Below are 72,089 nucleotides of genomic sequence, written 5' to 3'. Positions count from 1 at the left end.
TACCTCACGTTACTGACAAACCAATCAAAACCAAAAGAAAACAGTAACAGCAGTTCAGCGCCTGGCAATTCCTGCCCGACCGCCAGGCAGTTCATCCGCAAACCCAGAAAAATATGTGTAACCCCATGTGCCGCTTGGAAAATTCCAAAAAAATGCAAACAGAACCAGGATTTCAAAGCCACCACAATTCAACATGATTCAAGACACATCATTATAAGATAGCAAAATTAAAACACAAAATAGGAACTCCTCTAACCTGGGTTTTCCTTAGCTTTGCCTTGGCTCTCGCAAGCTTTCCCTTGACCTCCAATGTCTTCCTTCTCCTTTCTCTCAAGACAGCCCTCAGTTTCACTCAAAACTCACCCAAAACCCACAAATTCGTGCTCTCTACTGTACCCACATTGATAATCTCACCAAACCCTCTCTCCTTCTCCAAATTAGCTTTTCATTGGGTTCTTAAAATGGTTAATTTTCCTTAAAACGAATTTTGCCATAAATCTCTCATTAATCCCCCTTAATGGCCTATTACCTTCTGTTTTCCTAGCCACTCTTGCTGCCCTACACCCCAGGGTTTACGTGCCTTTTCATGTGCATGCTAGAGTAAATTTTAGCAAAAAGAAAATACTTTGTTCAAACCAAGGTTTGAACCCATCACCACACAATTCCACTTCAAATGTACAACCAATTCAACCAAGTCATATTACATGATAATATTCACACATCAAACATATATCCTTACCTATCACACCCAAGCATCTGATGAAGGATTGACCCCAACCAAGGATGGAGGCAAATGCGTAAAAAGACTAAGCATGTTTAGAAAGGAAGTTCACTAATCCTTCATCTCTTTCATTTGTGTTTGCTATTTTTGATTCCCTAAGTTGACTTAGTTGAATCAACTTTAGTTGACTTGTTGACCTTTGACTAGGTTTGACTTGTTGACTATAGTTGACTTGACTTAAGCCAACATGTTAATCTATGTTTATTTGCTTTGTAGTTTAATTAGGAGTAAGAAAGCAATGCTAGGTGGCACATGGTGATTGGGGAGCATAAATGATGTGGAGGAGAGAGTAAAGGAAAGGCATAAAGCATAAAGTAAAAGGCATGAAGCAAGTGTACCTATGTACCTTTGGTCTCCTTTGTTTTTAGCACACTTTGGCCACTTTTTGGAGACATATGAGACACATTCTTTGTCTCCTTTTGTGCTAGAACGAAATTAGCCTTGCGCACACCATAGTTAGCTCTTTTGTCTCTCATTTTTGTAACCTTATTTGACCTAGTTTCTAGAAGCTAGGGTTAGGTTTTTGTAGAGACATCCTTAGGTATCTTTCATTTGCTTAGAGGCCCCTAAACTCTTCTATATAAGGGGTGCTCCTAGACATGTAAAAGGGTTGAACATTTTGAAGTAAAAACACTCTTGTGTCTCAACCATTTGTGAGAGTTTCCTCCCTTGGGAGTGAATACTTTTAAGCCTTATCTTGCATAGCAAGTGGCGGCACACATCCACTCATCTTCAAGGTTGCCATGGCTTCTAGCCTAGTCTTGTAGTGGCGTGCTTCTCACATTTTTACCATTTCTTTCCTTTCCATTTTATGTTTTCTTCTTCCTTTAATTGTTCTTGGTTTTCTATGGTTTATGTGCCTTCCATTTCCTTTTTGTTTTGAATCAATCCATCATCTTCTTCTCTTGAGCTTTGTGAAAGGAACCTTCACATCTAGATAGCTTGCTATCTTAATGTCCAGTGGGGATTCCACTTAGCTTTCTTAATCAACTCACACCATATTCAATAATCTTAAAAAGGAACAAGATAATATTTCATCATTTGGTATCTAGAGCTTTGGTTGTCCTTGAATATGGTGTTTTCATGCTCTAACCTTGTCTTGTGTAGCTATCTTTGAATGGTCCACATAAAAATAGTCTTGGCAGCAACGTGTGCGTTTTTGAAAACAATACTGCAGCTAGCTCAGTGGTCCAAAAGTAACGTTCTTTATATCAAAAGAAATCTCTGTGAGTCTAGTTTCCAAAAAAAAAAAAAAAAGAATTAACGCATTTGGAGTTATGTGGAGAGAGTTATGATCAAATGAGTGAGCAAAGGTCAGAGCTTCCGAGAATACGAAAAACAACGTTTTCAGGTTATGTTGTGACAATTTTGGCTTTGGTTTTGTGACTCTTTTGCTCCTAAATGTGGTTGGATAACATGTCTTTTGATGCTTAGTCTTTGAGCCTCAAATCCATGAGTTTAAATGCATGATAGCTACATGTTTGTGTCTTTGTGTATGTCATGTTGAGTCTTTAAATGTGTCTAACTTTTGCTTGAGTCTTTTGTCATATGCTTCTTTGAATTTTCTTGGTCTTGTTTCTAAGTTTTTGAACTATTGCATGAGATCTATGCCTTGTGTTGTTGTATGCTCCTTGAAATTGATTTTGACCAAATTTTAAGGAACTAAGTGTTCAAGACACCCTAAAACATACTTCTCATCATTTTAAGTACCTAGTTTTGAAAAGAAAAAGTGTTTTCAAGACCAAAAACAGTTTGGCCGAGAGCTTTTACAATGCTTAGTGAATCTATTTGGCAATTTTTACTAGGTGTTATGCTACCAAATTTTATTTTGGGTGATATTGGCAAATTAGTTCCATGTTTTGACTTGGTTATGATCTTTCATGGTGTATGCATGATTTGAGGTATAATCTTGGCTTGTTCAAATGCTTTCCATAGAGTTCTTAAAAGTGTTTTTCATTGTTTTAGTCTTGTTAAAAGTTTTGTCTCAAACTTTTCTTCTTTAGAGTTTAGCTTTCCTTGTTTTTGTGCTTTTCTTGCTTGTCACTAGGTGTTCTTTGTTTTGTCTTAGTAGTTTTCTTTTCTTGAAACTCTTGGGATGTTGTGGCCGAATCACTTGTATTGCATTTGAAAGGTTTTGAACAAGTTTTGAAAAGTGTTTGCTTCACTCCTTTGGTGGATTTTGAGTGCTAGCCTTGCCTTGTTACTTTGGGAGAGTGATCTAAACACTTGGGTTAAATTTTGGGTTGGATTTGGTCTCGGTTTTCATGTTGTCTAACCTCTAATCCATTTATTTTGTCTCCGATTTGAGTGTTTTTGTTGTAGGAATCATGGCAAGTTCATCAAATGCACCTACAACAAACAAAAATAATACATTGATGAGATTGCTTCGGAATTTGGAGTTGTCTAGGAATGAGGCCTTTGAACAATTGAGAAAAGACAATGAGAAAAGTGACATAAGAATCCAAGAGCACATTCAAAGGCTTGAAGCTAGGGAGAAAGAAAGAGAGCCTGGGAAAAGAGGGCATTCTAGGCGCAACCCATCACAAGAGAAGCAAACTCTAAAGATTCCTAAGTTCTATGGTGGAAGTGATCCCAAATTCTTCCTTGATTGGGAAGCTAAAGTTGATCAAATTTTCAATGAAAATCATTTAAAGGATCAAGCACAAGTTGTTCTATTAGTTTTAGGATTTTTGGAGTATGCCAATACTTGGTGGCATAAAGTTTGTAAGAATTATGACCAAGGGCCACCCGCGGCTTCTTGGATGGACATTAAATCTCTTATGCGCGCTAGATTTGTTCCTCCCTCCTATAGGAAGGAACTTCTTTTGAAGCTCTAAAGGCTTCACCAAGGTTCTATGAGTGTGAGTGAGTACTTTAAAGAATTAGAGTCTCAAATGCGTAGGGTTAAAATAAAAGAAACTAACAAAGAGAAAATAAAAATATTTGTGAGTGGTCTTAGGAGAGACATACAAGACCAAGTAGAGTTGTATGAGTACTCCACTCTTGAAAATGTTTTCACACTTGCCCTTGGGATTGAAATTCAATTGAAAAGAAAAAGAAGGGCAAGGAAGAGTTACTCACCCAACCACTACTTTAGTCACTCATGGAAGGGAAAGGATAAAAAGAAACATGATAAGTTCCCTTCTAACTCTCATCAAGAACCATCAAGTAAAAGTAAGTCACCAAGTGATCACATTCACCATTCCACTTCTCAAAGATCAAGTTCCATTAAATGTTTTAAATGTTTGGGTTATAATCACATTGCTTTAAATTGCCCAACCAAAAGGACCATGATCTTAAAGAAGAGTAATGATGTTGAAAGTGAACACTCATCTCCCCATTCTCTTTCAAAAGAATCTTCTTCCTCTAGTAAAACTAAATTTTTTGAGAAAGACCCTATGTTATTAAGGCGCATGATAGGTCAAGATCAAAATGAGCTTGAGCCAACTCAAAGAGAAAACATTTTTCAATCTAGATGCAAAATTAAAAAATGGGTTTGCTCTCTAATTATTGATGGAGGAAGTAGTACCAATGTAGCTAGCACAAGGTTCGTGGAAAAGCTTTGCTTAGAGACCATTCCTCATGCTAAGCCCTACAAGCTTGCTTGGATAAGTAAAGAAGGAGAAATAGATGTCAATAAGCAAGTCCTAATTAACTTCTCTATAGGAAGCTACAAAGATGAGGTGCTATGTGATGTTGTTCCCATGGAAGTCACACATATCTTACTAGGTAGGCCATGGCAATTTGATAAACAAACTTTACATGATGGCCATACCAACCAATACATTTTCATCATAAATGGGAAAAAGACCACTTTACTACCTCTATCACCTCAAGAAGTTAATAAGGATAGAAATATAATAAGAAAAGATAAAGAAGAAAAAGAAAAGGGGCAAGCTTTCACCAAGGTGTTACTTGCCTACAAAAAAATTCTTCCAAATTGTACATCACCCTTCCTTCTCTTCCCAAGCCAAAAAGGAAGGCCCAAAGCACAAGCAAGAGAGGAAGAATAGTCTAGAAAATAAAGATGGCCTAACCAAAGCTAGGGGTAATAGCCTTAGAAAGGATGGAACAAGAGCTCATAAAAGGGAGGCGCAAATCCTCCCCCAAATCAAGTCAAGCTCCATCTACAAAGGCTTAAAAATTTGTGGTCAAATTCTCTCCAAGGAGGGGAGGATGATGAAGGATTGACCCCAACAAAGGATGGAGGCAAATGCTTAAGAAGACTAAGCATGTTTAGAAAGGAAGTTCACTAATCCTTCATCCCTTTCATTTGTGTTTGCTATTTTTGATTCCCTAAGTTGACTTAGTTGAATCAACTTTAATTGACTTGTTGACCTTTGACTAGGTTTGACTTGTTGACTATAGTTGACTTGACTTAAGCCAACATGCTAATCTATGTTTATTTGCTTTGTAGGTTAATTAGGAGTAAGAAAGCAATGCTAGGTGGCGCATGGTGATTGGGGAGCATAAATGATGTGGAGGAGAGAGTAAAGGAAAGGCATAAACATAAAGTAAAAGGCATGAAGCAAGTGTACCTATGTACCTTTGGTCTCCTTTGTTTTTAGCACACTTTGGCCACTTTTTGGAGACATATGAGACACATTCTTTGTCTCCTTTTGTGCTAGAACGAAATTAGCCTTGCACACACCATAGTTAGCTCTTTTGTCTCTCATTTTTGTAACCTTATTTGACCTAGTTTCTAGAAGCTAGGGTTAGGTTTTTGTAGAGACATCCTTAGGTATCTTTTATTTGCTTAGAGGCCCCTAAACTCTTCTATATAAGGGGTGCTCCTAGACATGTAAAAGTGTTGAACATTTTGAAGTAAAAACACTCTTGTGTCTCAACCATTTGTGAGAGTTTCCTCCCTTGGGAGTGAATACTTTTAAGCCTTATCTTGCATAGCAAGTGGCGGCACACATCCACTCATCTTCAAGGTTGCCATGGCTTCTAGCCTAGCCTTGTAGTGGCGTGCTTCTCACATTTTTACCATTTCTTTCCTTTCCATTTTATGTTTTCTTCTTCCTTTAATTGTTCTTGGTTTTCTATGGTTTATGTGCCTTCCATTTCCTTTTTGTTTTGAATCAATCCATCATCTTCTTCTCTTGAGCTTTGTGAAAGGAACCTTCACATCTAGATAGCTTGCTATCTTAATGTCCAGTGGGGATTTCACTTAGCTTTCTTAATCAACTCACACCATATTCAATAATCTTAAAAAGGAACAAGATAATCCTTCATCAGCATCCTAAAAAAAAATTACTAAAAATTAAATAACACATAATTAACATACTTAGGAGTCGAACCCAAGTCCTCTCACACAAACAAAATACTCTCAACCACTTGAGCTAGTACTTTTCCACGTCATGAAGGTTAGTATTTAATGTCATAAAGGCTTCTCCTACCCGCATTTATTAAATAATTATTTATTTAATTATTTAAATTTCGTGGGTCTTATAATAAATGTTGCGGTGTTGGATTGATTGAAGTTGCATGGTGAAGCTTGCTCTATAAGGCTTCTAAGATATCTCGATGGTGGGCTTGCTGGTGTTCCATGGGTTGTGGCCCGAAACGTATCCTTGAGTTGTGGCTTGGGATACGAGTTAAGCATGTGGCATTCTATGGGTGGTGGCCTGGAATGACTTCCCTTGAGTTATGGCTCGGGATAGCGGATGAACACGAGGAACCTTTGAGTTGTGGCTCGGGTTGGCGAGTGTTGCCGGTGTGAGTGTGCTGGTTTTCGCCAGTATGAATGGGTCTAGATGGATTGCCCTCCTTAGTGATTCATTGACGAGTTAGGTAGTCTTGGGACATTACGGACCATGTTCGTATTTAGGAACTCCACCTGGCGTTACGGTGTGTGATCCGTAGCATGGTCCCCGCACGTGCTCTATCGGTTGTGGCCGATAAGTATGGTAGCAAGGTGCCTTGAGATACTTAATAGAAGACGTAAAACACTGCTAGCATGGTTGTGGCCATGTGGAAGAGCTGGAACGAGTCTCCTTGATGTACACCGATATAAATGGTTATGGCCATGTGGAAGGAAGGTAACGAGTCTTCCGCGAGGTGCATTGCTATACATGGTTGTGGCCATGTGATAGAAAAGGAGGAGGTTCTTTGGAAATGAAATGATATCATATATGGTTGGGGGCCATGAGGGATAAAAGAAGAGTTTGTGTTATTGATGTATTTTATTATTTATACATACATACATACATACATATATATATATATATATATATGTGTGTGTGTGTGTGTGTGTGTGTGTTTGGTGTACATTTATGCTTTATCTTTTAGCTCACCCTATCTGTTTGTGTTTGGCGATGATCGTGTACGCGGTACACGTGAGCAGATGATGTTGCAGGTGGAGCTGGTGAGGCTTAGCCGCGGAGTGGGGAAAATGCTTGGGAGTTTTATATTATTTTGTTTTGAAATATCTTATAAACTCCTTTGAGACATTGTTGGATTATTCCACTTTTGTAATTATGGATTTTGGTTTGATCTTTTGCATTTATAAAAGTTTAAATTTCCCGCATTTTGGGAAATGAGGTATTATTAAATGTAGTGTAATTATTTACTTTTCTTCATTTTATTAAAATTCGTAATATCCTGACGAGATGTTACAAACAATCCACACAAACACTAAGCATACTCAAGAACATGCCAAACATAACTTAAAAACCCGAAACCCTAGCTTCCCTTACCTGGAAAGTGTTGGCTAAGGACTTCGACACCTGAACCGCGATTAACCGCAACTCAAGCAGTAGCTTCGAGAGCTGAAAAAGTGAAACCAGTTCAGAAACGAACTCCCCAAGATAGACCCTAGTTGGAACCACGAAGGAAAGAACAGAAGAGAGCAAGAGTATGAGTTGGAAGGAACTTACGAGAAGTGGAAAAATGGTCCGAGCTTACTTGCTGAGAAACAACGGCTGAACCCTAGCAGAGCTCTTTTGGAACAGTTAGGAGTGACGGCTGATTTTGTGAATGAGTGAAAGTGAGAGCGTTAGAGCAGACTTAGGACTCGGTTTTATCCTTTGAACTAGCCCTTAGGCCATTAGATTTTGGGGCAACCCTTTTTGTTAAAGGTAGTATAAAATATAGAGCCTTAAAAAAATGGTTTGGAGATAACCTATCTTAGTTTGAATAATTTAAATAATCGTTTCTTCCGAGTAAAAATATAAAAAGTACTATGGAGTTACCTGCAATATTGGGTTTTGTAGTAAAATTAATCAGTCGCTAGACGTAAAATGAAAACCAAAAGTTATTTAAAGAAATTAATTGTTGATAATAAATTATAAAATCATGCTTATCGTAAAAATTAATTTATAACAGTTTTTTTATAATCCTAATTACCAAGCACATGTGAACATTAGCATCGTAACTTTTTTTTTTCCACCTGTTATATTTTAACCTGTAAGAATTACCCAATAAAAAAATACTAAATAAAATTATTGCAAGCAAGTCAAGAAACGTAATGTATGGATTCTAGAACTTTCCTTTTATAGATACCGACGTCAATATAATTGTTTTGTTATTCCAATTGAGTTTAAATAAATAGGTTAAATTAAGAAAATTTTATCTCAAAAATATTTGTATGATAAATCTTTCGATGTTGATCAACATTTTTGGGAGAGCCAAAATAATATACTTAACATTTTTGTCATTAATTCAATGAAAATTAATACATAATTTAGTATAACTATAACTATAAAAGAAATTACACATATCTAAATGATTGTCATTTGTTTTTTCATATTCTTGAACTTATCAAATAATTGAATCATAATTAAATTTTTCAGATTTTTTTTTCCAATGTAAATAACCAAAATATTCATTTTCCATTTTACTAATGTACACATATTGATTCAAAAGTCATCACAAGCTTTCATTTCAACATCGTTATGCTTATGCGATGAGCAGCCTTATCGTCTTGTTTTCATCTTCCCTTCCTTTTTATCAATTTCAAAAAATGAATTTATTCTTTTATTTTTTATCAATATACCAATCTACTAAACAAGTTTAAGACTAAAAAATAATTTATCATAATCTAATCAAAAATTGAGAGACATAATTACTAAAAAAAATTATGATAATCAAGTCACACTTAAAAACACTCTATAAAAAATCACATAATACATTACTTGCTCTTCTATATTAATAAAAAATGAATATACCGGAAAAACAAAAGAGATCAGGTAAGGATGAGAGATGAGTACAATACCTGAAAAACTAAAAAAACAATGAGAAAAAAAAATAAAAATTATTTTAACAATTTTTTTCTTTATTATATTATATTTTATATTGTACTATTCATTAACATTAAATTTTGTATTTTATAAAAGAAATAAAAAAATACCTAAATTAATTTTCATTAATTTTCGGTACACTACTGTTTAATTTAAAACAATACAAATAATTTAAAAAATTTAAAATTAAACATAATTTAAAATTTTTTAAATACATATAATTTTGAAAAAAAACCGAAAAAGTTGGGGTCCGTGGCCCCGCCCGCTCTTGCATAGCTCCACCACTGTTTCGACCCAATGCATTTTTAATTTATTTCTAGTCAAATATAAACTTAGAAGTTATACCTTTCCGTATTCGAATACTTTATATATAATTTGGCTATTACAATCACACTAGTTATTAATAATACGAGTTATTATAATAAAAATGATTTTAGACAACACTAAACGAGATCACGGGTATAAAAATTTGGTCTAAACATATTAAAGACAACAATTTTTTAGACATGACTTAAAAACTATTGTAAGTAACATTTATAAATGTTGTTTATAAAATGTGTGGGCTCATCCATAAAATTGTAGTTTAAAATACACTAAAAATTAAAGATTTTAGATTAGATATATTTCCTCCCTCCTTTTTTGACTGAGAATGCAAAACTCAGTTCCAAAAAACGTGAAAATTTCAATTTCTTCCCTCCCTTTGTTTTTAGATTGAAAACATTAAGAACTCACAGTCCTGAAAATGTAAAGTTTTGAATACCACGTACATTAAAATCGTTGTCTATTATGAGGATTTTAAGCAAAAATTTTAAAATTGTTTTCACACTGAAAATCATGGCCTATTACCTAAAGCTACGCTCACCTAGACCACGGCTAAAAAACTATTGCCTAAACTTTAGCCCACGGTTTTTATGGTTTAAGTCACAATTCTGTGTTGTTGCTTAAAGCTATTTTGGTTGTAGTAACTAGATAAATTGAATAACAAATTGGATATAATTTCCTGATGTATGATGTTGGATTGAGTGCTTATCACTAGGCCAAAAGATATAACTATTAGACAGGACACAACTCAGCATAATAACCCAAATATCACGATTCGATTGTGACTCGACCTACTTGATATCCTCCACGGAGCAATTGATGCCACATGAAACAATGTTCCCCTCAACAATTAGCTTTGATACTAATTGTTAGATCAAGCACTTATCATTAGGCTTAAATCTATAGCCATTAGTTAGGACCCAACTTTTTCTACTTAAGAGTGTAGCAGCCCAAGCGCCACGGTGTAGATTGTCACTCAACCAACTTAACCTCTATCACGGGACAATTGATGTTGTTCCTGTAGAGACAAATAAGAGAAGTCAGACAAAAATATCACCTTACCTTAATCTGCAATCTCTCGAGTTGGCTCCTCCTCGGCTTGCGTACGTCATTTATTGGTATGCACGGTTTGGACCCCTGAGGGGTTACCTATGGAGAGAGCTTCGATGATCAAGTCAGCCAAAGGATTCTCAGAAAGTCAAATCTCTTGATTAAGGGATTAATGAATGCGTACCTTTAATTATTGAGGTCAACGTGTATTTATAGAGTTATTAATTATGTCTGGCTCTATCGTGGGTTGGGCCATTGTTTGGGTCGTAGATGGGCCTAGGCCTCGCCTAGGCCCTTAGTTAATGATTGTTGGTACTAGGGGCTTGTCTGTAATATTCTAAGTTTGGAATAGTCAACAAATGTCGTCTTGTCCTCTAAAGTAGGCGGCCTAGGCCGCTTATGCTTGTCCGGTTATTTATTTGATAACTACTTGCGGTACGTAGGAGGGTCTAGCTGTGCAGCTTTACTAGTCCGCCTAGGTGTAGTACATCAGTTTCCCATCCTTTGTCGGTGGAGGTATAGTGGCAAAGGATGAGAAGTGTGAGCAATATCATCAGTTCACCTAGGTGCAGTACACTAGTCCCCCAACCTTTAAGTGTGATGAACAGTGTTAAGGCTAAAGTCTAAATAGGTGGTAGTAGGTGAAAGGGTGGCAGATGTCAAAGGTCTGATCATGGGGACCCGCCGTTTGGAGTGTTGTGACATTTCGTAATGCATTGTGACGCTTCGTCTAATCGTTGTTTCTGGCGGGAAAAATTGAAACATTTGAGATGCTGGGTATAAATACAAATATGAGGTAGAAATTTTTTTACTGTGGTTCATTTGCAAGAAATTAGGGAGAGCTATCTGTCTGTGTGAGATCTTGTCTGATACCTTCGTTGTATCTACCATCTACTTGTTGTTTAAAATTAAAAGGTATTGCTAGTTATAGTGATAGTGTTTGCTTGTCAAGTATGGGTAGTGGGAGTGAACGGTTAGGGGGGTGGAAGTAGTCAGTCGACTAGTAGTGAAAGGGGGCAGCTAGGAGGTGAGGAGAGAATTCATATGGAGATGACAACCGAAGTTAGGGAAGACCCACCAGAAGAGTTGGCGAAAAGCAACTGCCTGGCGAAAGCAAGATACGGATGGGTAGCGAAGGATGTGAGGACACAATACTCCTTGTTTCGGTGGTCGCGGTTGCTGAAGTCGTGGCTAAATTGCATTCCCGTATTTGAGAGGGGTGCTCACAAGGATATTGTGGCATTGAAAAGGGTCAGTGCCGTCGACTGTGTGTGTCACGGTCGAGAAGCACTACTACAAATTCTCATATTACATGGGAATTTTCTTGCAAATTTGTTAAAAAAATTTGCAAGAAAAGACTTTTCCTGCTATTTTTTCTAATAAATTTAATTGGCAGGTAATTCCTTTGTGGGTAATTATTTCCTACAAAATTATAAAATTCGCAAGTATTTCTTACAAAATTTGTTGCGAAAAATGTTTTATACAAAATATTTTGCAAAAAAATTGGCAGCAATTTCCTACAAATCTTTTTTTCATAACAAAATTTATAAGTATTTCCTACAAAAAAAATTTCAAAACAAAATTTGCAGGAAATATGAGTTTTTTTAGTAGTGAAGGAGCTGTTAAGGAGTTCTTTTATGTGTACATGTGCCACTTTTCAAAGCTGCACATTAGGCTGTCGTTCGACGACTTTACCATAGGTGTGCTGCGATTGCTGAATGTTGCCCCTACTCAGCTGCATTTAAATAGTTGTGCATACTTGCAGGCGTTCCGGGTGTTGTGTAAAGCGTTGTACTTAAAGGCCGAGGAGTCCAACAACTTGGTTATCGCTCATAAGTCAACTAGGGATAAATAGATTGGACGCGTTTACCCACTCCTTTAAACACTTTAAAGATGGGTGCTTCAAGGTAGTGGTAAGGCAGGCAAGGCGTTCATACTTTTATTCTTGTGATGGGAGCACTAAGTTTCCTTTTTATTGGATCGACAATCTTTGGAGATATAAGGGTATGACGAGGGAGGAGTTGTCGGTGGTGGACAGAGAGGTGGTGGATGTCGTGATGCAGTTTATCGATAAGATGCCCATTAAGGGCTTAATTAGGGTTTATAATTCGGTTCATCCGATTATTGATATAGAAGGTATCTTTTTGTATTTTTGAGTGTTATAATGTGTTTGAGTTTACTAATCGGCATTCGTTGTTGTTTATAGGCCATATGGCCCAGATGGGGAAGAAGAATTTAAGTCTTTTTCAAACTTTGCGTAAAGAGAAAGCGACAAGGGTGGAGGCTGCGGGGAGCACTGAAATTCCCAACTTGCAAGAGCCTCTTGTAGAAGTGCATGTTCATGGGGGCTCGAAGAGGAAGGCTCTGCCAGACCTGGCAAGGGGAAGGATGTGAAGAAGGTGCGAGCTGCTTTGTTAGGGTCGGGGTCTTCATCTGGTGGGAAGGGACCAAAGGCTGGACTCATCGAGTTGTTGGAGACTATTGTCCAGCGTGACATTGAAATAAATTTGTCAAAAACTTTGGTCAACTCGATTGACAACATGGAGCCAAACACGTTGGTTAAGGCTATGGTGGAGTTTAATAGTAAGGCATTAATTTTGGGATGCAGGGTGGGGTCTTTGTACCAGAGGGAATGAAATGAGGGGAATCGGTCTAAGATGGAGGAGTTGCAAGGTCAAGTTGATAAACACGCCGAAGAGAATGCGGCCTAGGAAAAGGAGAGGGAAGAATGGTGGGAGGAGAAAAAGAGATTCGGGACCTGGAAAGTTCGTTGTTTGGATATGGAGGAGAAGTTGGAGGGCAAGATTACTGACCTGGAGGCCGACTACAATGAGTTAAAGGAAAAACATGAAGGCCTGGAGGGTGAGTTGGAAAACCTGAAGGGTTGTATAATCCAGGAACATATTAACAGTTTTCAGAAAGGCTTGTGGCAAGCAGCCTTCTTTTGCAAAGATGTGGATGTGTCGGACTCTAGGTTCGATGTGAACAAAGATGTAGTTGATGGTCAAGTGATAAGTGAGGTGGAGAGCAGCCCAGAAGAGGAGTCGGAGAGGTGGCGGTTGAGGACGATAAGAACGGGGAAGAGGTCGTGGCAGTTGTAGAGGAGAAACCAAACTAGGATTAAGGCTTATATTTCTTATTTAATTTAAATCCTAGGTCTGTAATAATTCGTACATTGTTTCTCGTTGACACACAGTCGTATATGTTCATACGTTGTACACTGTTATATTTCGTTGTTTTAATATAGTTTAACATGCTTGGTATGTTTGTTGCTATGTTGAAGTAGATTGTTTACATTGTGGGAGTGTGTTTATATGAATGGTGATGGTATGTGTATGATAGAATGTAACTGTTTTATTATTGTGAATGTGATTTAAACAATGGGTGTTCGACCCAGGCCGATTACTTGTGGTAAGGGTGGGGAGCTTAAACAATTAGAATTAAAAGAATGGGTGTTCGACCCATGTCGCTTACTTGTGGTAAGGGTGGATAACTTAAACAATTAGAACTAAAAGAATAAGTGTTCGACCCAGGCCGCTTACTTGTGCTAAGGGTGGGGAACTTAAACAATTAGAATTGAAAGAACAGGTATTCGACCCAGGCCGCTTACTTGTGTTAAGGGTGGGGAAGTTAAACAATTAGAATTAAAAGAACGGGTGTTTGACCTAGGCCGCTTACTTGTGGTAAGGGTGGGGAACTTAAAAGATCGGGTGTTCGACCTAGGCCGCTTACTTATGGTAAGGGTGGGGAACTTAAACAATTAGAATTAAAAGAACGGGTGTTCGACCCAGGCCGTTTACTTGTGGTAAGGGTGGGGAACTCAAACAATTAGAATTAAAGAACGGGTGTTCGACCCAGGCCGCTTACTTGTGGTAAGGGTGGGAAACTTAAACAATTAGAATGTAGAAAACGAGTAGGTATTTGGTGGAGAAAACCCTCTATTTTATTCAAGAATTTTGGGGTGCCTCGTTAAAAACAATCTGGCCAAAACCCTCCTTAGGAAAAAAATGTCAGGTGAGGAAAAAGAGTACACCCAGGGTTACAAGCATTTGGTACATCATGTTAACTAAAATAGAATTTTAGGTGAGATACATTCCATGTATTCGGTATCTCTTCTCTTGTAAGTTGCTCAAGCTTGTAGGCGCCTCCTCCTACATTATCACGTATTCGGTATGGTCCATCCCAATTGGCGGAGAATTTGCCATCCTTCTTTCTTGCACTGCTGGCCATCCTCCAAACTAGGTCTCCTTTTACAAATGATTGTGGGCATAAGTTTGCGTTATATATCCTGGCTGCTCTTTGCTTGATTGCCATGTTACGGATTTGTGCCTTGTCTCTTACTTTGGGTAATAGGTCGAGGTGGGTACACATATTTTGGTGGTTCTGCTCTAAATTGTATAGTTGTCGACGTATAAATGGTTCGCCAATCTCAACTGGTATCATGGCTTCTATGCCGTATATTAATCTGAAGGGGGATTCATTTGTAGTGGACTCGGGGGTACATCTGTAGGCCCACAATACTTCCAACAAATCTTCCGGCCATCGACCCTTGGCGTTATCCAATCGTTTTCACAATTCTACTAGTATGACTTTTTGGCAGCTTCAGCTTGGCCATTGGTTTGCGAATGTTCGACAAAGTTGGTGATATGTTTGTTGACGAGGCCGGTGTAGAATTTAGCCAGCTCCTTGTCTATGAACTGTCGGCCATTGTCGGTTATGATCGTGTGTGGCATGTCATAGCGGTATATAATATCTTTTTAGACGAACTACTGGACTTATTGAGCTGTAATGGTGGCTAAAGGTTATGTGGAACTTCACTTGCACTTTTCCTGGGGAAAGGGGTTGAGGATGTGATGGATGAGGTTACCATGCTTTTGACATGGTATGCATTTTTTGACAAAGGTGTGGCAATCCGCCTCCATAGTTGGCCAGAAGTAGCCGACTCTGAATATTCTTGTGGTCATGGTTCGTGCACCAGAGTGATATCCGCATATGCCTTCATGCAGCTCTCTTATTACGTATTAGGCTTGTTCTTATAGATGGTGCGAGTAATGCTGTTGTAAGAGGAATATGTGCCTGCTCTTTATCTTAGTGCTTGCTAGTTTAGATAGGATGTCGGCCCTAACATTTTCACTTCTGGGGATGACGTTATAGACCATGTGATAATATTGCAGGAGAATGGGGTCTTTGATTTGGAATACTTTGTTCATCAATCGTTGGTAAGTTGCTTCTGTCGGCTTTTACTTTCGCTGCCAACCGACGTTCTTCTCCAAGCTTGCGTTTCTTCTGTGATACATATCTGGCTTCTTTATAGATGGAGAGCTTGTGAACCGTGTAACATCCCGTCAGGATATTACTGATATTTAATTTGGGTTCTCCAAGGTTTGAACCTATCACCCTTCTAATGCCAAATCAATGCCAAACCATCAAGCCAATTCATGTTTCTTGCTAACTAATACAATTCAAGCATTATATCATAGGAAACATGGTTAAACATATTATCCAAAATAATAATAATTAAATAACACACAATTAGCATACATAGGACTCGAACCCAAGTTCTCTCAACATCATAAAGTACTCTTAACCATTTGAGCTAGTACTTTTCCATGTCATAATAAAAAATTAATGTCATAAATGTTCTTCTCACCTTCATTTATTAATTAATTAATTATTTAATTGATTAAATTTTGCGGGTCTCACAAACCGCGACCTGAGGGTCGACGCCGGGTAAGTCTGTGGTTGACCAGGCAAAGAGGTCGGTGTTGGTGATGAGGGTGGGTGTCAAGATATCACGTTGTTCTTGTTGGAGGTCGGTCCCCAATTTGAGGGTGCAACCATTAGGGAGCTCCAAGCTTATAGTGTCATCAACTGGTTCGAGACGTGCATCGCATCCTACTTTGTGGTCCAAGTCATCGCCATATAAGGCTATGTCAAAGCCGGGTGAGCGTTCAAATTTGTTTGTTTGCAGGATTGGTAGTTGAGGACATAGGCTAACCATATAGCATTTTGGTGCGAGCTGTTGGTCGTTGTGGATGGTAAGGATGTCACCAAATGGAGAGGGAAATTTCATGGCTAGGTGGGGCATAGAGACGACAACACCTGAAGTGTTGAGGGATGGTCTGCCAAGGAGGACGTTGTATGAGGTGGGTGCGTCAACGATAAGAAACCGGATGGGGATTGTTTTGGTTTGAGTTCCTTCCCGAAAAATAGTGTGTAGGTTTATGTACCCACGAGTGGAGACCTTCTCCCCGGAAAAGCTATAGATAGGTTCATCATAGGGGATCATGGCACTAGGCGGAGCTAGAGTTTCTTGTATATTGTCTAGTACAAGATGTCAACTGAACTGCCTTAGTCGATGATAACCTTTTTTACCGTGTAGTTCTCGAGTTCTACTATGATGACCATGGGATCATCTTGCTGGTGGTCGACGACGTGGAAATCATCGTCCGTAAAGGTAATAGGAGGCATGCGACGTCTGTGGTGAGAGTGGGTTATGTGGTTGATGACTGGAATTGATGAAGGTGTTTCTTTCTAACTGAGGAGGTGGATCCACCGTTGGCAAAGCCTCCGGAGATGGTGTTAATTGTGCCACATAGTGGGGGATCAGTCGGGGTGACGTCGGTGTGGGAAGGTTACGGGTCTTGACTGGTTGGTTGAGAGGTGCATCGATCGTGGCGAGTACTACAGGAGGGATATCTGTAATGGAATCGCGATGGATGCGAGTGTTCATCTCTACGGACAAAGCGGCGGAAATGGCCGGCATGAACCAATTCTTCTATTTTATCTTGAAGTGCTTTGCTGATAACGTTATCGTTGACGCGTTCAAATTAATACTACTAAACTATAGCAACTTCAATATTGCTAAGATAATAGTCAACAAAATAGAAAGGGTAAAGTAACCCAAAGTTGTCTCCCAACGAACACATAATTGATTTTTAACAAGTTAGTTCTTATAAAATCTATACAAAACGGTTAGTCAAATAAAATAATAAAAATATGAAAGGATTAAGATGACAAAGAAAAAAATAGAAAAGATAAAAAGAAATAAAAACAATAGTAAAGAAAATAGATTGATTCCATTGCTTTTTCAAAATAGATTGATTCCATTGCTTTTTCAAAATAGATTCATCATCGGTTATCTAAAGATTATTGCTCAATTAATTATTATTATAGATTTGTAAATTAATCAATGTAAAGTCTCAATTAATTTGTTGGCGTTCTCACTTTTAACCAAAGTACAGTCTCAATTAAAAGTGAGAACTTTTAGATTATCCACAGTAAATTCAACCAAAGTACAGTCTCAATCAAATTTTACTATGCCTAATCATGTCTATTCTTTTATCTCCTCACCAAATAAAAAGCTTAATTAATCAAAGTAAAGTCTGAATTAATTTTCATTAGAGTAAATACCTTTAATCTAAGTAAAGTCTCAATTATTTGTAAAACTCATTTAATCACATGAAAGTTTCTAAATAAAATCAAAGTAAAGTCTCAATTAGATTTAAAAACCCTTGGACTCATATGATCAACATGCATATAGATTTAAAATCATTACTTTTTATGTGATTCAAAGATAAAAGACATAGATGAATGAAAACCTCAACAATAATAAAAATAACAAAGAAATTATTTCATTCTAACCTCAGAATCCATAATGAAATTAAAATGGAATCAACTCCAGAAGTTTAGAAATCCATGGAATACAAAATAAAAAGAGAAGAAGAATAGAGAGAGAAAGGAAACGAAATTAGGCCCCCCTAAGGGTTCCAAAACTCCGAAGTCCCGAACTTGTCTTTCTGCTTCTCCCTTGGTCTCTTTATATAGGAATTGGACTTGACTTTTCTGTTGCTAAAATCTTTCAAAAATCTTTTAAAATAAAGTTAAAGACAAATATTTAAAAATATTTGGAGAGATATAGACTATTTGACAAATATAATTGGTTGATAATATCAATATCTAATATAATTAAATAAATAAATTAATTAAAGATATATGACAAATTATCACCAATTAGTATTTGTATTAATTTTCCAAATCAACCCTTTGCAATCTCCAAAAAATTATCTTCTAAATAATCCAATATCTTCAAGATATATTTGTTTGTTGTGGAACCAAAAAGATTCAAGAAGATCTTGTCATATTTAAAAAGATTTGGTAGTTATTATCTTTTAATATTTTATTATATAATTAAATAAGATAATTATTTAAAAATATCAAATAAAATATCTAAAGATATATTTTTCTCAAATTATCTTCTATCATAACGATAAAGAAAATCGCAAGGTCCAATTTTTTGTTCCTCTCTTCTTGGTTTAGGAAAACTTCTTCACTTTTTCAAGCTTTTCTTGCCGTCTTCATGCAATGTTTGGCTTGGATTTTTGTGCTTTTGATAATTTCTTATTCTTTGATTTATCTTTAAGGTGTCATGAAGCTTTAATAAATTTATTTCCACACCTCCATGAGCTCAACTTAGCTACAGCTGCACTATCACACCTCAAAATATCCAAAGAACATTTATGCAACTAAAAAGCTATTTTTAACATGTTTTTGTATCTCATGCTCAATAAACCCAATTATAGGAAATCCCAATTAAATCAATCTTTAAGCACAAAAATTCAATTAAATACCAGAATTAAACATTAAATGAGGGCAAAAATACGCACTCATCATAACCACACACTTATCCTTTTGCACTCCTGGGCAAAATTGAGCAATTTCAAAACTTTATTATGAGGTATTTTACTTCATATCAACACTGGATCAAAGGAAAGAACCTTACTTGAGACAAATTAATATTCTAGAAATTAAGTTACCATGCATAAACAAACGGAAAGATTCTATTTTTCACACATGAGTTAATCTTTTGAATTCACAAGACAATCAATTATGAAAGAAAGCACTCAAGTTAAATGTGTATTTTCTCACCAAAATTCGCTCAAGTGTTTTGCCTTGTGTTTTCACTCAAAATACTCATGCAAGAAAACACTCGTAATACTTAACAAGACTGTAATATTCACAAACTTTTAGAAAAGATGCAATCAAAGATCATGAGGACTTTTCACAGGTTATGATGGGGCCAAGGCAAAGGTAGGAAAATTTTTAGAATTTTTGGGTTTTTGAAATAGTAATGTTGGAAGAATAATAGAGCATAATTTCAAAAATAACTTTTTTTCGTTGATTGCTTTTTTGCTCTCTCTTTTTTTAGAAAGTAATCATTGTTTTCATTGCAACACTTTTTCATCAACAATTTTTCCTTTTGTCATTTTTATTAATTTGAGGGTGAGGTACTCACCCACACACTTTATTCCTCAACCAATCCTATCATAATCCACTAGCTCCTTTCTTTCTTCGTAAGATAAGGAAAAACACCGTCTTTTTCTTTTTAAGGGTTTACAATGGGCTTAAGAAAAAGGTTTAAAGCTCAAAGGGGCTACCAACGGATTAATATCAAGGTGGGCTTATTTGGCCAAGTAGCTAAAAACAAGAAATGCCTCAATCATATCAAATCATCCATATTCACATAAGTTACAAAGCAAAAGAATCAAGCTAAATATTTGAGTATAAACAAACATGAGCAAGTCACTCAAGAAAAAATAGGAATGGCACATGGCGGTCCATCTTTTGCATTAAGGCTCAAGACTCACAAGGTCAAAACTCTTTCACAAAAGATTTAATCAAGAAATTAGCAAATCAACTCAATTAGCAAATCATAGAAACAATCCACTCATATCAACATGACTTTTATTTTTCCAGAATTATGATCATCCCAATTACTGAATCAAATCCCAAAATCCAATGTCAATATGTTTTATTGAAAGCAGGAAAATATTTTTTTGGGATTTCTTATGAGACATATTGTTTAAAAGTTTCACTTAGTAAAAAGTTAATACTTCCACAATTTTCTCAAAATAAAATCACAATTTTTTTTCTTTTTAAATGAAAAAAAATCCTACCTACAGTTTGTCTCTCCCACACTTATTTTAAAAAAAATGTCCTTGATGGACTTATTTTGGGGAGAAGACGAAAAATTTGTGACTTTTGGCTCAATCTGGCCATATGTCAAAATTTATTTTCTTTAATTTTATAAAGTACAATTCAGCTTGTACAATTTTATTAAAGAAAATAAAAACACATATTTTTGAAATTTTTTAAATATTTTTAAAATTAAAAACAGAAACAAAAAACAAACATGCATGCAAATTAACTTGTTTATCAACAATGTTTTCAATAGAATATGAGTCTAACCTCTTTTCCTTTTGCAACAACCTTTCTTCTTTCTCCGCAGCCAAGTCAACAAAAATCACCACTGAAAACTTATTTGCATCATTCACATCAACAAACTTGATGTGTGGAGTGTGTGGCTTCAACTCAATTTGAGCATCATCAGGTGCATTCAGATGGTTAACAAGATCATCAGTAATCCTCATAATCTCACCTTGTGAGCAAAAATCTACACTTGAAGTAGTTGAATCTGCTGCTTCATCATTAACCAAGTCAGTTGCAATAGTTGATGTTTCAACTACATCTTCGAATATTGTTGGCTCTTCAACTGCACTTGGTTCCTCCATTGTATTGTTCTCACAACTTTGCTCATCAAAAAGATCATCTATACTCATATCATCATCAATAGATAAAACTTTATATTCACATTGAGCATCATCAACATATCCATCAGTAGATATGTATGTGTGAGAATCTTCAATTTCTTCATCAGCAACATCTTTTCCAAAATTGATATGTCCATCAGTAGACATATTACTATGAGCATCATTATATCTATCAGTAGATATATCAGTGTGATGTGATTCTGGTGTTGGTTGATTTCACATTTGAATCGTGTACTCATTCACATCAGTATGCAATTGTTCCATCCTTTGATACATGCTCCTTAACATTATCATTTCATCTCTTTGCTCAACGATCATCTTCATAAGTTTTTCTAAGGTGGCCTCCATAGCTTTGTCTTTCATTAGCTGACTTAAATCTTCTGACATTTGTTCAGCTCTAATGGCCAACTTTAGAAGCATATCTTCTATTTATTAACGAAGTGCTCTAAATTCTCGGATTTCAGCAAATCTCGGATGGCATTGGAGGGTAGTATTAACAGTACAAAGTAATTCTACAAAGTTGTTGTTACTTGCATCCTCCATCATGTCATACAATACTTTATCATTTCCATACCATTTTTGCTTAATATCTTTGCATCGTTGATCAACTCGCAACCTTTCATCTATGGTGTCTAATTTCTCTCTCAGTCCATCCATTAATAACATAACTTCCTTATAAGATGGTCCATTGATTGTTGCAACTTGTTGTGATGGTGCATGTTGTTGTTGTTGAGAACCAAATGGAACATATGATGGCAGAGGTGGACACTCAGAATATGGTTGTTGCTCATGGTATGATGGTTGCTCATATTCCACAAAAGATGATCTAGAATATAGATCATTAAATTGTCGTAACGTTAACCTACTTATATCAGGTGTAGAAGTAGGTGTAACAATTTGCTGCTGATAATTGTATGGATAATGTGGTTGCTCTGGATTATAATTCACTTGAAAATCACATTGTTGATTATTTTCGTATGAAAAATGATTTTGCATTTTTGAAAGAGGTTTTCTGAAAAGAAATAAGTTGAAAGCTTGTTGAGTAGACTTCCAGGAAAGAGAGGTGCGTCTCAATGGACAACTTAAGTACCTTGTCTTTCCTTAGCCAAAGTGTTCCCCAACTAGTTTCACAAATTTCCCAACAAAATTCCTCAAACAAAAATTATGCTTAAAGAAAATAAAGTAACTAAAAAAAATAAAATAACTAAAGAAAATAAAATAAGTGTTAGAAAAAAATTGAGATAAAAAAAATGTTAGTGATAAACAAAAAATAAAATCAAAATAATAAAAAAAATAAGAACTAAAATGATAAAAATTCTAACCGTGTTCCCCGACAACGACGTCACATTTGATAACGTTGTCGTTGACGCGTTCAAATTAATACTACTAAACTATAACAACTTCAATATTGCAAAGATATTAGTCAACAAAATAGAAAGGGTAAAGTAACCCAAAGTTGTCTCCCAACGAACACAAAATTGATTTTTAACAAGTTAGTTCTTATAAAATTTATACAAAACGGTTAGTCAAATAAAATAATAAAAATATGAAAGGATTAAGATAAACAAAGAAAAAAATAGAAAAGATAAAAAGAAATAAAAACAATAGTAAAGAAAATAGATTGATTGCATTGCTTTTTCAAAATAGATTCATCATCGGTTATCTAAAGACTATTGCTCTATTAATTATTGTTGTAGATTTGCAAATTAATCAATGTAAAGTCTCAATTAATTTATTGGTGTTCTCACGTTTAACCAAAGTACAATCTCAATTAAAAGTGAAAACTTTTAGATTATCCACAGTAAATTCAACCAAAGTACAGTTTCAATAAAATTTTACTATGCCTAATCATTCTATTCTTTTATCTCCTCACCAAATAAAAAGCTTAATTAATCAAAGTAAAGTCTCAATTAATTTTCCTTAGAGTAAATACCTTTAATCAAAGTAAAGTCTCAATTATTGGTAAAAACTCATTTAATCACATGAAAGTTTCTAAATAAAATCAAAGTAAAGTCTCAATTAGATTTAAAAACCCTTTGACTCATATGATCAACATGCATATAGATTTAAAATCATTACTTTTTATGTGATTCAAAGATAAAAGACATAGATGAATGAAAACCTCAACAATAATAAAAAGAACAAAGAAATTATTTCATTCTAACCTCAGAATCCATAATGAAATTACAATGGAATCAACTCCAGAAGTTTAGCAATCCATGGAATACAAAATAAAAATAGAAGAAGAATAGAGAGAGAAAGGAAACGAAATTAGGCCCCCCTAAGGGTTCCAAAACTCCGAAGTCTCGAACTTGTCTTTTTGCTTCTCCCATGGTCTCTTTATATAGGAATTGGACTGAGCTTTTCTGTTGCTAAAATCTCTCAAAAATCTTTTAAAAATAAAGATAAAGACAAATATTTAAAAATATTTGGAGAGATATAGACTATTTGACAAATATAATTGGTTGATAATATCAATATCTAATATAATTAAATTAATTAATTAATTAAAGATATATGATAAATTATCACCAAATAGTATTTGTATTAATTTTCCAAATCAACCCTTTGCAACCTCCTTAAATTATCTTCTAAATAATCCAATATCTTCAAGATATATTTGTTTGTTGTGGAACTAAAAAGATTTAAGAAGATCTTGTCATATTTAAAAAAGATTTGGTAGTTATTATCTTTTAATATTTTGATATAATTAAATAAGATAATTATTTAAAAATATCAAATAAAATTTCTAAAGATATATTTTTCCCAAATTATCTTCTATCATAAAGATAAAGAAAACTGTAAGGTCCAATTTTTTTGTTCCTCTCTTCTTGTTCCTCTCTTCTTGGTTTAGCAAAACTTCTTCACTTTTGTCCAATCTTTAATCAATTTATTTCCACACCTCCATGAGCTCAACTTAGTTGCAGCTGCACTATCACAGCTCAAAATATCCAAAGAACATTTATGCAACTAAAAAGCTATTTTTAACATGTTTTTGTATCTCATGCTCAATAAACCCAATTATAGGAAATCCCAAATAAATCAATCTTTAAGCACACAAATTCAATTAAATACCAGAATTAAACATTAAATGAGGGCAAAAACCAATTCTTCTATTTTATCTTGGAGTGATTTGCATTCATCTATAGTGTGACCATTGTTTTTGTGGTAGCGGCAGTACTTGGTCATGTCTACATTGGGGGGTTGGATGTTTTGCGAGGTGGTGGGATGAGGTCGGCATGGAGGGCTTTGTCAAGAAGGCGGGATCTGGGGACACTTAGCAGCGCATATTTGGTGAAGCGTGGTTATCTGGGCTCTTTGGGCCTAGAGTCAAGATATGGGAGTGGTTTGTCACGGGCAGCGGTGGAGGGGGTGTAATCATTGCAGAACTTGGTGTGAAGGGTATGCATCTCTTCCATGCGGATGTAGTCCGCAACACAGAGCTTAAGTTCGTGCATGGTTACGTAGGGGAGAGGGGGTGGAGGTAGACGTTATTAGCGAATAGTCCGAGTTTGAGGGTGAGGGCCATACATTGCATTATCATTTCTTAGTTGAGGTGGGGTGTGCAGAGGGCGGCCTTGCTGAAGCGGTCGATGAAAGCCCGTAGTGTCTCGTCTTGTTCTTGTCTAACGTTGAGAAGGGATATGGTTGTGGTTTAATGTGGGCGGCTACCAGCGAAATGGGTAGTAAACATGTGGGAGAGGGTGTCGAAACACTCGATGGAGTATGGTGGGAGGGTATTGGACCATTCAAGGGCAGGACCTTTGAGGTGTTCGTCAGGGTCGGTTTCTCCCGTATAGCGGTCCAGTGTGAAGGGTTCCCACTAGGCAGGGAGAGGGGTGTTAGTGATGGCATCAGTGAAAGGGTGGCGATGCTTGGGTGGTTGGGGTGGCAATAGGTGTGGTGGAATGCGGTGGTGGACGAGGGTAGGGAAAGTAGTGGTGAAGTTGTGAGGTGGTATATGGGTAGTGGGAAGGGTGGCAGCGGGGGTAGGTGTTGTGGTGTGTCTGAGGATGGTGGAATGGATGTTTATGTGATGGGTAGAGATAATGGGTGTTTGCTGAGTGGTGGTGAAGGTGTGGGGGGTAAGGTTGTACTCACTTTCTTCCTCACTAGGCTGGTAAGCTGGAGACTTGGGGGCTTTTGATAATTCCTTGGCCTTCCCCTTCTGGGTAGGGTCAGCCTCGATCTTCTGTCTCAGCTGTGAGTTTTCTTGCTTGAGTGCCTCAATCTCATCAGTGTTACGCTTTCTCAGGTCAGCGAGCTCTTGTTGCATCTTGACTTGGCCTTCAAGGATGGCGGCGAAGTCTGGGGTGATGTTAGGAGTCGCGGTGGGACTCGCCTCAGGCTGCTTCGTGACTCCAGTTTTGCTACGAGTAGAAACCATCATCGACAGTATGCGGGTTGATAGGTAAGGTGTTACTTTGTGTCCCACGATGGGCGCCAATTGTTCCTATAGAGACAAATAAGAGACGTTAGACATAAATATCACATTACCTCAATCCGCAATCTCTCAAGTTGGCTCCTCCTCGGCTTGCGTATGTCATATGCTGGTATGCACGGTTTGGACCCCTGAGGGGTTACCTACGGAGAGGGCTCCGACGATCAAGTCAGTCAAAGAATTCTCAGAAAGTCAAATCTCTTTATTAAGGGATTAATGAATGCGTACCTTTAATTTTTGGGGTCCACGTGTATTTATAGAGTTATTAATTAGGCTTAAATATACATTTGGTCCCTATTTTTGTCAAAATTATTCAATTTGGTCCCTATTTTCGTTGTTTGGTAAATTTGGTCCTCATTTTTGTAAAATTTCGTGTTAAAATTGTTAACGAAACAGTGACACGGTAGAACTGTTTGGGTTACGTGTCAAATTTTTGGCAATGACGTTGGCACAATGAAATTTTATGGCTGTTGTAGGTTTAAAAGTTAGTGAAATTGATTTAGGGAAGAAATTAGGGTTTCAAGCAAAACTGATGCCAGCACACTAAACTAATATTGACAATCAACTAACCTCGTTGATGCTCCAATCCTTCGAACTACTCCATGACAAACTTCACCCACGAACCTCGTTGAATGTATCGAAGTAGGATGCAGCAGAAGAATATTTCAGCAAATATTTTCCCTCTTTCTCAAGAACCCTAATTTTTATTTCATGCCTAAGAACCCTAATTTTTTCCCTTTCTATCGCTGCACAATTAACCCTCGCTGCACTTAATTACTTGAATGTTGCTTACCCACTTTTTTACCTTTTTAATTTAACATAATAGCCTTTTTTCTGAATTGTTAAAATTAAATAAACAATCTGCCAAAAAAATCATAACGAGCCACGTCAGCTATACAATTTCACTGTGTCACTGTTCCGTTAACAATTTTAACACTGCTTACCAAAAGGACTCGATTGAATGCAATTTTACAAAAATGAGGACCAAATTGATCAAACAACAAAAATAGAGACCAAATTGAATAATTTTGACAAAAATAGGGACCAAATATATATTTAAGCCTATTAATTATGTTTGGCCTTGTGGTGGGTTGGGCCATTGTTTGGGTTGTAGAATGGCCGAGGCCTGGCCTAGGCCTTTAGTTAATGATTGTTGGTACTAGGGGCCTTGTCTGTAATATTCTAAGTCTGGAATAGTCAACAAATGTCGTCTTGTCCTCTGAAGTAGGCGGCCTAGGCCGCTTATGTTTGTCCGGTTATTCATTTGATAACTGCTTGCGGTACGTAAGCGGGTCTAGTCGTGCAACTTTACTAGTCGGCCTAGGTGCAGTACCAATGTCATTTGCAACAATCTCCCATTCACTGCACAAACCAAAAGGTTATTATTTATCACAATTGTAACAACACTTCAAAGGTTATATATACACACATGAACATAATATTTTCTTTAATTATTCGCCTTTTAAACTTTCCTAATATTTATGAAGTGTATAAGTGATATTAGTTAGGGCACATGAATCCTTGTACAAATTAAGAGAAATATGAAAAACGATAGTTGAAATATATTTCAAATTTTTTTTAGAACTTTTCCTTTCATAGTATTGTTTTATAGTTTGCGAGATGATAGTTTGTGTAAAATATAACATGTAATTTAATACAATTAGTGAGAGTTTAAAATTCATTTTCAAAAATATTTTTCTCTTTAGTTAATACATATAAAATAACATGCAAATTAATACATTATGTAAAGATAGATTATTCAATATTTCTTTTTTCTTAATCGCTTGGTAACACAATCTGTTGGAAATTTTCCAAATATGTGATATGTGGGATAACATGAGATATTCACATGGTCAATTATTTTCATAAATGTGGTCCAATTTCTAATCAATTTTATAATTGTTACATAAATTTTGATATTGTAATCCATATAATTGGCAACGATTTATTATGACAACTACTTTGTGATGGGTAGAGAACTCTATATAGTTCACAAGTGATTCTATGCTCTTGGTCACCAAATCTGCTCTCTTCCATGGTATAAAAGTTTATAGAGTGAGGGTTTGGAACTAATAAAGGATTCTCGTGACAGTGACAATGGATGAAGTTTAGTCCTTATTTCTTCTTTTGCATTAGTTTTACATTTGGCCTTCTCCCACTTGGTCCATTTATCTCTTATCAATCAATACAAGAAACTAAATACAAGGATCATGGTGACTAGTCCTCCAAAAGTGAGTATTGTAAGACCCAAGAAAAATAATTAAGTAAATAATTGTTTAATAAATGCGGGTAATGAAAGCCTTTAAGGCATTTAATGCAGAGGGTTATGACGTGGAAAAGTACTAGCTCAAGTGGTTGAGAGTACTTTGATTGTCTAAAAGGACTTGGGTTCGAATGTGAAAGGGTGGGAAAACCCTAGAACTCTTGGGCTTCCAAGGGAAGGGAAAGACAACAGCTCATAAGATAAAGCCAATTATAAATAATTAAAAGCCTTTTTCGTTTTTTTTTATTAACCATAGTGAAGAACCATATAAAAAGGGAAATTTGGGTAATTAGAAGGGTTTTGGTGAAGTCTGAAATTTAGAGTGAAAGGGGAGCACGAGTTTGGGGTGCCAAGGAGAGTCAGAGAGAACCAAGAAATCTGAGTTTGGAGATCAAAAGGGGAATTATTGGTGGTAGTGCAAAGTCAAGGTTAAAAGACCCAATTGAGTAAGGATTTTCAAGTTAGAGGAGTTCCTTTGCGTGTTTTTATGTTTGTGAATTTCGTATACTTTGAGATTGCATGTATAACTGGGTTTGATCACGAATTTTCGTGCTTCTTATGGTATGAATCAGTGGTGAAATGGTTGCTATGCGGGTTTGGTCAATTTGTACGCATTGTATGGGAATTATGGGAATTTACTGTACTGTTGTTATTGACGGACTATTTTCGCAAATGGAGTGACTAATTTGATGTTCAATTCATGCACAAAATGTTAAATCCTGTGATGTATTGCTGGACATAGTTGAATGGGGTTTTGGGGGATTTTGGGTGTAGGTTTCTGCGCGCATGACAGGGAGAATATTTGCTATTCTCGCTCGAGCTAACTAGGCTCGCCTAGGCGAGAATAGCAGAAACGAAATTTTGGGTTGTGTCTGCACATCTCGCTCAGACGAGAGCAGCTCGCCTAGGCGAGAAATCGCGTAGTGGTGAGGTTGTGCTCGAGGGACTCGCTCAGGCGAGGAGCCCATGTTTTGAGCGACAGAGTACCTCGCTCAAGCGAGAGGTACTCGCCTTAGCGAGAAATTGCAACTAAGGAGGGTGTGTTTTGATGTCTCGCCGCCTAGGCGAGTGATTTTGTGTTGAGCGAAGGAGAGATCTTTCCCAGGAAAGGCCATCTCGCCTAAGCGAGCCTTCGCACGTGAACCCTGGCAGCACGCTCGCTCAGGTGAGGAAGCTTAACCTAAGTGAGACAGGCCTGATCGCTTAAGCTAAGGTTTTTAGCCCAAGCGAGTTTGGTGTAGTTTGTGTGTAATGTTTGTACGCTTTGATGAAACGTGGATCAGGAGATGTTGTGCCATGAGCGGGTAGGTTCATGGATGGTGGATAACATGTGATAGTATGAGCGGGGAGGTTCATACTCGATTACTCTCCTGTGGGGATACGAGCGAGGTAGGTTCGTGTGTTCTATGCTCACAGTTGAGAGATGCTGCGTGTGGGGAGGTATGTAGCTTGTGGATCACATGTGTTGGACTACGGGCGGGTAGGTCCATAGAGTAGGACTACGAGCGGGGAGGTTCGTAGAGGTAGGGCCACGAGCGGGTAAGTTCGTGTGAGCATCATGAATCCTAATTCCATGGCTAACCTTGTTGTATGTGAAAGGTTGAAAAGCCTTGGGGTGTGTTGGGAATGTAACCAAGGTTTATTTATGATAATAAGATTAGGTGTTTTATATTATTTAATTTATATGATTTCTTATATTGTTGAGCTCACCCTTTCTGTTTGTGCTTGGCGATGATCGTGTAACTTGTTACACGGGAGCAGATGATAATACAGATGTTGCTAATGGTGCTCGGACTGCGTAGTGAGGGCTAGCTGGGTTAGAGCTAGGGATTTTTACTCTTGATTTTATGGTTTTATGGGAACTTATAATAACTTTTGATTTAATTTTTGTTGAGTATGGTCGCATTGAATATTGAATTTTTGTTTTCCTGCATTTGGGGATAAATAATGTTGCGACGTTTAATCTTCTTTTATATCTTTACATATTAATTTAAGTAATATTCTTTAAGGATGTTACAAGTATTATCTCCCATATATCACCATATATCAAATCTCTTATCAAAGACTCTTAGCTATAATGAATAAACCATATGTTTATTCTGGGTCAAACGAAATTTCTCAAAATAAACAAATATGTGCACAGTAAAATGAGAACAAAACTAAATAAGAGTTTTATCAAAGTAAAATTAATGATTGTCACAACATGGAACCCAGTCCCATTTGCTTTTAATGATCCTTAAAATCCTTTAAAGGCATGACTTTAGTCGAATGATTGACAATCATCAACTCAGTGCTACTGTTCTCAATGACAACTTAGTACGTTTTTTATGGCTAGATATTTAATGTCAATGTGCTTACTTTGACTTTCACTTCTACTATTCTTAACCATAAATACCAGAACAGAGTTATCACAAAATAACTTCAATGGCCTAACAACTGAATTCATGATTCTAAACCCATATATAAAACTCTTCAACCATAAACCATGTGAGATAGTCTCAAAATAAGAAACAAACTTAGCCTCCATAGTGGAAGTAATAGTCAAGATATACTTTTTGCTGCTCCAAAATATAGTTCCACTAGTTAGAATAAAAATATACCAAAATGTTGATTTTTTAGTATTAATGCAACCAGAAAAATCTAAATAGAAATAGCCTATCACCTCCAAACCATCAGTTTGTCTGTATATGAGCATGAAATCCTTTGATCCTTGGAGATAGTTGATTACCTTCTTTCTAGCTTTTTAGTGGTCAACACCTGAATTACTCTGATATCTTCCCAAAACTCCAATTGTGAAATGTCAGGTCTGATGCAAACTTAAGCATACATTACATTTCCAACAACTAAAGCATATGAAACATTCTTCATCTGTTCCCATTCAAGATTATTTTCGGCTCCAATGTTATAATTTGATTCATGTAAATACAATTCATAATCACTAGAAATTGTTGATTAATCTTTTGATCCTTGTAGTTTTTCTTAGTGTTGCTTTATTGCCTTGATTAGAAACTTGATCAACTGGTTCCTCAATAACTTGATCTATCTTCAATAATTTATGGAACTCGAATAACGGGTTGTTTAAAACACGCTTGAACTAAAGGAGCATGAATGACTATCGGTCTATCATTTGATTGAGAGGGTTGAACATCATTATGATTATTTTGAATTAGATCACTCCCACCAATCAAGTCATTTATAAGAAACTTTACATTCCTTTATTCTACAATTTTAGTGTTATGAAATGGACAATAAAACACTATAACCTTTGGACTTTTCAACATATTCAATGAAATATAATAGTCTTAGGTTCTAGTTTATTCTCTTGTGGGTTATAAAATGTCAATTTAGATGGGCATCCCTAAAGGCATATATGTCGTAAATTGGGTTTCCAACCTTTGAATAAGTCAAAAAGTGTTTTTAGAGCAACCTTGGTTAGAACTCGATTCACTATATATACAATCGTCTTAAGTGTTTCAATCAACAAGAATCTAGGAAGCTTTGTATGAGTCCTCATGATTCTCACCATAACCATTAAAGTTCGATTTCTTCTTTCTACCACACAATTATGATTAAAAGAACAAGACATATTGTATTGGGAAAAAATCCCATGTTCTTGAAGAAATTTCGCAAATGGTCCAAGTGCTCATCCACTCATAGTGTATCTACCATAATACTCTCCACCTCTATCCAATCTCATAATCTTAAGTTGCTTTCCACACTGTAACTCTAATGTAACCTTAAAATCTTTAAAGGCATATAAAGTTTCATCCTTAGAATGAAGTAAGTAAAGATACATATATTTTGAGTAATCATAAAGGTGATGAAATATCTCAAATTCCATAAATATATATATATATATATATATATATATATATATATATATATATATATATATATATATATGAATTATTTCTAGTAGGTTTGAACTCCTTTTAGCACATTTTTGGACTTGTTAGTTTGCTTACCCTTAATGGTTACACATGTTCTTGAAGCAATTTCGCAAATGGACCATGTGCTCATCCACTCATAGCGTATATACCATAATACTCTCCATCTTTATCCAATCTCATAACCTTAAGTTGCTTTTCGCACTATAACTATAGTGCAGCCTTAAAAACTTTAAAGGCATCTAAAGTTTCATCCTTAGAACGAAGCGAGTAAAGATACATTGTTAACTCAAATTTTCATAGTTGTTTTTTAGAGTTAAACAAAACCTAAATAATTCCCCCAACGAAGTATAGGGAAATTGACCCAGGATCGAATCCAAGAAAATGGTGCGTATTAAGTCTAGTTTGCGTAATTTAATCTCGTTAAAAGGAAAATAAAAGAAAACAAAGGGGAGAAATTAAAATAAAGAAAAGTTAAGAGAAAATGCAGAATTTTATTCAATTAAAAGTTAAACTAAATGCATGATTGGAACTAAAAGAATATATACATGAATGCAAGGCATGATATGTGATGCATGTGACCCTATAACAGCAGAGTTGGATCTGTAACAGTAGGAAAATGTAAAATCATGACCACTTTATAAGTGTGAATGCATATGCAAATCTTAGACCAAGTTAGGAATGATTTGAGATCATGAACACTACTGCAACCTAATGCACAACGTGCTTAACACGAGGAAACGATAATATGTATGAATGAATGGATCTCATGCTTTAACAGATAAAAATTGATCACTGAAAATAGGCAATGACAGTAGAATTATGGACTGCAACAACAATAGAAAATTTAGGTGCAATATAAAATGCATAACATCAATGGTTCAAAGCTTTACATCAGCATCATGCTAGAATTCAAATCTGTATTAGGAAAAAGATATGAATGCAAAGGCGTATCTGGTAATCAATTCATAACAGCCAAGTCAAATAAAGTTTCTTCAGATATAATGCAATGGCAGAATTGCGTGGTATGCAAATTTCTAATTAAAGGCTAAATCATGTGCATTGCATGTGCATGTGCATTATAGATGAAAATATATGTGGAACCCAATGGTAGCAGAAATCTGAACTAGAACTAAATGAATGTAGAATCAGTAAAGTTTAATTGGTAGTAGAGTCAGATTTACATGATGCAGAATGCATGAAACCTGAAATGGAATCCAAAGGCAATGGTAAAATGAACTTGAAATAAAATGAGACATAACTAGATGAAGAATGAATGGATGTATGACCCTATGGGCCTGGAAACTTAGACCACTGCAATGTGCCAGCCAAAATCATATTGATTGATATAAAATCAAGAGTTGAGATCTTAACTTGGGATGTTTGAATCAGAATTTTGTGCATTATAATCCTTGGGTCGAGACAACAAAACAATATGCATTATAAGTCAACTCAACTTCATTTTCAGATGCAAGATGGAATGTTCCTAACCATAGTGGGAGAATATAGATGCTTGAATGCTTTATCATGAACAACTAAAAGATGCAAATGTAGGTGCAAAAATTAAAAATGCATGGAAATGAAATGTTCCTATCATTACTACTAACAGAAACCATGATCCTATAAACTAACTACTACAGGAATTTTAAATCTGAGACAAGAAAGTAAATGGTGTAGAATCATAAAACAACGGAGAAAACTTAAAACTGAAATATAGTGCAGTAAGGGTTACTCTACACTCAAGAAGACATCTTGGTAATGTGTGCCCACTTCACATAGTCCCTAAAAGGAACCATTGCTTTGTGCAGATTTCTGCAAGATCCAATCACTAACCCTCATCCTTGCTTCTCGAATCAACTTGCGATCTTTAACCACTCTTCGTGGCCCTTGATCAGCTTGACTTCTTCTTTGTTCATCACGGATTGCCACGCTCTCCCTCCTCAATCTCATCACGTCTCAGCCTTCATATGATCATCACGACCTTGATAACTTTCCTCCATATTGCATCAACATAATCTTTCTCTCTTCACACAGGATCTATAGCGCTAGATTCTCTTGAAGAGAGATTCACGTAATTTCCTAATCAGCAAGTTTCCAATTGTGCATCATAAGTGGAGTTGTGCATTTTGGAGAAAATGAGTCAAGTTTTTTTTTTAGTTGACCAAAGGAGGGGCTGCTCTGCAATAAAGATAAAGTTAATCAAGGGTTTAAAACCTAAAACGAACACAATAAAAGTGTATCTGGAAAAGACAATTTATTCTAAAAAGGGAAATTCTAACATAACAAATTAAATGCAACACAATACTCTCAAAATTAACCTTTGTAACACATTTTTATGAAACTGATTTTTCCTAAACACTCAACAAAAACTAATTAATTAAAACTCAAACATATTTATTTAAACTAAAAGAAAACTTTTAGAAAAGAAATATAAGGAAATTTGGAGTGCTAATATACATATATTTTGAGTAATCATAAAGGTGATGAAATGTCTCAAATTCCAAATATATATATATATATATATATATATATATATATGAATTATTTCTAGTAGGTTTAAACTCCTTTTAGCACTCTTTTTTCGGACTTGTAAGGTTTGCTTACCCTTAAGGGTTACCCATATTCTTAAGGAAATTGCAAATGGATCAGGTGCTCATCCACTCACAGTGTATCTACCATAATACTCTTCACCTCTATCCAATCTCATAATCTTATATGGTACTACAAACATGGTACTACAAGCATGGATTCTAGTTCCAAAATCAATCCACCATGTGTTATGATTACCTTTCTTCATAACAAACAAAGCAAAAAAATTATCTTTCTTCACTAGCCAATTCTTAAACTTTGGGAAATCCTTCTTCATGCGACCTTTCTTTTCTTTACAAGAGAAACACTTGGACTTCTACTTTATAATTGGCTTAGCATATTTCCCTTCTGACTAACTTAATTTTTCTTATTCTTAAGAGAAGTAGTCAAATTCACCATTTCGTCTTCCTTCATTAGTAGTCTTTCTTCTTCTTCAACAGACATGGTCAACCATGCATAATAGACCACTTATTGTTATGTGTCATAAGAAATTTTAAAAGGAGCATATTTATGAGGCAGATTACACAAAATATAATGTACTAGAAAGGAATCAGACATGGGAACCTCCAAAACTTTTAGTTGAGTCACAATGTCCCTTATGTGCATAATGTGATCATGCGCCCCTTTAATCTCGATGAGTTTTAAAGATGAAAAAACATGATAATAGTGTCAAAACCTTTTCTTGATTTATAGTTTTCATCTTTTGATACCGATTAATTTGGTGAGAATGATTAGATTTGTTGTAGGGTTTAGAAATCAAATCAAGAAAAAAAATATAAACTAGAAACTATGAATCAAGTATCATGAACCAAGATTTGACAAGTAAACTGAAAATGGGTTTTGACAACGTATATGAATCTTTAACTTGCAAGAATTCATAAAAGAAAGCTATAAAATGGCAAAAAACATAAATTACAATGTAAATAAAACTGGAAAATAACAATTCAATGAAAGAACGTTGAATAGAAATATAAATTTTTATATTGAATAAAAAATCTGTAAAAATAAGTTTTGAAAACTTCAAATTAATATGTAAATGCAAAACTGAAAAGAAAGAAAATGTAAAACTGTAGAATATGTAAATGAAAGTTGTAAATGAAATACAACAAATGAACTATGGAAGAAAATTGGAAATTGAATAGTATTAAAGAACTAAAATTGAGTGTAAAAAAGGTTTAAGAATGCAAGCCATATGGGATAGTTAGACAACTTTGTTCACATTGTAGTCTGGTTTACCGACCTCCTTCCAACAAGAGATTTCCTAAAACTCAAAGAAGAATGATCTAAATATAAAATTTCTAGAATTTAGAAGTGACTTTTCAATGGTGTCTTTGTTCTTTCTATTCTAGTCTATTTAAAGAAAGAAAATACAATGAATCAATGACTAAAGACTTTACAAGAAAAACATTAGACACAAGGTATTTTCCTTACTAACTAGGCTGTATCTTTGACCAAAATTCTTTATTTCTAACTTCTTGAAGCACTTCCAATGAATTTGTCCAACTTAGTTCAATGACTTCTCCAAGTTTGCTACCCCTAGGATGGTTGATGTCGACTTTTCATAAAGTATTTTTGACAACTTTTATGAGAACGACCAGCTCATTAGACCTCAAACTCTTCTAATATCTTCTCAAGCTTGTTAGAAAACACAATTAAGACTCAAATTAGTCATGTTAAGAAGATTTGATCAAAGATAAAGTCAAGGTAACATTATAGTAAACCAGTTTAAGAACTCAAAACACAATAAAATAGAATTTACTCTAAAAAGCACCCTTTGTGACCCATTTTCACTAAAACTATAATTTTTACAAGAAAGAATGAAAATTAACTAGAAACAGAAAATAAAAAACAAAGAAACATACAAAGAGTGCTCTAAACTACTAAAAATATGCATAATTTGACATTTAACACAGCCCCACACTTAGAGGTTTGCACTCATGGGCAAAGAAATATGAAAACAAAATTAGAAAACGTCTTTACTGCATTGAAACATCACTCTACCAATCAGCTACACCTCTCTACACAAATAAAAAAACAATTATAGTTTCAAGGGTTCTAAACTATCAAAGTAGATAAAATAAGTCAAGTACTATTAATCAAAACTCAACTTAGATAAGTTTTTCAAACCTTATAGGTTAGTGCTTCCATTATTCTCTCATGTGTAGAGGGTTAGTGTATCACTTAGGCTATCACATCATGATTATAGTCTCGGTATAGGCTGGAAAAGCCTCTAGCAGTCCCCTTTCATCATCAATCACAATTCAAGATCAATTAGGACTTTAGTTTTGGCTTGTAATGTGGCAAAGGTAGAAAGTAAGGGAATAATAGATAAGGGTTCAATGCTAAAGCACAAAAAGAGAAGTGAAAGAGCAATGAGGGAAATATCTGAAAATTTCAAGTGTAGAGTCATACTCCAAAAGTCACCACATTTAAAATTGTCACTCTCTTCCACATTTTCCTTCTCATTCTCTTTCTCTAGTATTTTTCTTTTTCATTGAAAATAATAATATTTTCATTGTAGACCACAATGTGAAAAGTCCACCACACTATTGTTCATAAGGGTTCCCAATCAAATCATATTACACACTCATATATTACTTATTGGTTAGATCTACACTACATTTGTAGGGAAAATAAAGCATTTGTATAGGCTTATGCGACTATAACTTTATCACTCTTGGAAAGTGGATGCCAGTAAATCATAAAAACAAAATTTACATAACTAGACCTTTTTCACAAGAAGAAATGAAGAAAAAGGGTATTTATGGAAGAATGAATTTTCATGGTCGGGTAAATTAGAAATCTTTGTCACTTATTAAATCAAGAAGATTGTTAGATTAGAGTAGGTTAATATAAGAGACCATTAGAATTAAGATAAAAATTAGATGATTAGACGCCTTAAGTGCATTAGACTAAGATAAAAATTGTCTCAATGAATGAAGCATTGAACTATCTATAGTGCATTGGAAGCCCTAAGTATTAGACTCTATAAGCATTAAATGCTTTATGTGTTAGACTCCATGTATTGGACAACCTAAGCAATTAAATGTCCCATGCATCAGACGATCCCATTATCAAACGATAATGTGTTCAATTAATCCATCCTGGAAATCTCTACAATAGAAATTGAATACGTTTTTGATTAGGTGGCATACGCCACTGTTGCATTCGAACCAAAAACCTCTTCAGAAACCCGATCTCGTTTCTTTCTCCTCACGCTTTGTCTGAAACTCTCTCAAAGGAAAACTTAATCTTTCTTTACAAATCATTTAATTAATTCTCTACAATGGCTTTCATCGTGTCCCTAAACCATGTGGAAATCACCACCATTTCCTGTGGCAAGAGATCAAATGAGTGCACTCTATTGATAGAGCATTGTCTTAACCCTATAGATTTTGATTCAAGAAATGTGGAATATCTAACTCCTTCGTTGAAATCCAAACAATCCTCCTTGAGGTAGTTAGGGAGTTACAAAAGAACTCAAGAATTGAAGGAGACCACAACATTGGCTTTGATGTGCTAAGGTGATTTGTGATGGACAAAGCCCTTTGTAGAGCCTTCAATCCCACGAACAAAATGCAGTTGAAGAATATAAAGGTAACTTTCCCAACTTCTAATTAGACCTTGGAGGAATCACAAATTGGAGCAAGCCTAGGTGTTCAATCAAAAATTTGGGGAACTTTGAATAGGCGTAGAAGACAACTTATAAAAAGTAGAATAAAATTCCATGCATTATAAAAGTTTGGGCATTACAAAGGGTTGACCTCTTATTTATAAGGGGAGAGGCAACCGTGCATAAACTAAAGTAAATAAAGCAAGACTTGGGATGAAACTTCAGTTGCAACACTTGGTGAAGGGAGAACTCCTACATTGATGAAATTAGCATCTTCTTAAGAGTTTATAAGTAGTAAGCTCTCATATATGTTCACAAGTCGCTAATAGAGTTGGTCTTAAATTTTTCCATGATCTATTCCCTCGTTGGTCTTAAATTTTCAATGAAATATGTAGGTTTTTTAGGAAACACTCAGCGTGAAGAAGGTGGCTACGTAAAAACACTCAACTAACTTTTATGCCAAGGGAGCAATGTCGCACATCGTAAGATCTGAGGAATTTAAATAATTAAATAAATGCGGGTAGTGGGAGCCAATGTATGCTGATTGTGTATTATTTTAATTATGTATTATTTTGATAATAATGTTGATGAGTTCAAATTTTTGCCCTCATTTAATATTTAAATTTGGGGATTTAATTGAACTTTTTGTGCTTAAAGATTGATTTAATTAGGATTTGTGATTATTGGATTTATTGAGTAAGTTTGATAAAAGTGGCGTAAAAATTGATTTTAGTTGCATAAAATATTATTGGATATTTTAACGTTTGTTAATGCAGCTGCAATTTATTTTTGGTCAATTAATAATGTGATTTTGAAATATTCAAAGTTACAAAATAAGTCCAAAATCAAGAAATTCTGAAAAAGAATAAATCAGGAGCTAAATGCACCCCCAGATTTTATTTGCACACCCCTTCTAAAGTGGACCACCAAACAAAAACCTGTTCTGCACCTCAGTTTTCACTAAGTTGCACCCCTCTTACCACTTAAACTCCACTCAACCAGATTATGCCATGTGGCAATCCCCACCTCTTAAAATTAGCCAACCAGAACAAGCCACGTGTCATAATCCTACCCTCACCAAATTAACCAATCAGATTCTGCCACGTCATCATCTTCATCTCCCAAAACCCTAACCCTAATTTTCTCCTCTCCTTCCACCCTCCACGGCAGCCGCCGCCGCTCACCTCGCCGGCCACCACTGCAACTCGCCGGAAACTTCAACCTCCATCTCCACCGCACCTTCACGTTTTCCGGCCACCACGAACAGCAACGCCATCTTCTTCCCGCGAGCGTTCAGCCACTTCACGCGAAGCAACTCCTTCACGCCACCATCTCCACACAGTCACCGCCACCATTACAGCAGCTCCTTCGCACCACCATCTCTGCACCTTGCGCCACCGCGAGTTCTTCTCCCACAGCCACAGACGAACCATCCAGCGGTGCCACTCGCGATCATCTTCTCCGTGGCGCCACCAGATCGCGCAGTTCACCACCTGTTCTGCAGCACCGTGCCGTCTCCATCTTCTCGCGCAGAACGCCACCGCGAGCACACCACTGCAGAACCACCACACCTCCATCTTCTCGCCTCCGCATCTGCAGCAACAACGCGAACCAGCGCCGCCACTGCACCTGCAACCACCGCGCCGCACCGAGGGAGGGAGAAGAGTGTGAGAGTGAAACCCTAATTCTGGAAAGAGACTCTCTGCGCCACGTGTCAGCATCTGATAGGACAATCAAACTGGTCAACTGGTCAACTCTGGTCAACTGGTCAAAGTCAGCAGTCAACTCTGGTCAAAACTGCAAATATGGTTAAATGAGAGGGGCAGAATTGGAAATTGGACAGGAATTAAGTTGCTAATTAATTAAATAAAAATAAAAGATTTTAGCAACTGACAGATAAAGCCCAAAGTCCAGTGGAAGCCTATATAAAGAGACTTAAGGGAGCAGAAGGGGGACTGACAATTTACAGCTGACAGCTTAGACACTTAGAACTCTCTAGTTTTGGCAGATACCGTCTCCACCACATCTCTCATTCTTTCTTTTATTTTCTTTTCATCATATTATCATGTATTCCATCAAAGCCATGGAGGGCTAAGCTTTAAGGGTTGATTCCACTGTAATTTCTTAAATGGATTCTGAGGTTAGATGAATTTATATGTTTTGTTATTTTGATTATTGTTGTGGTTTTTGTTTATCTATGTCCTTTGCTTCTTAATCGAATAGAAAATAATGATTTTAAATCTACATGCATGCTAATCATATGAGTTAAAAGGTTTTTAAATAAAATTGAGACTTTACTTTGATTTTGTTTAGAAACTTTCATTTGATTAAATAAGTTTTTGCCAATAATTGAGACTTTAATTTGATTAGAGGTAATTACTTTAACTAAAATTAGTCAAGACTTTAGTTTGATTAATTAAGTTTTCTATTTGGTAAAGAAACAAAGGAATAGACATGATTAGGCATAGTAAAATTAATTGAGACTGTACTTTGATTAAATTTACTATGGACAATCTAAACAATTCTCACTTTTAATTGAGACTATACTTTGATTAAAAGTGAGGATGCCAACAAATGAATTGAGTCTTTACATTGATTTATTTGTAAATCAACAACAATAATTAATTTAACAATAATCTCTAGATAACCAATGAAGAATCGTATTTAGAAAAAGCAGTGGAATTGACCTATTTACTATTACTGTGTTTACAATCTTCCGTGTCATTTTCTTTGCATATCAAAACCTCCCTATTTTTATAGTTGCTAGTTTTAAATTGCATTTTTAAGAATCAAATATTTGAGATCAATTCCGTATTCGTTGTGAGACGACTCAGGGTTATCTTAACCCTAACTATTTTCTTCACTACAAACTGGCAATACTGAAGTTGCTAAAGTAGTGGTAATTTGATCGCCTAATGACAGCGATATGAAATGTTCTTGAATATGATGAGTGATAATATAATCCTTTATGTATTGGAATTATCACGAAATATGAATTGGTTGAATTGTTGTGTATTAACTTGACAATGGTGTGGTTGAGTGTTTGAACCTTGACTTATGTGAAATAATTTCTTTTTTGCTAAAATCTGTTTTAGTGAGAGGAAGGGTTGGATTGTGGAGGAGAAAGGAAGGTTGTGAATCGAAAAAGCTAGTTAAAGTTTGCAATTGAAAGCACGGAATCCAGGTTAGGGGAGCTGACTCTCGGGCTAATTTTTAATATTCGTGATTCTATGTTGTATGAAAATTGTATGTGCCCTGTTGTTTGTCAAGAAAATTTTGAATTGCACGTTTTTGGATTTTTTTTTCCACAATAAAGTCTGACGATCATGATGACTTGCGAGGCGACACATGTGTCTGAACACAATCTTTTGGGTTTTGGGAATGAACCGCCTAGTGGCTTTGTTCTTCCCGCCAGGCGACGTGAGCTGGATTACCAATTCATGGTTTTGGGTGGTTCTTTTGATGCCTGCGAGGCTTAAACTGACTATAAATGTACAATTGCATGAAATGTTAATGTGATTGAGGCCATATAATTAAGTTTTATATGAAATTGGTATGTATCGTGATCTAATTGGGGGTTAGGGGTCATGACGAGATTGGGGATGAATAAACGTGATCTTTTTTTATGATTATGATATTTTTCATGAAAATAATTTTTAATTGAACAAGCATGAACCCTATATGATGTTGGAACATTAAAATTATGTCAAAACGCGTGTTGGAATTGTTGATTGGGGGTTTTAGGGTTCGTATAGGTGCAAGAAAATCTGGACAGAACCCATAATTATATGCACTGTTTGGCGGCGCATGAACTGTCGTTAGTGGACACATCAATACAATAGGATATCCTGATTTTTGTCCTATGATTCGTGTTCTTGGGGGTTATTGTGTAATTTTTATCCATAATCTGGATTAGTTGAGCAGAGGGTATGGAAAGGCGTGTGGCGCCTAGCGGCATGAGGTGACCTCCAGTCGATCTGGAACAAATTTATGCCTACTGATGCAGTGACGCGCTAGGTGGTTTTGGGTTCAAAGTTGGATTGCGAGGAGGATTCTACCCCACTTTGGATGGAAGTCTTGATGCAATGCTTTGTTGTATGCCCAGTTACGACTGCAACTTGTATTAGGGAATGCGTGGCCACTCGAGGTTGTAGCCTGGTGGTTTTGGAAGTCCAGTGGAGTGTGTGAGATCGTGGCTCATACAGATGGGTTCTAAAAGATTGCCCTCCTCGGTAGTAGCCGACAAGTTTTGTAGTCTTGGGACAAATACAGACTTCGGTTGGTATTGGGGAACTCCATTTGGTGTTGTAGATTGTGGCCATGATAAGTTTATTCTCACGTGTGGACTATAGGTGTGGCCTGTAGTCGAAGGGGCAAGTAGACACTCGTGGCAAGAAGGATCAATCAATCTTATCATTAAAGGGTGTAGAATCAAGAGGTGTCTAGAGGAAGTGATGAAGATTGGGGTGTGAGACTTGATTTTGTTATAAGTGTTTGGAATATTGAATTATTATTTATTGTATTTTTGTATTGGACTTTTATTTTGTTATGCTCACTTTATCTGTGTATGTTTAGCGATAATCATGTAACTCATTACATGGGAGCAAATGATGTTGCAGGAGGTGTTGGTTAGACTTAGCGTTGGAACGGGGCAGCTTGGGGGATATTTTTATTTCTACAATTTAATAGTATTTTTTTCTGTAATTTGGATTTTTAATTTGGATTTGGAGATGTAAGAATTTGAATTAAATGTTATGCTTTTAACATTTTAGCGCTCATAATAAAGGTTTTTTTATTTTCCTGCATTTTGGGAAATGTGTGGAATAAATGTTATCTTTTTATTTATTTATTATTAATTTTATTTAAATAAGTAATATCCGGCTAGGATGTTACACACATCGGATAGGCAAGACATCACCCAATGGTTTATATATGTTAAGCTTCCAAAATGAATGCAAACATTGTGGAAACGTGAAGAGTTTGCAACCCATTGTTTGTTGATTGCACATGCACGTGATGACTGGAAATAACCCAATACATTTTCAAACATGTTGGATTTTAGTCTCACATCGACTGGATGTGCTTCTAACACATGTTTTGGTGGAGGACCATCTAGAGGGATCCACATTGGACCTTGGACTAGAGCCATGGCTAGGAGAATGAAGAGGAAGAAAGACTTCAAAGAAATCTACTCTTGTGGAGAATAGTTTATTAGCTTGTATTTTCCTTCCTTTGGCTTTGTAAAACTATAAATAAGTCTTTCCTTTAGGCCTTGTATTTTTGCCAATCTCATATTTCCTTTAGGCCTTGTACGTTTTGCCATTTTAATGTCATAACCTCAAATTATTCAATTAAAATAATAACATGATCGATTCAATCAGAAAATTGACCATTTTAGTGTCAACCTAAATTTAATCGATTACAACAATAATATAATTGATTAAATCAGGTAGCGTCCAACAAGTTTGTAGTTTTGGCTTTGCAAGTTGGTTCTTGAGTGACTATACAAACTAAGGTGCTCTTTGGGCTTGCTTGGGCCTCAAGTAACCCTTCGAACATTGCTTGGAAGCCAAGGCACCTTGAAAGGTGCATGCATCTTGAATAAGGTTCTTGAAGCTTTTTAAGTTTTTCATATTCATTGTGGTTTCTTTCACTTAAGTTAACTCCTTCATTCTATAAATAAGAGAGACTCAAGCTTTGTAAATAAACTGGAAATTAATATAGAGAATTTATGCCAAATTTGCAAGTCTCCTTCATTCTAAGTTCACTAGGATATTCTCTCTACTTTACTTTTCCTAGAACTTTTCCTTGATGGTTAGCCCAACTTCCTTCAAAAGACACATCCAAACTCCATTTCCTTCATCATTTCATGCTTTCCGCATCCATGACATCATCTTCATGGAGTCTCCTTCAACTTTGTGAAGTGGGTTTCTGTCATTTGGCATCAAGAGCATGGGTTTCAACCTTTTGGTCATGGTTCTTCAACAGATAAGTGTTTCATGCTTTCATTACATGTCTATATGTGTTTATGTTGAGTGAAATGATCATTTCTTTTTGGCTTTAAATATTGGTTCAAACCCATTTGGTGTTCTTGAACCTTCCATGCGTGCAATAGGATTCTTTTGTGTTGCATCTTTGAGCGATACTTGTTATTAAATAAATGACAAGTTCCTTTAGAGTTAGGTTTCTATTGTTTTTCTTTGTTGTTTGCTAGATTTACTTGTTTCCTTAGGATTTTCTTCCTTTGTATTGTGTGTTGACCTTTGAAAAGAGAAACTTAGAAGTTCAAATTGAACATCATGTATTAGTTGTTGTTGTATTTATTTGTGAAGTTGATACATAGAAAAATTGTTTGAAAGATTTTTACTTAGAAACTTTGGTAAAAGCAGTCTAAGGAAACTATGTGTAGGAAGGACTTGATTTCTAAGCTTCTCCACTTGTGACTCACCTCTCCTTCTTACAGCTAGTTGAAACACTTTAATCATTAGTTTCTTTTTATAAATCCTCTACCCCAAAAAGAAAATATTTTGTGAAAATCTTTATCATTCATAATTGTGAAATTTTGAAAACTCTTGAGAAAAACTTTCTTATTCATAATATGGGGGATCGTTCTCCTCATTCTAGTGTACATGGTAGTGTGATGATAGTAAAAAAAGAGTACATTTGAACTAAAAGACATGTTTGCATAATTCATGATTAATCAAAATAAGGGCAAACAAAGAGATGAATCCTGACCTAGAAGAAGATACACTAGAGAATCACCCCATCTCCTAGTAGAGATGAGTGGTATAGTAGTCATCACAATGATGACTTTTATCAATCCCCACCTATGCAACATCATAGACCTAGAGATCACTACCATAGGCAACCTAGAGTTGACCTTCCTCCCTTTAATGTGAAAGATAACATAGAAGAATACTTAGATTGGAAATGAGGGTTGAATAATTGTTTGAGTGTCATCATATCGCTGAAGAGAAAAAGGTACCCATGGCTACATTAAACTTTCAGGGCCATGCAATGTATTGGTGGACTTCTTTATTTAGAGACCTAACAGTACACAATTAACCTTAAATAATATATTGGAATGAGCTTAGGTCGGCCCTTAGGAGGAAACATGTACCTTCTTATTATAATAGGGAGTTGATTGACAAGCTCCATAGACTCCAATGGAAAAATATGAGTGTGGAAGAATATAGACAGAAAATGGAGTTACTCATATTAAGGGCATGAATAAGAAAGGAACCAAGGATAACAATTGCTAGGATTCAAAGTGGCCTGAATTATGATATTAGGGATATAATTTTGAACTTTTGCCCTATAATGATTTAAATCTGTGTGTGAGGGCAGAATAAAAGTTGAATAGAAAGTCTACCACTAGGAAGGATTACCCCACCACATCTTACCCCAGGAAAGATTCCAAGAGGGGGGCTACCCCTCCAAACCTAAATATAAAGGGTCCCAAGGATAAGGAAAAAGAAAAATATCAACCTAGAAAGCCTTCAAAATAAACTAAAGGTAGATATATCCAATATTTTATAAGTGATGAAAATGAGCATTTTGCTTCAAAGAGTCAAAACAAAAGGTCCACATATATTCTAGATCATGAGAGATAGAGTGAGGGGTCTACATCATCTAGTGAGGCTAGAACTTTAGTTCTTTGAAGAAAAGGCTTTACCGTGTGAGGGTGAACTCTAAATCGCGAGAAGATATCTTGAAAACCAACATGTAGAGTTAGAACAATCACAAAGGGAAAATCTATTCCATACTAGATGTAAAGTTTTTTAAAACACATGTTCAGTGATTGTAGATAGTGGTTCTTGCTATCATTGTTGTAGCTCTCGATTCGTGGAAAAATTTGCCTAACTACTGCTCATCACTCTAAAACTTACAGACTTCAATGGATAAAAGATGATGTAAGGATAGTAGACAAGGAACAAGTGAGTATACCCATCTCCATTAGAAATTATGAAGATAAAGTTTTATGTGATATTGTTCCAATGGAGGTTGGGCATATTTTACTTGGAAGGCCTTGGTAATTCGATCGAAAAGTTATTCATGATGGTCTCACCAATAGGATAACTCTCTACTACAAGGGAAGGAAGATAGTGTTGTGTCCTTTCACACCTCAACAAGTGAGGAGGATCAAATAAGCTTTAAAAATAACTTAGAAGAAGAAAAAAGAGAAGGAATGAAGAAATTAAGAAATGAAAAGAACTTGAGTTTAGAAGTTGATGTCCCTTCCAAAGAAGTTGCTCAACAAAAAGTTTTGAAAATTCAAAAGAAAGAAAATCTCTTATAGTTTGACAACCTCATTTTCTTCTCTACTGTAAAGAGACACTTACTTCCAAAAATCATGAACCTCGTTTTCTACCAAATGGGGTACAAAAACTTTAAAAAGAGTTTGATGATTTGTTTCCTAAAGAGATGCCAAATGGTTTGCCACCATTGAGGGGAATAGAACATCAAATTTATTTGATACCAAGGGCTAGCCTTCCCAATAGGTCGGCTTATAGGACAAACCCCCTTGTGACAAAATAAATAGAGAAGCAAGTTGATGACTTTATGAAGAAGGGACAAATACTAAAATGTCTTAGTCCATGTCTTATGCATGTGTTGTTGGTCCCTAAGAAAGATTGGTCTTGGAGAGTGTGCATTGATTGTAGGGCCATCTACAACATTACTATCAAGTATAGGTATCAAATCCCTAGGTTTAGATGAATTGCATGGAGCTAACATTTTCTCCAAAATTGATCTTAAAAAAGTGGATGTCATCAAATAAGGATTAAAGAATGAGATGAATGGAAAATACTTTCAAGACCAAATTTGGGTTGTATGAATGGTTAGTCATGCCTTTGGCTTGATGAATGCCCCTAACACTTTTATGAGGTTGATGAATCATGTCTTCAGGGATTGTATAGGGAAGTTTATTGTTGTCTACTTTGATGGCATTTTGATTTATAGTAAGAATCTTCATGATCTTGAGAAAATAAAGGCTATACCAAAATTGCCCACCCCCAAAATAGTAGGAGAAGTTAGGAGCTTTCATGGGTTAGCTAGTTAAGAAAACTTCTTTACTATAATTAGTCCCCTTAATGATCTTGTTAAGAAGGATGTGCCATTTCTGTGGGGGTAAAAAACAAGATCTCTCCTTTGAAACTTTAAAAACAAAGTTGACCCATGCACCCATTCTAGTGCTACCTGACTTTTCTAAAGCTTTTGAACTAGAGTGTGATGCTTCTAGGGTTGGTATAGGTGTTATGCTAATTGAGGGTGGTCATCCTGTTGCGTTTTTTAGTGAAAAATTAAATGACCTTCCTTGAACTATGTTACCTATGATAATGAGCTTTGTGCTCTCATTCGTGCCCTTAAAACATGGGAACATTAATTAGTCACTATCATTCATACTAATCATGAGTCACTCAAATATTTGAAGAGGTAAGGAAAATTGAACAAAATACATGCCAGTTGGGTGGAGTATCTAGAACAATTCCCTTACGTTATCAAACATAAAAGGGAAGTAATAATGTTATAATTGATGCATTATCTAGGAGACACACATTATTAGTTTCCTTGGGATCTCAGATATTAAGGTTTTATGACATAAAAGAATTGTATGAGCATGATGAAACATTTGTATCCACATATGCATCATGTCTTAAGAAGCCTTTGGATGGATTCTATCTTTTTGAGGGGTGTCTTTTTTATAAAGGAAAACTTTGTATACCTCAAGGATCCATTAAGAGGAAGCTTCTTATACAAGAAAGTCGTGGAGTGGGACTCATGGGCCATCATGAGGTTGTTAATGTAAGACTCGTGAAATTTAATTAATTAAATAAATAATTAGTTAATAAATGCGGGTCGTGGAAGCCTTTATGGCATTTAATAATGGTTGATGTGATGTGGAAAATTACTAGCTCACGTGGTTGAGAGTACTTGGTTTATGTGAGAGGACTTGGGTTCGAGTCCTATGTATGTCAATTATGAGTTATTTAATTATTATTGTTTTAATAATATGAATGTGTGTGTTAGGTAAGAATATAGTATTTGAGTTATGTTGGTTGGCAAGAAACATGAATTGGCTTGATGGTTTAGCATTGACTTAATATTTGCAAGGTTGGGGGTTCAAACCTTGGTGAGACCTAAATTAAGTTTTCTTTTTGCTAAACTTGATTTTTGGCAAGGAAGAGAGGAGGTAGAACACCAGCAGCCACGTTAAGGCATTCAAAGGGGCTGAAAAACAATCCCATAATGGTCTTGAATGACACTTATCACAAGCAAATTTCGTTTTATGCCATTAAACCATAATTAAGACCCAATTAAAAGGCTAATTGTGAGAGAGAGGAGGGTTTTTGAGTTTGCACAATTGGGGTATTGAGGGTTGTACGAATTCAGAGAGAAACAGTGAGTAGAGAGTGGGATTGAAGGGCTGGATAGCGGGAGAGCTTGAGGAGTTGTTGGAATTCAAGGAAAGAACGCAAGCGTGTCATTTTAAGCGAAGGAATTCCAGATTAGGGGAGTTCGTATTACTTGCTTTATATTGCAATGATATGCATGTATGATCTGATCACAATGAGATTGTGGAACCTGATTCTCTTGTTATACTTGCATTTCTGGATTTTTCCAGAAACTGCTTGGCAGCGCATGCCCTGCCGCCAGGCGGCACATGAGATTGTGCCAATTTCTGGGTTTCCTTTACGAACCGCCTGGCAGCGAAGGATGATCCGCCAGGCGGCGCAAACACTGTTACATTGTTTTGGTTGTTTTGGGCCTGTTTAGGGTATCTATGGTATTGTTGTGACGTTTGTATGTTTGAATGTGAATTTTACGAATATGATTGACTATGCATATCATGGGTACATCGGAAGGCATGACTTTTGATTTGAAGTTTTGGGGTTTAGGGTGCATGTTGGGGTGGTGATGGATAAACATTGATTCCGCAGTTTATGAATTTAACTATGTGATGGTAGTAATGTCAACCTAATCAAAGTATGTACTCTATACGATAGGTGAAAGTGAAATTATATAAGTATGATGCGGTATGTTGTGTTTGAGAATGCTATGGTTCACTTTCATCTGCGATACAAGCCTGGCATGAAGCATGTAATGAAATGAAGGAGTTCAACCACCGTATAATAATCTATTTATGTTGGAATGTATAATATTTGGGGCATGGACCTTAAAACTCAATAAAGTTGGATGTTGAATTGATAGAGCCAATATTTATCTGGAAGCTAGAATGGGAATAGCATGTACCACTGCTTAATTGATGTTATGCGGGTGAATTTGATAAAACAAGAAGTGTAGAGTGGTATGTGGTATTGATGTTAAAAAGATGGTATACTATTAAATGAGAAAATGCCAAGTGCAGTGTATGGAAGTGTATATCAATTTTATGAATATGTCTAATGTATGGGATTTATGTTTAGTAGATGGTGTAAATAATATGTACATGGTTTATGTTATTTTAAGAAGTGTGTGCAACATTGGTAAATTATTAATTGCATGATTAAATGGTGTGTATGATAATATAATGATAGAATCGCGCTTGGAGTGCCAGAATTATTCTATAATTTGGTGTGTGGTATGAATTGGGATCCTTTGGGATCTGTTTAAATGTTACAAACCAGTAGCCTTGCGCTACTGGTGTGGTGTCTGGCGGCGCGAGCGAGCCGCTAGGCGGACAAAACACAAATCAGTAGCAGTGGTCATTGATGACGCGTGGCGCCTGGCGGTAGGGAGGGTTTCGCCAGGCGGAATGGAATAGCAGAGGGGCTGGAAGGAGACTGGCGCCTGGCAGCGTGGGCAGGTGCGCCAGGCGGTGGTGGCGAGTGGCGCCCGGCGGCGTGGTGGAGTCCACCCGGCGGTGACGATGCAGTGATGATGTTGTAGGCGCGTGGCGCCTGGCGGTGTGTGATCCTCGCCAGGCGATTTGAACCTAGTGTGTGCCTGGCAACGTGGGATGCGCGCCAAGCAGTTTTGGTTCAGTGATGGTGCGCGAGGAAAGGTTTCTACACAGCTTTAGGGGATGTTCATGATGCGATGCTTTGGCTGGGGGCCAAGTTACGAGTGTAATCTTGTATTGGGGTAACACGTGACCACTCAAGGTTGTAGCCTGGTGGTTTAGGAAGTCCAGTGGAGTGTGCGAGTTATGGCTCGTACGGCGAGGTTTGGGTGATTGCCCTCTTTAGAGTGATTCTGATAGAGTTTTGGTAGTCTGGAACAGCTACAAACTTTATGTTTGTTTCGGGGAGCTCCACTTGGTGTCACGGTGAGATGCTGTGGTAAGGTTATTCCCACGTGTGGACTATCAGGTGGTGGCCTGTAGTCGGAGGGGCGAGTAGACACTCGTGCAGCAAAGATCAATCATCGTTCTCACCTAAAGGGTATAGAAATGATAGACGTCTAATGAAAGTATTGGAAGTGGAGAAGTAAGGAAAGAGGGAGAAGAATGCTAACCCGGGGTTTAAATATTTTGATGTTGTATTTCTTATTTTATTGGTTGGTTTTATTTAAATGAGCTCACCCTATCTGTGTGTGTGTGGCGATGATCATGTAACTTGTTACATGGGAGCAGATGTTGATGCAGGTGAGCGAACAGGTGCATAGAGACGGAGTGGGGATCTCTTGGGGATTTCCTCACTAGTTTATTGTATTTGGACTATGGTGTTATTGTAATAATTTTATAGATCATTTCAATTGTATTACAGTTTTAATGCGAAATATTTTATCTATTTTGGCGTGTTGAACTCAAGGTTTTAAATATTTCTCGCGTTTTGGGAAATTGATGATTAATAAATGAGGTTGTTTTATTGAAATTTATTTTTGTTTTATTTTAATAAGTAATTTCCGGCTAGGACGTTACAGTTAAAACCCTTTCTCTTTTGAAAATAAAATTTTATTGGCAAGACATGTGCGTAAATGTTCACAAGTATTTTTCTAGATGCATAGCTTGTTTACAAGCAAAGTCTAAAATAATGCCTCGTGGACTCTATAAACCTCTTCCTATAGTAAGTACCCATTGGGAAAACATTAACAAGGATTTTGTCCTAGGTTTACCAAGAACCCAAAGGGGTTATGATTCAATCTTTGTGATAGTGGATCGTTTTAAGAAAATGTCTCACTTCATACCCTACCATAAGGTAGACGATGCTAGTTACATCTCAAAACGCTTCTTTAAAGAAGTGGTTAGGTTGCCTAGTCTACCGAAAACGATAGTGTTAGATAGGGATGTTAAGTTCCTTAGCCACTTTTGAAAAGCTTTATAGGAAAAGCTAGGAACTAAACTTTTATTCTCTACCACATGTCACCCTCAAACTGATGGGACAAACTGAGGTAGTAAAACAAATCCTTATATACTCTATTGAAGGGTCATTCTTAGAGGAAATAAGAAGACTTGGGATGAAAATCTCCCTCATGTAAAATTCACTTATAACCGAGTAGTCCACAAAACTACCAACCTATCTCCCTTTGAAATTGTTTATGGTTTTAACCTTATTGTAAGACCCGTGGAAATTAATTAATTAATGCGAGTGGTGGGAACTTTGATGTCATTAAATGTTAAATGGTGTGATGTCAAAAAGTACTAGCTCAACTGGTTGAGAGTACTTAATTGTGTAAGAGGACTTGGGTTCAACTCCTATGTATGCCAATTGTGTGTTATTGAATTTATTATTATTTTGATAATGTATTTGATTCTGTTAAGTGAAGGTATAATCTTAGGATTTTGATGGCTATCACTAAATATGAGTTGGTTGAGTGATTGTGTAATGGATTGGCATTGGTATGATCACGGGTTCAAATCTTGATAAACATGAATTAAATCTTAATTCTTTTTGGGTAGAATCAGTGTATGCTTGAATGTGAAAGGGCAAAGGTAACTCTAGAATGAGGAGCAGCCAAGGGGCTGGAGAAAAAGTATAAAACCACTAAGTAATTACCCTTGAATGGAAATAAAACACACCATTAAGCCCATTTGTGTTTTAGCACTTAAAACCATAATTCAGACACATATAAAAGGGGAAAAGAAGGGTTTTGACAGTGCTGATAATTAACTTTTGAAAGGAGATTAGAGAGTGAGAGGTGAGTTTTGGTGTGCAAAGGGCTGAATTGGGAGAAAGACTGAAGCAAAGCATTGGTGAACAAAGAAACCTTCATTTTTTCCAATCTTAATCAAGAATTCCAGGTTAGGGGAAGTTGTTCTCTCGTGTGTATAAAGTGTATGATATGATTTTGCTTCTTGCTCTTCTCAAATGATTCCTGTGTGTTGGAAATTTTGTGTATGTGTGATGAGAGTAAGAATTGGTTGTTTGATATGGGTTGCAAAACCCTTTTATGTCTTATATGATTTTGGGGATGAGGGTTTAGGGTATTGTATGGTTGTTGTTGATTAAACCTCCACTTTTGGTAGTTTAAATGGATATAAAGCATGTTCATATGGTTTGATTGTTGAAATAGATTGAATGGGAATGATTAAACTGTATTTTGGCATGGTTTTGGCGAATTGTGTGCGTGAACAGAGATGAACCTCTGCAAGTTTCGCCCAAGCGAGTCCCTCTCGCTTAAGCGAGAGTTGCAGAATCTCGTTCTTGGTTTTGGTTCGCGTTTCTCGCTTAGGCGACCGGTGTCAGTGTTGAGCGACGGGTTTTCTCGCTCAGGCGAGGATGGCTCGCCCAAGCGAGATCGCAATGAGACTTGTGTGTGTTAAGTGCGAATCCTCGTCCAGGCGAGCAGTTGTGTGTGTTGAGCGAACGAAGGTCTTGCTTAGGCGAGAAGAGCTCGCCTAAGCGAGATGATGTGGTGAAGCCACGGTTTCAGACTCGCTCAGGGGAGGTGGGTTAGCTTAAGCGAGGCCGAGGGACTAGCTTGAGCGAAGACCACTCATTAGCCATGTTCATAACCTAAACATTTAAAACATTTATTTGAACTTGATTTAAGAAGATGCGGAAGGTTTATGATCCTTAATGGTGTGTTTGGAAGAGGCAATTTAAGAAGATAATTCATTTATTTTGGAGAATTTAAAATTCTTTCAAGAAAAATGACATGTTTTGTTGAGGATATTAAAAGGAAATTGAAATTGAGAAATTTTAAGAAGATATTTCAAATAATTAAAACAATAGAATTTGAAATTCACTCAAAAAAATAAGGAATTGAAATTTCCCGAGTTGTGCAATTGTTCATTGGTTAGGACATTAAAAGTTCACAAGTCCAAAAAGTCAAGTCGAGCAAAAGGTTGAAACGAGTCGGGTCGAACAGAAGGTGGAGACGAGCCAGGTCAGATAAAAAATCGATGAGTTAGGTTGAGCCGAAAGACGATACGAGTCGGCTCAAGACAAAGATCGAGCTGACTTGGCCCGAGACTAAGATTGAGTCAACCCAGCCTGAGACGAAAGTCGTGCTGAGCTTGCCCGGAACTAGCATCATGACAAGTAAGCTTGGGCCAAAGGTCGAGCAGGTCGAGCCTAGTCGACTCGGGAAGCAGGTTAAGTCGAGTTAGTCTGATCGAAGGTTGAGTTGAATTGAGTTAGTCTAGGTTAAAGGTCGAGACTAGTTAGCTTAGGTAGAAGTTCGACCTAAGTTAGTTTGACCTAAAGGTCGACCCAATTCGACCCAGAGCCCATATCGAGCTAAGTGGTGTCAAGCCTAGTTGGACCATAAAATAGAAATTAAATTGCTTTATCCAAACAAGAAAATTGAAATCTAAGATATTTTAATTATTTTATTCAAACTAATTATTTAAAAAATGAAGAGAATTTAATTACTAGGTATTTCAATTTATTATTATTGGTCAACTACATCATCCAAACACAAGGTAGGGTTTATTATGAAAAGTGACTACTCTTGAAACCTTGGAAGAATTCCTACCGAATCTACTCTTATTTTTATTATTCTAAGTTCAATCATGGCAGCTATTTCCATGACCATTTTTTTCTAGGAAATGTTTTTTTTTATTTGATTTAAATTTTAAAGCTTGATGAACTAGTTTTTGAAGAGAAAATTACTAATGCAATTCTACTATGTCTATGATGTTTCCATTAAGACCATTCATAAATATGGCAATTTTAGGCTTATCGTCTTCATGCAATTAAAGTTTCTCCTTGTTGAAGTAGTTGGAGATTCAATATGAATTTCTTCTGTAGTAAGGCACAAATCCACTGCGCATTAATTATGTTAAATGTCCCCAAGAGACCATGTACAACCTATTTTTTTTCAATTTTCATCAATGTTTTGTGTGACCAACTCATGGCATAGTCCTTAATTTCTAAGCTAGCCACCATAATACAAATCTCAGCCACATAAATCAAACCTTTAAATGAGACTGACAATAATTTGTAAGAGAACCGTTCCCAACACTACCGATATTCTTATAAATGTATGAACCGTCTATTGACTTTTACATACACTGCTATCACTAAAGGGTCCGCAAACATTCTTATGATTATAATTTGCCGTAGAATTTCACATGTTCCGGTTTCATAGGCCATGGAGAGTTGAAGTTGGTAACTGTGTTGATCAGAAAATCACAAAGCGAGTTGAGCACCTATGAAGTTAAATTGTATTTGTAATATACTTCGAGAAATATGGATCTAATTTACAATCCCTGCAAAACCACCTTGCTGAACAAACGTGCCCTTAAATACTGGACCACAAGTATCATAACATTGCAATGAAGTAAAAATGAACCAAAATGAACCCCAATCACAGGTCAATTACCAGGTTGAGAAGAAAAAATATTAGAAGTTTAGGGGTCCCTGGACAATGTAACAATACACAGGTCAGAGAAGGGAGAAAAAAAATGAAAGTAACTATATCTCACGTACATAGAGGAGCTTTATTTCTATCTCAAACAAAAATAGAGCATGCTTTCTGTTACTCCAACGAATTTGACATGATGAGACAACTTAAGCATTGACAATTATTGCCAACAATAATCTTTCCTGAAGTGAAAAATGAAACTTTAAAGCAGCTAGTTGACAACATCAAGAACCAGCTTGCGAGACTTTAGAACGGACCACCGCAGGCGGCGGTAATAGGCGGCTTGAAGTAATGCAAGTGATAGAACAAATATCCATTTAAATCCCATCTGCATATGGTAGCAATGTCCTTAGAAGACAAGGTATTTTCTTTATTGGTCTAAGATAAAATTGATAATAAAGGGAAACAAACCAGTTTTCTTTCCTCCATCTCTGGTTCGGCTGCCCAGGTCAGGAATGACACAATATCTTTACCCATCTGCAGCAAAACATAACCAAAGAAAATATTTAGCTTAGTTCTTCCCATGTTCATAGATAATCAAGGTGATAAGATTTTTACTGAAACCAATCATCAACAAACAAAAGAACCTGAGATTCTGTAGCAGGGGTGCCATCTTCATATTCAACAGCACCATCATTAAGCATTTTAGGCATAGCAATGGCCCCGCCGGGAAAGTAAGGATTATAGTGCAGTCCTTCTCTAATCTACATTATTATTAGAAGGATAACGTTATTCAAAATTTTCCCATTAAGCACAACATATTAGAAAGCTAAAAAAGTATAACGAAGTTCGCCCATTGTTAATATTGGATATAAAAGCAAGACCGACAACTGGAGTCACATATATAAATACAAAGAACATAGATTTGTCCTGTATATGCATAGATCACACACGATAATCGTTCTATGTTAAACATTGAGAAGAACTCTGTTTACCTAACCTACCATGTATGCATATTTTTATTCACTTTGGATTTGAACCACCAACCCATCATGTGGTGTACAGAAATTTCTATATATTACAACTTCCATAGAATGAGTAAAGTTATATTAACGATATGAACATCATAGTTTATTATTCCTTAAAAAGAATGTTTTTGAGAAGAACTTACCGAAACGCCAGCAGGAGGGTCACGATATCCGGTTAAAAGTGAAAACACATAGTTCTGACCATTGTGTCGAGCCTAAAATATCAAGGGTAAAATTATTTCTGATATAAAAAGCAATATAAAGTCTAAAGATGTTACTAACAGACTACAGTCATTACTTTGGTGATGAGACTAAGATCTGGAGGATAGGCTCCACCGTTAGCAAACCTAGCAGCGGCTTCATTTGCATATGGCTGAGGAAAGCGGTCACTGAGTTTACCAGGGCGTGTAAACATCTCACCCTCATCATTAGGGCCATCAACCACCTCAATCTCCGCTGCCATAGCCTTTACCTCTTCTTCTGTATAAGCGACACCAACCAAATCACGGTATGATATCAAAGACATGGAATGACATGAAGCACAGACTTCTTGATAAACTTGATGACCACGACGAATCCTACACATTCAAAAATCGGTTAAATATGGTAATACCTATATTAGTATAAATAGCTATATAGCATGCCTGTAAAATATTGAATTGAGCAAATGATAGGATAGAACAGAATGCAGTTCACAATATTATGAATCCTGGCCCAGAAAAATGTCCTGAAATAAAATTACATCCTAACAATCGTTGCATGATATTTTTAAGACAAATAAATGAACAATAACATTACTATTTGCAAATATACAAATAGGATTCAAACCCTATGAGATCCCTCGTATAGGCATTAAATTATAAATAAAGCAAGGGAGGAAGATTGAATGACTAATCCACAGTTGATAAAACTGAACATAAGAGCAATATCACAAAAAAGGAAAAGAATACACCTATAATTAACAAGTACTTATAATTCACCTTTAAAATGCAACAGGGACTAGTTTGACTGTACAAAGTCGCTAACTTCAAATCATATTGTTGAGCAAGAAAAAGAGAAAGGGAAATTTCAGGTCAGACTCACGAAGCATGATCATATGAACTGAGAATGCCCTTGTGAGGCCATGGATAGCTGGGACATGCCAGGCCATGCTCGGCTTCATCAGCTAATGCTGTTGTTGAAAAACTTAAAATCCCCGTGACACCGGCTCCTACTAATGCAAATGCTCGTAAGGAGTTACTGCCAGTAGAGTTGGCACCATCATTCTTTGAGATAACGGGTGACGTGAAAGAACTCTAAAATGAATGTAAAGTAGCTATTAGCAAATGAAACAATTGGATTGTTATATGGGAGGCACAATGTTTATATAGTCATAAGTTTTGTTATGAGATGCACACTATCAGCCACAAGCTGACATGGATGTCAATCACATCATAAACACTACCATGCTATACAGACACACATATACAGATATAGATAAATAGAAAGATGAACCTCATTAAAGAATATTATCATTTTACCATATAGAAACTGTCTCATTGCAAAATATCCCAAAATATGATGAAATTATATCTTTCAGTAAAGATATATTCACCTTTTCAAACCAACTTAACAAGTTTTACATGTTTTACACGACAAACAGTCTTATAAAAGAAAAACTAAGATGCATTAGTTTTAATATTTTATTAGTTGACTACCCTATAAAAATATTTTTTTCATAGTATGAGGTCATTCCTACTGAAGTGTCCATTTAAGTGTCCAAACTATATGGAGGCGTTAACTAAGGTTGTCAAACTCGAGAGCTTACGTAAACTCGTGAGAGGCTAGTAAACTCGAATCATAGACTCGAATCGTAAACTCGTAAGAGTTTACTTAAAAAAAAATTAAAATATCTATAAATAATATAATACTTTATTGTTATATGATTCTATAAGTAATTTTTTATTTTTCTTTTATAAAATATTATTATTATTATTACTATTAAATTATTATATTATATTTTTAAGTATTTTTATATTTTTCTAATATTATCATTATTTCATAATGATTTTAATTAGTTATATTACGTTTTATGTAAAACAAAACTGATTGATGTCCAAAAGCCAAAAGCCCATAACATAATAAAGAAAGGAACTACGGCAAAAAGGCCAAACTTTAAATGTCATTCCTAACCAAAAGCCAAAAGTCCCTAAACCCTAAATTTCACTCTAAGTAAACTTTACTTCTTCCCCCTTAGAAGCACAGCTCCAGTGATGCAGCACCAACACAGGAAGACCGTGACAGCAAGCCACCGATGAGACAAAAGTGAAGCAAACAACTAGAACGTAATTACACTGCATCAAAGATCGCACTTCGAGAGTGACAAGGCAAAGAGCAGGGAACCCTAACTGCGAGTAACAATGGAGGAGGACAAGAACGAACTAAGCTGGTTTCGGAGAAGAAACAATACTCTTTGGTGTATGTTTGGGTTTGAAGAAAAGTGACATGGACTCGCCAACTCGATTGCTGGATCGTGCGAGTTTACTTGAGTTCACTGAGTTCACTGCGTGTTTAGCGAGTTTGCTCAAGAAACGAGTTTACTCAAAAAACGAGTTTACTACGAGTTGAATCGCGAGTTTGATAACCATGGCGTTAACTACAGAATCCAAGGTAACAAAATTTTTTTTAATTGGACACCAATGAGAAGTGTCAAACACATGTTGAAAAAGTGTTGGTCTCATTTCAAATAGGAGAGACTTTTGCACTTCAAAGTTCCACCATACTAGTTTGAAAAATAGTCTTTCACTCTTTCTTATATGTCAAATAACGACTATAAGTCTATAATGCAAGATAGTTTCCATTAATTGGAATTGGCTATTTGGACCCAAAGACTCAGCAGTCCTAGTAAGAGGTTTTAAACAGTAAAGAACACATTACATTTAACATAAAATTTAAGAATGTTAGGTAAAGAAAAATGAAGAATGGTATGTCAATTGGACTAACTAGTATTCTTTTTGAAATTTTAAGTTTTTAGGGAGGAAGTATATAACATAGTTTAGTAAATCATTCAGCAATACAATGTGATCAAAGAAAATGTTATATGAGAAGAGGAACAATTTCATACCTACTTACAGGAATAAAGGGGACGAACAAAAGTGTGCAGATACAAGGATCAAGCTAATATGACACTGTAAGACTACGTAAAGAAAAAGGTTTCATATTGCAATTGCATTAATGAACTCATGATCACGTAGAGGAGTTATGAATCCAGCGCTATCATGGATGTGGTTACCATCACAACTGAGATGTTGCAGATGCATCAAATATGAGAACCAATTTTATGCCAATTAGGCTATACATCTGTTTCTTGATTTCATTGAAGATTCCGAAGGAAACAAATATAATTTTACATTTTCCTTTTTGAGGAAAAAAAGGAAAAATATAGGTTCATGCAAATTCACTTACACTTGAAAATAAGAATGTGAGTCAGTGATTCCAGTAAATAATATTATCTATGCCCCTCAACTATCGCCGAACAACACCAATTATAAGTCACTCTACATGCAATTTTGAAGCCAAACAAGATGCAGAACATAATATTTGGCGGCTTCATCACATAATTTGAGAGAACCTATCATCCTTGTCTGTTTTCAGCAAATTGTTTAAACCTCAGATGCTAAAGTGTTTTGTTTCTGAAGTAAATACCTCACCATTTACACATTCAGTCACCAAACCCCATGAGTTTATGTCAACACTCAAGAAAATATAGCAACTGAAATAAATATAACTAAACAAAATATCATGTGACACTTATTGAGGAGATTCCAAAAGTTCATAATCATATATGGTAGTTTGGTCACAAGGCTTAAATAAGAAAAAGAAAAGGATCAAATGGAGCATAGTCAAGATTATAAAGAAAAAGACTATAGTACAATGAGGTAGCATTAAAATAAATTATGATAGAATATAATAATGACTGATGTAGCCCAACCAAGCCCACCCAAACACTTGGCTTGATCATTATTGGTGCTGCATACATTAGCTCATTGCAAAAGTTTTTTATTATTATTAAAATTTACCATTGTTCATCTTCAATTGCTCATTTATAATTTAAGAAGATCTTCAAGTTTTTCAACAACAAACATTTTGAATGTGTAATAAAGCTAGAGTGAAGTCTATATACTATCTATGACTCTTAAAAGAAATTGATAAATCTTTTACATATTAGCAACAATGGTATGATGATATAGATAATAATTTCTAACATTATTGTCACATTACTCAAATGGAAAACAATATTGGTCAAATAGCAATTTAAAAAAGATAAATGATGTGCTCTAACATCTTCCAGACAAACTAATGTTCTCAATATTTTAAATTTGTTCACCAATTTTATATATTTTATTTTATTTGCTTTAATGGTCTCTATTTTATGTCCCATGTTGCAAGCACCAGAAAAATAAATCTTCCAAAACAAATAATCTTATCAAAAAGAGAGGGGTCGTGCTTACAGAAGAACAAGACTGGAGTTTCCTCCTCAATAACTGCCGAATAACACCTCCAGCCATCTCAGTTCAGACTGCAATCCATTCATATAAAAAAATACAGAAAGTAACTAAATACCTCCAACCAAGTATAAAAGATAAAATATATGGGTAATGACAAAGACAGCATCACCAAAAAGTGCAAATAAGTTAAAAGTAAATGTTATCAACTGTTTCTGAAATAGAATAAGAAGACTAAACCCAAAAATGAAAATTTGCAAGGAAAAGTACTAGCAAAATTTGTAATTCAGATTATAGTTAGATGATCTACCAAGAAAATCAACTTTTTCTCAGTTTGGATAAACTTTTAAGAATATAAAACATCCGGTAAAATGAATTAAGTTTCTCCTATAAGTTAAAATTAACTTAAGCAAATAAATTTTTGAAGAAGTTAAATCAGAAATCTTCCATGGACCTTTTTTGGACAAACTTCTCAATAAGGACCTCCATAAGTTAAGGCTAGCTTATGCATAGGATAATTTGTATAGGTTATCTCAAATAGTTCTCTAAATTTATAATTTATAACTTGTGCATCAAGCTAATTTCATTTGTTTTCTTCTTATTTTTATCTTTTAGAAGTTCTTATGGAGAAGTTTGATCAAACAGACACAAGGGCATAACTTAACCTTTAACTTATGATAGAAGTTTAAAGGTCTATTTGCATCAAATTTTCGAAAAACCCTTGTAGAAGAAGAATGTAAGAAGAAAAAATTTATATATATATATATATATATAGAGAGAGAGAGAGAGAGAGAGAGAGATTCTAGAAAGTAGCTCATGGAGAATCCTTTTTCTATTTTATTTTTCTTCTTATTTTCTTCTACTATAATTTTCTCTCAAAATGTTTACCAGAACAGGTCCTAAGTCATTTTACCTTCTTATTTTCTTAAAGTAAAAGTGTCTATATAAAAGTTTATCCAAGAAAAACCTTACCCTCTTTATCCCATATATTCTAATTCTTGGTAAAAAACATTTACAACAAGATCGAGAAAGTAGTAGACAAGACAAGACCAAGCACAAGTATGCACACGACGAAAGACAGACTAATTTTAAAAAACATCGTTAATAACTACACACAATAAGTTTTACGGTTTAACTGACATCATCCCTCAGTGCTGATCTCAAACAACTGAAAGTACAGAGCTTTTTGAATCGGAAAAGAAAACATTACCTAAAAGGTGCAAAATGTATCTAAATCGTGTATTTTCAGCCATTTTCAGCACCAAATATGCAACTAAACACAAATTAAGGTCTCAAGAATAAAACAAACACACATAAAGGGCCAATAAATAGATAGTTACATAAGCAGAAAAAACAGCAACACCATAAACCCATATCACCAAGCAACACATTCAAATGAAATCTTAATAGGGCATATATTTTTCTGCAGCAACACAAAAACCAGGAAGCTCGGTTCAATTCAGAAAATGAAACTTCGTGGACCCAAATGGGATGTAATAGAAAGAAAACAGATATCAAATTGTTGCACGTGCAAACAGATATCAAATTGTTGCACGTGCAAACAGATATAGGGAGATGAAAATTGTAAAACCCGTAATTAAGAAGTAGGTAACAGATCCGAGTTGCAGTGATTGCTGAACATTTAAAAGACAGAAAACAAATTAAGTAAAAAAAAAATGGGAAATGAAGAGATAGAGAAAAAGGGACTTACGAAACGAAAGCTCTCGATTGGGAACTGAGGATCTAAGGAGGAATAAAGAGAAAGTGCAGAAGAAACAAGAAGAGAGAGAAACTGCGAAAGAGAAGCTTTGAGACACACACGCTTCTAATGTTGCAACCACGAGAATCGCTCTGTGCTATTGGGCCTTACTCGCAGGCCTTATTTGGATTTTTGTTACCATTTATTTTTTTTCTTGGCGTATGTCAGCTACAGCTTCCTCAATGGTGGAAGGGTTAAAAACTAATATATTTTTTTCTTTAATAAATATAGGTAATAATTAGATTAAAGTTGTATTTGATCATATTAATTATTGAAATAGTTTAAATAAAATTAAATTTATTATATCAAAATTATAATTTTTTTATTGTATTAAAAATAAAATATATCAATACTTGTTATATTAACATATTACTAATTTTTTTTAATATGTTTTCTTTAAACATTTTTATAATTATTCATTATAGATCCACACATGTATGGCACCCTGCCTGTAAGACCCTAGAAAATGGCGTTTTAAAAGTGATAGTGGTTTAAAAATAGTGAGACTCGATTATTTAAATATTAAAAGGTTTTAGTATAAATAGAATTGTTATAAACAAGTTTCATTATTTTAAAACACACCATCTCTCTAAGAAACCACTTTTCTAGAGTTCTCTGACTTCTCTCTAGAGGTTCTGTCTCTCTGCTCGTCTGATTGAAGAGCCGAGACTGTAGGATTGATCCTCTCGGCGAGCTCTTCAAATTGGACCGATCAGTTTCTCCGTTCGCGTAAGTTGAGTTTCCACTCTCTTTTTTAGTCTTTTTCTGTATTATGTTGCATGCAAGCCCTCTTCTGCTTGCATGCGATGTTTTAATCATCAGTATGAGTCTCTACTGATCAGTGATCATAACGGTATGTCCTGATCGTTCTTGTGATGTTTCTATGTGTAGATAGAGCATCCTGTGGAGTTAGAGGTGTTGACGTTTTTAAGGCGTTGACGTTTATAAAGTTGTCTAAACATGATAACAGGTAAGGGAAGCTAACTGTTTTACTTGAATTTCATCTAGAAATCATTCTAATGACTTTGAATTGCATGATTGATTGTTGTATGAGTGCTTGAATTGCGTAATTTAGTGTATGCTTGGATTGTGCTAGATTTCTTTGCTGTTGCATGTGAGAACAGATTGGGAATCTGGTATTTTCGCCTAAGCGAGCAGCTCTCGCCTGAGCGAAAACACCAGAAACTCATCCCCTGTTTCTGCGCGAGATCTCGCCTAGGCGAGCCAGTCTCGCTTGAGCGAGAGTCACTCCCGTCTAAGTGAGACACCTTAGCCTGAGCGAGAATTCACCCAGAGTTTGGGTTGTTCTCTGTTTTGAGCCTCGCTCAGGCGAGAATGACTCGCCTAAGCGAGAGAGCCTTTTGCCTAGGCGAGACCTTCTAGCTTGGGCGAGACCCCTGTAGTTGAGTGTTATTTCTTTGTTTCTAATGGATGAAGCTATGTTTGAATGTTAAAATATGAACTTAGTTATGATATGCATGAATTGTTGTGACTGGTAATATGTGTGGTGAAATTGCATGAAGTTGGAATATGAGAAGAAGTGGTTGAACTAGGATTTCAAGGGAAATTCTAAGAGGAATGTTTTAGTGTATGTAAGGACATAAGGACTCAGTTTTGGTTGGTATCCTGGCGCTCCTAGTAACCATTAAGACTCATGTAGAGTATGATGGATTACGTCGGGGGGAGTAGTAGGAGGTCCTGGTCTATGGACCCGATCCGCCATAGAGGTGATGGGACTTACCTTGGGAGTGGTTGGGTGATAACCCCTTGTGTCCAAACTCTGCAGAGTTTGGGAACCGTCGCAGGTGCAAGCCACCAAGAGATCCGATGTCACTTACATAATCCGGATATTGAGTCTAGAGTCATGTAAATGTGTTGTGGTGGTCTATATGATTCTGGTGATAATGAGAAAGATTGCATGGTTTCAGTTTATAATTGAACTGCATGATTCCTTAATCAGATTAGCTTACCCTTGCTTTTTGTGTTCCTGTCTTGTGTTGTATGTTTCCTTTTGTGATGATCACCTATTCGGTGGGAGCAGATATGGTTGCAGTATCAAAGGCACTTCTGGAGGATGAAAAGCCATCGTGTTAGTGTTGAAGAGGAGGTTTCCAGTGGGAGCTTTAACAGTGGTCGGTAGTACAAAGTTTATTAGTTTAGTTTAAGTGTATAAGTGATATATTTTTATAGTCATACCTTTTGTAAGACTGTATTAATATATTGGGTACACTGGATTATCTGTTTTGGAACTATGATGAAACTCCCTATTTTTATTAGTTTTAAGCTGCTGAAATTGGGATGTTACACTGCCCTCCTTTATTTTTCATAAACACTTTATCAGACTACATTTGATTTTTAGGTATGATGTTTGTATATGAAATATGTGTTTCGTACTATTGGTATATGATACGGTGATATGTTAAATGTTGAAAATATATGATATTATATATTGAACATAGATAGAAAGAAAACTCAACGGTGATATGAGGTGCAATTGATAAATTTTATTGTAGATAAAATCGATGGGATATGACTTCATATTAGACATGATTGACTAAATTAAAGAAGTAACAAGTATCAAGAATATTTGATAATCAAAAAGTCTAAAAAAAAAGTTGCAAAGCACAAAGAAATAGAGGAAAGTTATCAAGAATTAAAATCATCTATAGAGACATCTAGTACAAAAAAGTAATACTGGTTATGCACATTGAAACAAGTAACAGTTTATGATCTATTTAGATTCCAGCCACAATTTTTAAGTGTGCAAAAAATGTGTATTTCATTGTAAATTCTAAAACATATATGGTCATACTAATAAAAAATAATTGTTACGTGTGTCTCATGACTACTTTAATGGAGTCATGAAAGAGATTAGTATCAACTTCATACCTTTTTCTATCTATGATGAAAAGAATAGAAAATTGATAAGTTAAACCAACAAGACACTACAATTAGCTATAGATCAGTGAAATGTTTTTATGGTGTGGCTAAAGACGTTTTAGTTAGAGTTCACAAATTCATGTTCCCAATAGATTTTGTAACCATTTGAAGATCAGAGTGCATGATGATGAAGTAAATTTTAATATCATTGAAGCAATGCAGCATCCTAAAGAAAAACAACAGTGTTTTTTGCTAAATGAAGTGGATGAACTTTTTCTAGCAACAAATTGTAAAGACAAAGACCTAGATGATGAGAAATAAAAGGAAGTTAATGACTGTTTGAAGTATTTGGATTTAGAAAAAGAACTTCCTTTGAATTAAGAAGAAGATGAAAAAGTGTTGCATGAAAATGTATCAAAAGATCAGAAGCTAAAGATGAATGTGTTGTCTCCACATATAAAATATATTTTTTCTTGAAGAAGGAAGGAAAAAACTAGTGGTGATTAATAGTCCTTAATATGTAGTGGAAAAAGAGAAGTTGATTGCAGTTCTTAAAGTCAATAAGAATGCATTAGGTTAGGATCTATTTGATCTTAAAATCAATAGTCCTTCATACTACGTGCATATGATTCATATGACACAAGACTACGACCTGTAGCTCAACCTCTTAGGAGATTAAATCCTTATGTTAAAGAAGTAGTAAAGAAAAAAAATTTAGAGTTGTTGGAGCCATTAATGATCTACCCTATTTTTGATAGTAATTAGATTAGTCTAGTCCAAGTAGTGCCTAAAATAGAAGGTATGGCAATTGTGCACAATGATAACAATGAGTTAATTATACAACCATATTATTTTATATTCAGAAGATCTAGATAAAATAACTTGTACTTATCCATTTAGTGTGCTTGCTTAAAGAAAAATGTCTTTTGGATTATGCAATGCACCAACTACTTTCCAAAGGTATATGTTGTCCACATTCTCATATCGTATTGAAAACTTCATTGAGGTATTTAGGGATAACTTCTTAGTCTTTAGACCTTCATTTGATGATTGTCTCAAGAATTTGGACACAACCCTCAAGAAATGTATTGTTATTAATCTTATGCTAAATTAAGAGAAGTGTTACTTCATGGTAACTGAAGGCATTGTTCTAGAAAGCAAGCTCTACTACAAAAGGCATCAATGTTGACAAAGCTAAATTGGAGGTTGCTAAGAAACTCCCACCTCTGGTGAATTTGAAAGCATAAGAAGCTTTCTTAGACATGTAGGATTTTACTAGTAGATTGTCACTGCACCTGATTGGAATTTGTGTTTTGAATTAATGTGTGATACTAGTGATTATGCATTAGGAGCAGTGTTAGGATAGAAGAAAACTAAAAATTTTCATGTTATACATTACGCTAGCAAGTTGTTAAATGAAGCTCAAGTCAATTATGCCACCATTAAAAATAGAAATGTTAGTTATAGTGTATGCCTTTGAAAATTTTTAGATCATATTAGATTGACTCAAAAGTAATTATGTCTACAAATCATGTTGCAATCAAATACTTGTTGCAAACCTAGTTCTAAGCCTAAACTAATCATATGGGTGTTTCTGTTGCAAAAATTTGATTTGGAAATTAAAGACAACAAAGGTTACGAAAACTTAGTAGTAAACCACCAATCCAGATTGGTGAATGAAAAGATAAAACCAAAAAAAGGTTGAGATTTAGGAGAAATTTCCATATGAGAAGTTACTTTTGATGTAGAATAGTCCTTAGTTTGCTACCATAGAAAATTTCAAGGTTGTAAGTCATTCTTGAAGATTTTACTTAACACAAAGAAACAAATGTATAATTAAGGGTATGATAAGATGAAAAATACCTTATAGATCTAAGAAAATTTTCAAATATCAAACTAGTCGAACGGTGAGGCATAATGAAAATTATTTTAGAAAAAACAAAAGTTCTTTAAGTGAAACAAAATATATGGATTAAAGAGAATAAATAGTTGAATTTTTTTTATATTACTTATTCAATAAAAGGTTTATACAATTAAACACTTGAAATTGAGAGGTCAAATATTCTTGTTCGAAAAAAGTAAACAATAAACAAAAATATTTAAAAAGAGTACAAATAATCAACTGTGATACCTAAAAACTATTTTATTTATTATAATTGATAATACAAAGTTTCAACATAATCACACAAAGATTGTAACAAGAGAGAAAATACCTTTCTGAGATATGTGTGGATTTTGTGAATATAGAACAAATCAAACAATCAAAATAGAGAAATAGAGGAAGAAAAAGTGTATAGCTTAAAAAAAGAAGGTTTATTATAAAACTAAAACTAAAAATGTAATATATGTGTGTGTGTGTCTATGTGTGCATGTGCATGTGTGAATGCGTGTGTGTGTGGGCGGGTGTGGGTGTGTGTTTGTGTGTGTATGTGTGTGTGTAAGTATTTTAGGTCATCTAATAAAATCAGTACTTTAGCAATTTGAACGAGGTTAAGGATGAAGAGAGGGATTGGTATTGGAAATGGGTTGGGGATGGGAGAGATATGTACATGCCCATACTCGTCCCTATACCCAATTGATCTAATATTTGTAAAAATGAGAACAAGTTTGAACAATATCCATGGGATGAGTTTACTTGTCATCTCTACATGGAGTTGTTTATTGAATTTTTTATGTGGGGTTTTTTTTATATTTTTATTTAATTTTATTAGTATACATTTGATACTTTGACTTCTGTTCATACATGGATTTGATTTTTAAGCCTTTAATGTTATATGCTTTGGGTTTTATTATTTCTTTTGCGTTTCTATTATCTTTGGCATGTTTAATTTTATTTTACTCTTGTTTCTATTTTTATTATTTCTTTTGTGTTTCTATTATCTTTAACATGTTTAATTTTATTTTACTCTTGTGTCTATTTTTGGTATTGACTGCATTAGTGGTGGTTTACCTCCTTATTATGTCCCCATTGAATGAGAACGAGGTGAAGCTACTTAAAGAAAGAACATGGGATTGTATCAAGTGAATATGACCCTTCAAAACTAGCTTACCACCCAAAATGGGGTTAATCCTTTGATAGGCTAATACTTTTATACCTTCAGAATTGGATGACTTCAAGATCCAAGTAAAAACTCATGAACTATCTCTTTCTTCTAATTATTCTTGTCTAATTAATATGTTAAGGAATTCACTCAATTTTTATGCATACGACTCTGTGTGTTAGAAGATTATTAAAAATCCTGGACAATTAATTAATTAAATTATTATCATTATAACATGTAACTTAAATACTTTAGGTTTGATCTCATTAATTGATTCTAACTATACTCATATTTGAAGGGTATAGGTCATTTTTGTATACCTCTTTCTTTGCTAGTGTGTGTGTGTGTGTTGTTAGTTTCTGAGTATTCTTTCTCCTCTTTCTCTAACAACTAGTATCGAGAGCCAACAAGACCAATGGTGTAAGACCCGAGGAATTTAAGTAATGAAATAAATCATTATTTAATAAATGCGGGTAGTGGGAGCCTTTATGACATTAAATGCTAACTTTCATAATATGGAAAAGTACCAGTTCAAATAGTCAAGAGTACTTAATTGTGTTGAAAGGACTTGGGTTAAAGTCTAGTGTATGCCAATTTTGTGATTATTTTGATTTTATTATTTTATGATATGTGTGAGCATGATAAGGGATTATAAATACCTAGATTTATAGGAATTATCATGAAACATGAATTGGTTGAATGGTTGTGCATTGACTTGGTAATTACAAGGTGGTGTGTTTGAACCTTGACTAATGCAAAATAAGTTCCTTTTTGTCAAAATTCTTTTTGGCATGGGTGAAAAAGGTAAAAAACCCTAGCTGTCCCAGGAGGTCGCCAAGGAGGTTGGAAATACACCAATAATGGTCTAAGGAGAGAGTGTGGTTTTGGAGGCTGAAACTGTTGAGTGCAATGAGGAGAGGTTTACAGAACAACAATCATGTCTGTTGAGTGTGAAAAAGGGAGGAATTGAGGGAGGAGCTAAGGAGACTTGTGGTGATCAAGGAAGGAGCTCTAAGAACCATTAAATTGAGCAAGGAATCCAGGTTAGAGGAGTTCCATATCTTGAATTAAATGTTAATTATATGACTTTGTCCTGTGTTTGAGGTTGGAAATGCCTTGTCTGCCAAATTTGTTTTAATTTCATCGCGTTTTTGGACTTCTACCAAAAACCGCTTGGCGACGTTGATGGCTCGCCAGACGACGCATGCTCCAAAACCCATTTTCTTGGTTTTTCCAGATGAACTGCTTGGCGGCTGGGTGCTGCCCGCCTGGCGACGCGAACTGGTTTTCAAGTTGGTTGTCTTTTTGAGTTTTTTGTGATGTTGATGTTGTCTGGATGAAGTCTTGATGTATGGTCGAGTGAATTTTTATGTGATTGGATATATGCAAGTAATTTCTTTATGATGATGGTATGAATCTTGCATGAATTTAGGGTTAGGGTTCATAATGGAATTGGGGATGAATAAACGTGATTTCGAATTATGATTTATGATATGGTTCATGAAAATAATCTAAAATTGAACAAGCATGGTCTCGGTATGATGTTAAACATTAAAATTTTGTCGAAACATGTACTAGAATTGGTAATTGGGGGTTTTAGGCTTTGAACTGGTCCGGGGAAAATTTGGGCAGAACCCATAATTGTATGTACCGCCTAGCGGCGCATGAACTGCCACCAGGTGACACATTAGGACAGTGGTGTATTTGTTTGTTGTTCTGTGATTCACGTTCTTAGAGGTCTATTGGGTGATTTTTCATGCATAATATGAGTTAATTGGTAGAGGATGTATGAAGTAAATGTATATAAGTAAGTGATCGAGGTCGTACCCGACCAAATAAAACATTTAAATGCAATACTCATGAGTTAACCCAAGGTCGTCTCCCAGTGACCATTGTTTTCACTCAAAGGTTCCAGATTGCAATTCAACACAAAGGGGGGGGGGTTGGCAAATTCAGATTTTAGAATTATGAAAATATATTTCAACAGTTTTGCAAATGTTAATAAAACGGATTAAATACAATATTGACTTCCTTGAATTTGAATGCAATCTCACTCATCACAGGTCACATTTTTAGGGTTTTGGTCTCACCCAATCCACTCGTTCAGACCCACTAAGTGAGGGTTAAAAACGTGTTTCAATATACAATTAAGCAATGCATACATTCATTCATTTGTGGCAGTCAACCCAATTCATTAAGCATGAACGAAATCACCCAAGAACAACTAACCCAATCTGTAATTAAGCATTAACAGAATAAAAGTAACCATTCATCACAAAATTAAGATGAAGAGAGGCAAAACACGAATTCAAAACAAAACCTCAAAGTTCAATTGCATCTCCTTTAAGTAGTCAATACCTAAGTTAGAAAGCCATGAAATTCGAATTACAAACCACAGGTAAACGAAAATACATCACCATTATGAAGAAAACGACTGCAATAGTGTGCAAATTGCTCAAAAATGTTCTATCAAAAAGCTAAAAATGGAGAATGGGGGGGGGGGGGAGTGGTGGTTGCCCATGAAAGAGAAGACCTAAAACGTGGTCACATCAATTATGCCACTCCTATTTACAAAAATGCCACTCAGGACTGCAAAATTAAAAAAGTACTATGCTGGTCAATCGAATTACAAAAATGCCACTATGGGCTAAAATTGCTGGCCCAATAAAGTGGACGACTGACTAACATGGTGCAGACGTGGTAATGATGTGCCAAACGTGGGAAAATTTAAAACATGTTTCAGCACACCATAACACAAACAGAAAGGGTGAGCTCATAATAAATTAACACATAAGTTAATAAAATCAAAACACCCAATCAAATTATTCTAGTTTGTTCTTGGCCAAGACCTTAATACCCCAAGGCTTTTCAACCTTCAAATCACACAAATAGTTAACCTTGGACTCAGGATTTATGATGCTCATACGAACCTTTCCACTCGTAGTCCTGCTCTACAAATCTCACCGCTCGTAGTCATGCTCTACGGACCTACCCGCCCGTAGTTCAACACACGTGATCCACCAACATGAACCTCCCCGCTTGTAGCATCTCTCAAGTGTGAACATGGAATATACAAACCTACCCGCTCGTATCCCCACACGAGAGTAATATGATATGAACCTTCCCGTTCATATCATCACGTGTTAACCACCATCCATGAACCTACCCGCTCATATCATCACGTGTTAACCACCATCCATGAACTCGTCGCCACACGCCACGCGATGCAGGGACTTCCCTGTTGGTCCTATCGCCTAGCGGCCCTTGTCGTGCCACCAGGCGCTATATCAGTAGCGCACCAGTGACTGTTTTTGCACACAAAACAGACCGTGTTACCTTATACCACAAAATACCCCCACGATATTCATGTTCTCTCATTCATAAATCTCTGATTCGTGAAACCTTGCCACACCCTACATGGTCCATTACTTATAATCCAATTTCCTAATTCACTATAGTCACGATTTAGGATTTACCAAGCATACTATCATTATCCAATGATTTGCTTTAACTTAATGACATTAACACACAGTCTAGTATCTCCAAGTCAATAACTGGTTATTTTCTATTGCAATAGTACCACAAATTCTACTCAAATAATTTTCACTTAAGTCTACACGCATTATGATTCATACCTTAGCGACTAATGCATATTTATCACATATCCCCAAAAGTACCCCCTGTATAACACATATTTTCCAGTACTTACACTCCCAATCAGAATAATACATCCTTTATTTCCCATTGCCACTCCCGTATCCATTTCCAACTATACTTTAGCACACAAAGCTCTCTCTCACAGCCAACTACGTAACTATATAAAACTTAGTCTACACACTATCATCGCCTGACGGCAATCAGGGTGCTGCCAGGCGGCGTATCAGTACCTAGCCAGAAAACTCAAGTTTTTGCACCTGCAAAAAACTCGAAATTCCCAGAATTGGATCCAGGTGCCCATTTCATCAAAACAAAACAATTCTCACATAATTTATCAAAGCAACCCCTAATTATATTATCCTTTATGCATCATAAAATTTTCAATCTCATCTTAATACCCCAAAACCCAAAATTCAAATAAATCCCCTTGATTTTAAACATAATTCATCATGTTTAAATACCCAATTATAATACACAAGCCTCTAACGATAGGAAGATCATGGCATTGCGCAATCACACAAACGTAGAAGTCCACAGAAAGATCAGCACATCACGAAATACCTAAAAATACAACGAAACAGTGACAACCAACATACCTCGCATGGCGGTTTCATCTCGATGCCAGGAAAATCATGACAAAACCCAAAAATTGGGTTAAAGCTGATGCATCGCCTGGCGGTACCATCATCCCTACTAGGCGATTTCTGGGCAAAAACCCAAAAACCTCGAAAAATAGCGCGAAAAGAAGGG

The 72,089-nt window shown here is 35.7% G+C and overlaps 1 protein-coding gene across 2 annotated transcripts; it reads right to left on the bottom strand.

Annotated features, from left to right (window-relative positions):
* Positions 1-54,414: 54,414 nt before the first annotated feature.
* Positions 54,415-61,863, bottom strand: LOC114182130 (cytochrome c1-2, heme protein, mitochondrial). Of its 2 annotated transcripts, XM_028068905.1 has the most exons (9): positions 61,714-61,839; positions 61,594-61,636; positions 60,009-60,076; positions 56,602-56,813; positions 55,817-56,096; positions 55,662-55,733; positions 55,138-55,254; positions 54,962-55,027; positions 54,415-54,878 (listed from the first exon to the last, which is right to left on the bottom strand). In XM_028068905.1, exons 3-9 carry the CDS (start codon positions 60,063-60,065, stop codon positions 54,762-54,764), a joined length of 921 nt encoding a protein of 306 aa, XP_027924706.1. In that variant the 5' UTR covers positions 60,066-60,076; positions 61,594-61,636; positions 61,714-61,839; the 3' UTR covers positions 54,415-54,761. The 2 variants fall into 2 exon arrangements, with proteins under 2 accessions (XP_027924706.1, XP_027924705.1); XM_028068904.1 differs by lacking the exon at positions 61,594-61,636 and having other exon boundaries at positions 61,714-61,863.
* Positions 61,864-72,089: the final 10,226 nt, after the last annotated feature.

The sequence above is a fragment of the Vigna unguiculata genome, chromosome 4 (assembly GCF_004118075.2).
Source record: "Vigna unguiculata cultivar IT97K-499-35 chromosome 4, ASM411807v1, whole genome shotgun sequence".
NCBI lineage: Eukaryota > Viridiplantae > Streptophyta > Magnoliopsida > Fabales > Fabaceae > Vigna > Vigna unguiculata.
This window is presented reverse-complemented; position numbering and strand designations above follow the sequence as displayed.

What these genes read in the sequence shown, in the direction of transcription:
- LOC114182130 (XM_028068904.1), bottom strand. Translation starts at nt 60,065, where the DNA reads ATGGCTGGAGGTGTTATTCGGCAGTTATTGAGGAGGAAACTCCAGTCT. An exon ending in ACCCTCCTGCTGGCGTTTCG is followed by an intron (nt 55,255 to 55,661) that starts GTAAGTTCTTCT and finishes ATAATAATGTAG; the next exon opens with ATTAGAGAAGGACTGCACTA. An exon ending in CCCCTGCTACAGAATCTCAG is followed by an intron (nt 55,028 to 55,137) that starts GTTCTTTTGTTT and finishes GTTTTGCTGCAG; the next exon opens with ATGGGTAAAGATATTGTGTC.